At 38.2% G+C, this 72,089-nt stretch overlaps 3 protein-coding genes across 6 annotated transcripts; all 3 read left to right on the forward strand.

Moving 5' to 3' along the window:
* The first annotated feature begins 27,981 nt into the window (after nt 1-27,981).
* On the forward strand, nt 27,982-29,364 carry LOC145813883 (uncharacterized). The gene is made up of 2 exons (XM_082910180.1): nt 27,982-29,092; nt 29,177-29,364. Exons 1-2 carry the CDS (start codon nt 27,982-27,984, stop codon nt 29,362-29,364), a joined length of 1,299 nt encoding a protein of 432 aa, XP_082766306.1.
* A 45-nt stretch (nt 29,365-29,409) lies between these two features.
* LOC145813891 (uncharacterized) lies at nt 29,410-30,314 on the forward strand. The gene is made up of 2 exons (XM_082910185.1): nt 29,410-29,573; nt 29,672-30,314. Exons 1-2 carry the CDS (start codon nt 29,410-29,412, stop codon nt 30,312-30,314), a joined length of 807 nt encoding a protein of 268 aa, XP_082766311.1.
* Nucleotides 30,315-40,351: 10,037 nt separating this feature from the next.
* LOC114290614 (uncharacterized) lies at nt 40,352-51,305 on the forward strand. 4 transcript variants are annotated; one of them, XM_082914614.1, is made up of 15 exons: nt 40,352-40,768; nt 42,885-43,004; nt 43,156-43,218; nt 43,905-43,973; nt 44,090-44,191; nt 44,709-44,792; nt 44,881-44,999; nt 45,103-45,204; nt 45,781-45,897; nt 46,348-46,413; nt 46,585-46,651; nt 47,647-47,700; nt 47,781-47,870; nt 49,856-49,894; nt 50,774-51,305. In XM_082914614.1, exons 1-15 carry the CDS (start codon nt 40,751-40,753, stop codon nt 50,891-50,893), a joined length of 1,230 nt encoding a protein of 409 aa, XP_082770740.1. In that variant the 5' UTR covers nt 40,352-40,750; the 3' UTR covers nt 50,894-51,305. The 4 variants fall into 4 exon arrangements, with proteins under 4 accessions (XP_082770740.1, XP_082770737.1, XP_082770741.1 ...); XM_082914611.1 differs by having other exon boundaries at nt 40,362-40,768; nt 43,902-43,973; XM_082914615.1 differs by having other exon boundaries at nt 40,364-40,768; nt 42,885-42,909; nt 43,902-43,973.
* Nucleotides 51,306-72,089: the final 20,784 nt, after the last annotated feature.

Genomic DNA, 72,089 nt, shown 5'->3' on the forward strand with positions numbered 1-72,089 from the left:
TCAATTGAACTGTTTTCTGAACTGTTTACTGTTAATTGAATGAATGTTTGTCCTCTATTCTGAACTGTATTGTAGCATCCTTAGCAACTACTGTTACTGTTACTGCTACTGTTACAGAGATCTCTGTCGGTTCCCATGTTTGGAACCATTACTGATGGCCATCATTGACTGTTCGATCTTTCAAGACCTACTGTTTACTGTACTGTTCTGCTAATGGATGTACCACATATGATTGTTATGACTGAATGACTGATACACTGAATCAATTGACTGTTTTCAATACTGAAAGGACATTCATTCTTAATCTCTTTACGCATTATGTTATTCACTGGGCTTTAGCTCACTGCTCATATATATATGTAAGTGTACAGGCACCAGACCGGAGCTAGGAGCGTGGATTAGACTCGTTTTTGTCAAAGACAACCACTGTGCCTCACTGCGAGGTTCCGAGCCTGTCAAGCTAGGGCTTCGGGGGTGTTTTAGTTTCCTCCTTTTTGCATCTGTTTTGTAATTACTGTATAGACTGAATGACATCGTACTGTACTGTTATGGTTGGGATCCGGTCCCTAACCTGAATATCTGTATATGATGTATGTATGTACTCTTTTGTTCTGAATGTGCATATATATGAAAATCTTTTTGCATACAGACTGTCACAGCTCATTGGACATTGTCTATTTACTGTTTTGGCTTCCGCTATGCCCCTGTACTCTGTATAATTGTTTGACTGTTAAGCAGGCCTTCGGTAATCACGGATTACTGGCCGATTACGGTGCTAAACCCGTAGGGACGGGTTTGGGTCGTGACAAAGTGGTATCAGAGCGATACTTATACCATGAGTTATACCGCACACACGTGTCCAAATGAGCTATAGGATGTCTTAGAAAAGTGATTAGGGCATTACATGAGCATGATAAGTGTGTGTGGCTAAGACATGAATATAACTGTTAATGTGATAATCTGTCTAAGTACGCAACTGCCTATGCTTATAATTTTTATAACTGCCTATAGTGAAATGGACAACGCAAGAAATGTTGATGAAACTAAATCCTCTGAGGCAAGAATGGCGAGGTTGGAGAGAATGGTGGAACTACTAACTGAAAAACTAGAACAACAACAGAACCAATAGCCCCCACCTTCTCCAGTACAACCAGAGCCACTTGTTAATGATGATATCATAGCTTTGACACAGAAATTTAGTAAGATGAAACTACCATCCTTTTAGGGAGGCCTCGAACCGCTAAAAGCTGAAGCTTGGGTTCTTGAAACAGAAAAATTGTTTGAAGTGTTTCCGTGCTGTGAAGCACATAAAGTGTTGCTAGCTACCTTCACCTTACAAGAAGAAGCTAGAAGGTGGTGGATGTTGATCCGTGATACAAATATTGTCATGACCTGGGCTCAATTTAATGAGTCCTTCTTTGAAAAGTACTTCCCTCAGTGTGTCAGGGATAGAAAGGTGACTGAATTTGAACAGCTGAAACAAGGTACCATGTCCGTAGGAGAGTATGAAACAAAGTTCACCGAACTTGCTAGATATGCACCACACATGGTGGACACCGACTACAAGAAGGCCAGGAAGTTTGAAGGTGGCCTCAATGTAAAAATACTGGACAGGATTAATGTACTGAAACTGCTCAAATATGTAGATGTTCTTGACCGAGCCATTATGGCCGAAGCAAATATCGAAGCTTTGAAACAGACTGAAACACTCGCAACTGAGTGGCGCGGGAAGAAAAGGGGTTTTAAATTCAAGAAAGGCAGAAACAACCCACTGAATAAAAAGCAAAACTCAGGGTCAACCACCAGCTCCAGTCAGGGAAGTGGTTCCATACTGCCCTGTTCTGAATGTGGTAGGAAACACAAAGGAGTTTGTTATAAACTTTTAGGTGTTTGTTACAGGTGTGGTAAGGTGGGCCACATGGTCAAAGATTGCCCTTCCACTCCTCAGGGCAATAGTAAAGCTGCAGCCAGCGGCGCAGCATCAACTGCTCCACCAAAACCCAACCCTAAAGCTACTGGAAAAGAGCCTATGAGGCAAGGCCGAGTGTTCGCACTCGTACCGGGAGACGTACAAAATACCGAGACCGACGTGTCAGGTATCCTCTCTATTTGTACCCAAAATGCTTATGTACTGATTGATTCGAGGTCTACACATTCATATGTATCGCATGCTTTTTTGAAAAAATTGAATAGACCATTGGAACCCATGAATTATCTGTTAGCTGTATCTTCACCTGTTGGGGGATCTATGACTTATGCTTATACGTACCCTGCATGTGAAATTATTGTTGGGGATATGCATCTGTATATTGATTTACTGCCAATGAACATTAACCATTTTGACGTAATATTGGGGATGGACTGGTTAACGAAATATCATGCTACTATAGACTGTGCAACAAAACAAGTTGTTTTTCGTCCACCCGGACTGGCTGAATTTGTGTTTAACGGAGTAGGAGTAGTACCTTCCCCATATCTGATTTCATCTATGAAAGCTTGTAAACTGATTAAGAAGGGGTGTAAGGGATATCTGTGTTCTGTATTGACTATATCTACTGATGATAAAACTGATGTGAACAGTATTCCTATAGTCAGGGAATTCCCAGATGTTTTCCCAGATGATCTGTCAGGAGATTTGATTGACAGGGAGATTGAGTTCACCGTTGATGTGATTCCAGGTACACAGCCAGTATCTAAAGCTCCTTACCAAATGGCTCTAACTGAACTAAAAGAATTGAAAGTGCAACTGCAAGAACTGTTAGATAAGAAGTTCATCAGGCCCAGTACTTTGCCATGGGGCGCACCTGTCTTGTTTGTGAAAAAGAAAGACGGCTCATTGAGACTTTGTATCAACTACCGCGAACTGAACAAGGTAACTGTGAAAAATAAATATCCATTGCCTATTGATGACTTATTTGATCAGTTACAAGGTGCTCAAGTGTTCTCTAAGATTGATCTCAGATCCGGATATCATTAGCTGAAAGTTAAACCAGAGGACATTGACAAAACTGCTTTTCGAACGAGGTATGGACATTACGAATTCCTAGTTATGCCTTTCGGAGTTACCAATGCACCTGCTGCATTTATGGACCTTATGAACAGAATTTTTAAACCATTCCTCGAGGACTTTATTGTTGTATTTATAGACGACATTCTGATTTATTCTAAAAGTAGAGAAGAACATGAACATCATCTGAGACTTACCTTACAGACCCTAAGAGAACAGAAACTGTATGCGAAATTGAGTAAATATGAATTTTGGCTTGATCATGTTATGTTTTGGGGACATGTTATTAGTAAAGATGGTATTTCAGTTGACCCACAGAAAGTTGAAGCCATGGTAAATTGGCCTAGACCAACAAATGTTACAGAAGTCCGAAGCTTTTTGGGATTAGCCGGGTATTACAGAAGATTTGTCAAAGACTTCTCCAAAATTGCCTTACCACTAACACAGCTGACTTAGAAGGGGATATCATTTGACTGGACTAACCAAAGAGAATCGGCGTTCTAAGAATTGAAAACTCGACTTGTGACTGCACCGGTTCTTACCCTACCTTCAGGTACAGATGGTTTTACCATTTCTAGTGATGTTTCTCATAAGGGTTTGGGATGTGTTTTAATACAGAATGGGAGAGTTATTGCCTATGCTTCCCGACAACTGAGACCGCATGAAAAGAACTACCCAACCCACGATCTAGAACTTACTGCAGTAGTGTTTGCACTGAAAATCTGGCGTCACTACCTTTATGGGGCTACATGTGAAGTATACGTAGACCACAAAAGTTTAAAGTATTTCTTCACACATAAAGAACTGAACATGAGGCATTGGAGATGGTTAGAACTGATTAAAGACTATGATTTGCAAATTTTGTACCATCTGGGGAAAGCTAACACCGTTGCCGATGCACTGAGTCGAAAATCGATTGGAAACTTAGCCTATTCACTCACCGGACAGAAAGAGTTGCTTTGTGACCTTGAGAAATCTGAAATTAAGATTGTTTTGCGAGAACAAGGCGGAACAATAGCTGCTATTTCTTCTCGACCGGCACTGATCAAAGAAATTAAAGAAAAACAGCAACAGGATGACTTCTTAAAGAAGATCATCGAAGAACGGGAATCTAAACCGAGACTAGATTTCAAATTTGAGAATAATGTGTTGAAATTCCAGGGAAGATTATGTGTACCGAATGATTCTGAACTGAAAAGAAGAGTTCTGCAAGAGGGCCACAATTCAAAATTGTCTATCCATCCAGGAAATACAAAAATATATCAAGATTTGAAACTGAATTTCTGGTGGCTGGGAATGAAGAAAGAAATTGCTAATTTTGTATCAAAATGTCTTCATTGCCAACAAGTTAAAGCCGAACATCAACGACTCGCAGGCTTACTGCAACCCTCACCGATACTGGAGTGGAAATGGAAACATATTACCATGGATTTTATCGTTCGTTTACCTCGCTCCAGTAAAGGTATGGACTCAATTTGGGTTATTGTTGATAGACTAACTAAATATGCTCATTTCTTACCTGTCAAAACAATTTATAATGCGAACAAATTGGCTATACTCTATATTGATGAAATTGTGAGATTGCATGGAGTGCCTGTGTCCATTGTTTTTTATAGGGACTTGAAGTTTACATCGAGATTTTGGCAAAGCTTACAAACAACACTGGGTACTAAACTGAGATTGAGCAGTGCATACCACCCTCAGACAGATGGTCAGTCAGAAAGAACCATCCAAACTCTGGAGGATTTACTGCGGATGTGTGTTCTTGATTTCCAGAGAAATTGGGAAAGTCATCTACCGTTAGTTGAATTTGCCTACAACAACGGCTTCCATTCAAGTATTGGTATGGCGCCTTTCGAGGCATTGTACGGCAGAAAATGTAGATCTCCGATTTGCTAGGTAGAAGTTGGAGATGGGCCTTTGCTTGGGCCCGAGATTGTCTATGAAACTACAGAAAAAGTGAAACTGATATAGCAGAGACAGAAAATTGCACAGAGCAGACAGAAAAGTTATGCAGATGTCAGAAGGCGAGACAGAGAGTATGAAGTAGGTGATCACGTTTTTGTGAAAGTGACACCAATGAAAGGCCAGACTCGTTTTGGAGTCAAGGGTAAGTTAGCGCCAAGATATGTTGGACCGTATGAGATTATTGAGAAAATCAATTCGGTGGCCTATCAAGTAGCGCTTCTTCCTGAAATGGAACATATGCACAATGTGTTCCATATTTCAATGTTGAGGGAATACCTTCGGGATCCCTTCCATGTGATTGAGCCTACTCGTGTAGTGTTGAGTGATGACTACACTTATGAAGAACGACCCATTCAGATTGTAAACAGACGGATCAAGAAGTTGAGAAACAAAGAGATTCCGTTAGTGAAAGTTAACTGGAAAAACCATGGTGGCGTGTATGCCACTTGGGAAAGGGAAGATGACATGGCCAAGAGATATCCTGAATTGTTCCCACTGAATCCTATTTTCTTCCAAAATGAAGGTAATTCGAGTTTGGAGGACCAAACTCTTTATAAGGAGGGGAGACTGTGACAACCCTCACCACTGTTTACTAATGAACCACTGATCACTGTTAAACTAAGACTGATTATGATAATTGACTGAATTAACTGAAATCACTAAACTGATTGATTGATTGTACTAGTTTGAATGCATATCTATCTGTTGACTGTTAAATTATCTGTTCATGTTTTATGCTTTAAACTGCAAATTGGAGGCCTTATCGGCGGCCGAAACTGAGATTGATTAGCGTTATGTGCTAATTAGGATTTATGTGATTTTATGGTGTATTTATTTGAAATGTGATTTAGTGTGTTTAAATTAGATTAGATAATGTAAAACACATAAGTTGGTTTTATCTACCATAATGCCATTGTGAGTGGGCCACCACCTTAGACCATATTTGAGCCGTATTACACTCATTCATACACATTTCATTAGTTCATTTCTAAGCACAACCGACCATAGAGAGAGAGAGAGAGAACTAAGAGAGTTGGTTTTCATCTTGTTTTGCTTGGAAATTGAAGGAATTGAAGAGAGTATTGCAAAATTGAGCTCCTAGACCTTTAATTCAAGACATAAGGTAGAGCTTTTACCTTCTTGTGTTTAATTTGAGTTACTTCTAGCATGTTTTAGAGGATTGTTAAAGGTTAGAGCCAAGACATGGCTTATAATGTTGTATTGTAGCTTAATTCATGCATGCATGTTGCCATCCTAGAGTTTTGAAGTTATTGTTCATGAGATTGCTTCATGCATGTTCATCTTTTGATCATAGTTCATGATTTTACCATGTTTTAGAAGAAATTGGCTCATTAGAGCATGTAATTGAAGCTCTGAATTGGTTTAAACTCATGCATGTCATGTTTGAGCTTTGTTCATGAAAATTGGTTTGAAATTGAATTTAATTGAACTACCCTTGGGCTTTGATTTCTCAAGTTGACCTTTGAAACATGTTATATTATGAGTTTTGAAGTGTTTTCCAGAAAATTAGCCCAAAAGGATCGAATTTAGTACATTAAAACTTGGTTTTGAGCTTGAGGTTCGAATCTGGAATTTCCAGATTTTGGACTCACGCTCGAGCGGAGTTACTGGCGCTCGAGCGTGAAATTCGTGCTTCCAGCACTTTGCACTGTTTTACAGTCCGCTCGAGCTGTGTATTGGACGCTCGAGCGAGGACTTGTTTCACACGCTCGAGCGGGTATCGAGCGCCCAGTCGAGCGTGATTTTCACACATCCAGTACTTTTTCAGTACGCTCGAGCGGGAAAGTTTACACTCGAGCAGAGTCTTTTGTTTGCATGTCCGCTCGAGCGGGGAATCCTACGCTCGAGCGAGACCCCTGTTTTCTGAAAATTTTGAAAATGTTTTCTAAGTGCATCCTTGCATCCTCAATTCATTCTAGGCATTCTTAGGCCTAGTTTAAGGCATCTTAATGAGGATATTGATGTAGAACCACACCGAGTCAAGATAGGGATTAAGTTATTATTTTCCTAACTCTGTAGCTTAGTGTGTGTTCATTCTGCAATTGTGTAGGATTGGCTTTCGGAGATGCACTCTAGCTTATCTGTAGCCCAGAACTCTGTGAGTAACAATGTTGTAAAGATATGTTCGAAAATAAATATTTTCTGAATGATCAATTGAACTGTTTTCTGAACTGTTTACTGTTAACTGAATGAATGTTTGTCCTCTATTCTGAACTGTATTGTAGCATCCTTAGCAACTACTGTTACTGTTACTGTTACTGTTACTGCTACTGTTACAGAGATCTCTGTCGGTTCCCATGTTTGGAACTATTACTGATGGCCATCATTGACTGTTCGGTCTTTCAAGACCTACTGTTTACTGTACTGTTCTACTAATGGATGTACCACATATGACTGTTATGACTGAATGACTGATACACTGAATTAATTGACTGTTTTCAATACTGAAAGGACATTCATTCTTAATCTCTTTACGCATTATGTTATTCCCTGGGCTTTAGCTCACTGCTCATATATATATGTAGGTGTACAGGCACCAGACCGGAGCTAGGAGCGTGGGTTAGACTCCCTTTTGTCAAAGCCAACCACTGTGCCTCACTGCGAGGTTCCGAGCCTGTCAATCTAGGGCTTCGGGGGTGTTTTAGTTTCCTCCTTTTTGCATCTATTTTGTAATTACTGTATAGACTGAATGACAACGTACTGTACTATTATGGTAGGGACCTGGTCCCTAACCTGAATATCTGTATATGATGTATGTATGTACTTTTTTGTTCTGAATGTGCATATATATGAAAGTTTTTTTGCATACAGACTGTCACAGCTCATTACACATTGTCTATTTACTGTTTTGGCTTTCGCCATGCCCCTGTACTCTGTATAATTATTTGACTGTTAAGCAGGCCTTCGGTAATCACGGATTACTGGCCGGTTACGGTGCTAAACCCATAGGGGCGAGTTTGGGTTGTGACAGGATGTTTGGAATATATATATTGACAATTTTTGAATGTTTATAATTTATAGATATAGTTTATTTTTTGGAAAGTGATTGAGACCCCCTCCAATCACCACCCCTACCACCCCCACACACACATGGCGGGTGGTGATTGGAGGAGAAGGAAAAAAGAAAAAAGAAAAAAGAAAAACTGGCCAATCAGAGAGAGAGGGGGTCAAAGGGGGTGCCTCCTTGAGGGTGTCCAACTCATTTTCCTTATTTTTTATGGTTAAAATAACATTTTGGTGGTTGATTGATATTTTTGGTGAATCTTGTTTGTAATATTAAATTGTACAAAACAGGTCAAATAGAACCTGCTAAATTAAAAAATTAAATAAAAAATGCACATTCTATGGCAAGCAAATTAGGTAATTGTATGAAATATTCTACAACATTCCATGTATGTCGTGGTATGTTCTACTTATCTACGGTAGGCTGAGCAAGTTGTTGTATTATATATTTTACGGCGCACAATCAGCGCTGTTATTTGTCCCACCAAATAACGACATGCAAAAGTGGTCGTAGAAAAAGTAACGACGACGCACAAAATCTGCCGTTAAATAGTTTTTAACGGCAGACTATAGCATGTCGTAGAAAAATTAACGACAACGCACAAAATCTGCCGTTAAATAGTTTTTAACGGCGTACGAAGCATGTCGTTGAAAGTGAATGACTTTCCACGACTAGTCATAATATGACATGCCGCTGCACATCGTAGAATAGTTTTTATAGCTTGCATTGCGCACCATAAAAACCTTTTTTTGTTGTAGTGTTATACTTGACCCTTTATGCAATTCACACAAGAATGAGACTCTTGGGTCCATGAGAAAAAATGAAGAAACAAATAGTTCATAAGATCACTATTTGAGATTTATTGGCGTTTCATCCACACACAAAAAAAAAAAATTTAAAAATCTTCATTTTCATATGATTTTATTTTTTTGAACAAAAATATTTTTAGTATTTATTTTCATTATTTTAGTTTCAAAATTTTACTTCGGTAGGTTAAGGTTACTTCCAAACTAAGACAACGTTTTAAATATTAGATAATCAAAAGGTGAAATAAAAAAATGTAAGACATGTTTAGGACTCTTCATAATCAGTCCTGCCACGTAACTTGAAAAAAATGGAGCTCGAATGGCCCAAATTTGCTGGCAACGTGTCCTTTGTCTTTTGCCCAGTTGCACACCTGCATGAACAAAAACCACGCGTTTGATTTCCAAAAAAAGAGAAGAAGAGAGAGTAGAGAGAGAGGACGACGAAACTGTAGCTCGCGACCTAGCAGAACTGGCCGACCTGTGTGTTGCTGCTAACCACCGATTTGACTTGGGTGCTGTGTCAATTTTCAATTGCTTGAATCTGCTTGGAATTGATTTGTCTTTCAATAATCTTTCAGGTCCAATTCCTTCACAAGTTTGTGAAATTCAAGACCTACTGTACAGCCTGCCAAATAAAACAGTCGGTCGGCCAAACTCAAAAGAAGAGGAACAAACCCACATCCACAATAATTTCAAAAAAAAAAAAAGTAGAACAGAACAAGAAATATCAAGCTCAAAGTTGGCTGACTGGCGGTTTTTTTGGCCGGCCAACAGGTTTTTTGCCCGGTCGGCCCTTTTTTTTATGGCCGGTTAGCTATAAAACCAATATCACTGTTCACTATACATATATATCAGTGTGTGTATACATATATATCAGAACTTCTTCAAAACCAACAAAAACCAGACAACAATACAAATCATAGCACAACCAATAGATCATTTGTTTGTTGAAATTAATCATTTTCGTTATGTTGATTTTGGGATTTTCTGAATCCAAACTCAAAATCAAACCCAAATATGTCGTTCATCCTCATTCCGCGATCAGAGAACAATCGGAAGGTTTAAGGGAGATGAGAATGATGAAAGAGATTTGGGAAACAAGAAGGATGAGGGAACAGAGAGAGTGTTTTTTGTTTCAAGAAGATAAACAGTAGAAGAGAGGAGGGGAAAGGAAAGAGATAGAGAGGAGAGAGAAAAATAGTGCTTTTCCGGCCACTCAAGTCGCTCCATTTCGAGCTACCAAGCAATTTTCATCCACAATAATACAACAATAACAATGTAGTAAAATAAATAAATAATATTTGTAGGATCCAAAAGATACTAATCAGGTACAATTTTGTAGATTGCTTGACAATATATATATATTTTTTTTTCAGTAGCCAAATTAAAATTTGACAGGTGGAAAATTTGGTATTTATGGGTTTTCATCCTTCCCTCTTTGGAAAATTTCCATTAATGCTATTATTGTTATTATGTTTTTCTTCAAAATTTTGGGGCTATTAGTATGAGTTTTTGACTAAAAGCAAAACTAAAAACTACTTACTTAACACCCCCCCCCCCTTAAAAAAACAAAAAAAACAAAGATGTCAATAAAAAAGTTCATCCAAATTTGAACTAAATTAAAATACTTCAATTTATAAATTTGCTAGAGATGGTACGTTGAATTGGGTATATTTCTTAGTTAAATTTAAAATAATTGGACATAGCATTGGTGTTCAATTTATACAAGTTATTATTGCACTTCACAAATCTCAACAAACTTGATTTGGATTGGACCTTATTACAATAAATAATCCAACTTTAATTCTCCAATGTTGACATGAAACAATATATATATATATATTTTGAACTAACGTGAAACAATTATTAACATCCTAATAATGGCCACTTTATATTATCCAACTTTCATGCTAAGTTTTAACAGCATCTAAGGTCATCTACATAATAATACAAAATGTTTATGAAAATGTCTATCTCTTACATTTTGTTAGAATAATGAGATCAATCCATTTATGAAATTAATGATTGGATTTGCTTGATTAAAAATAAACTTTCCGCTCAAAGAAGTTCTATTACTTTATGGTATTTCCTTTTTTTTTCTTTTTTTTTTTTGTTGTTGTTATTTTTCTCTATTCTCTCTTCGTATTCATTTGTAATTTACTCCGTATATTTCTCCCCCTCTTTCCTTATTTTTTGCACAACAGTAGGATTTCATATTTGTATAAATTTGAATGAATTAACTAATAATTGATTGCCCTATATTATTTTTTATGTTGTACTTTCACTTATAATAGAAACTATTTATTTATCTCCAATAATATGTTAATGAGTTTGTAAATTTCTGACTTGTTACATTTTCTTGATGGACTTTTAGTTTTGATGCACTTTTTCTTTTTGCATAGCAGAAAAATAGTGTGGGAATTCATATCCCTCCCTTACCATCAGAGAGACCCATGTCCCCTTTGTTGGAACAAATCATCTTGAATTCTTCAATTGGTGGTCTTCAGGCCTTCAAAACTTGGCAATGAACTTGTCTATGTTAAACAGAAATATGATGCTTCTAGTCGCGTTACTTAGTCGCTTTCCTAAAGACAATATTTGCACCCACCAAAAGGTGCGTAAGGGGTTACAGCAAATTCGCCTCCAGGATACAATGAAGCTTGATCTAAAGATTAACTTTACCGGCGTCTACACTGACGACAGCAGATCAAAATACCCTTAACATAATCAAGAGAACCAAGACACTGATAATCAAATCTGCAGAACTTGGTTACTAGTAAGAAAAGCAGAAATTTGCTTAAGAAACTCTTGATCGGAAACTCAAAATTAAGAGAGAGAGAGAGATAATTGCAGAAATGCTTCTGAATTTTGTGGATGGAATTAAATGGCTGATTTCCCAGCCTATTTATAGGCCTTGATGCATATGATCGAATGGTCATGTCACTTGATCGCATCCAATCAGATCTGACTATTAGATCGACGATCTATGGTGCAGATTATTCTGACATCGAATAGATGCCTTAACTAATCACACCTGATCACGATCGGATGCCATCTCATCTGTACGATCGCGCTGTAGACAACCCATTTTTGACCGACCTTAAGACTCAGACGTCATCGATTGAGCGCTCGGTGATGGTGCATGTTGTGCTCGTTCTGAGGTTTCAGAGTTTCGACTGAAAGCCTTACCCCCGGACCTCGGGACCCTTTTGTGCTTAGCCTCGGTTTGTGAACCAGGTCTTATTTTCTCTTCCCAAAGAGAGGGAGAGGTCTCATAGACCATCTCTCAATGGCCGTAGGCTACTTTTCGTGGTCGTAGGCCACTTTTCCCGTTTGGAGACCAGTTTTTGATTTTCGGAGCCGTCGGTCGGGCGCCTCGGTTCGGGATCGCTTAACTTCCTCCGTTTGGCACGATTTTTGGCACACACCTTGTTTCCTCTCTCTAGAGGAACACTGTGGCCCGAGAGACCACCTTTGTCGTCGCACGCCATTTTCGATGCTTAACAGCTTGTTTTCGGGGTACCCGGCTGTGCGTTTTGACCCCCGAACCCTCATTTTGCATCCGTCTTGGTTCATTTTTGGCATGGACCTTGTTTTCATTGTTTAGAAGGTGGTACAAGGGTGGGAGACCACCTTTTCTCCTTTGTAACAACCCTCATACTGTTTACTGATTAATGACTGATTGATTACCGATAATCACCGATTACTGTTAAACGGAACTGATAATGACTGATAACTGACTGAGAATTGAACTGATTAAAGTACTGAACTGACTGACCGAAATTGAAACTGAATTGAGTGAATACATCTGTTTGAATTGCATTTTATCTGTTGACTGTTTGTTTGATCTGTTCGTGTTTTATGTTTAAACTATTAATTGAAAGCCTTATCGGCGACCGAACCGGAAATGGGTTAGTGTATTATGATCGTCATATTTAATATGATTTTATGGTATAATTATCTGAAAACTGATTAGGTACGATTAAATTAGATTAAATATTGATCAATTGCAGAGTTGGCCTTATTTACCGAACTACCCCTAGTGGACCACTATCTCGCACACACTTGAGCCTTATACATTGAATCAAACATTTCTTTGGCCTATTTGTGAGACCCTTAGCCGACCATAGAGAGAGAGAGACTTGGGGAGTTGAGTTCATCTCAATATTGCTTGGAAATTGAAGAATTGTTGAAGGGTAGATTGCATATTTGAGCTTCCCTATCCTAAATACAAGACTTAAGGTAGCTCCATTGTCTTCTTGTTCATGTTTTAAGTTGATTCTTGCATGGTTCATGTCATATTGATGGAGTGTAGAGCCAAAACATGGTTTAGATGTTGAATTGTGGCTTAATTGTTGCATGCATGTACATATATTGAAGTTTTAAGGTTGTAGTCCACGTTTCCTCACATGCATGTCCATCTTTTGGTCATACTCCATGAGTTCATCTTGTTTTTGAAGGTTTGAGCTCTTTTGAACACAGCATTAAAGCTTTGAAAATGATTTAAGATCATGCATGTTTGCATGTTCTCCATGTTCTTGGAAAATGGTTTGAAATTGGATTTGAATTAAACACCCTTGGGCTTTGATTTCTCAAATTGAGCTTTGAACCATGTTATTCTATGTGTTTATAAATGTTTTCTGGAAATTCAGCCCAAGAGGATCGGTTTTGATGCATTTAAACTTGAGTTTGAGCTTGGAGGTGCAATCTGGGTTTTCCAGATTTCGCACTTCCGCTCGAGCGGGGAAGTTCCGCTCGAGCGTGGAATCCGAGCATCCAGCATCTCTCTGCACTGTTTTACAATCCGCTCGAGCAGAGGATCGGGCGCTCGAGCGGAGTCATGTCTCAAGCTCGAGCGGGCGTCGAGCGGAGATTTCACCCATCCAGTACTTTTACAGTACGCTCGAGCGGGAAAGTTTACGCTCGAGCGTGTACCTTTGTTGCATTACCGCTCGAGCGGGGAAACCTGCGCTCGAGCGAAACTCTATTTTTCTGAAAATGCTTTTAAATGTGCATCTTTGCATCCTCATCCCATTCTAGGCATTCTTAGGCCTAGTTTAAGACATCTTATTGAGGATACAGAGGTAGAACACACCGAGGCATTAGGGATTAAGTTATTATATTTCCCAACTGCGTAGCTTAGTATGTTCAATCTGTTAACTGTGTAGGGTTGGGGACTGGGGAGACACGCTCTAGCTTACTGTAGCCCGAACTCTGTGAGTAACAATTGTGTAAAGATATGTTCAAATGATTATCTTCTGAATACTGAACTGAACTGTTTACTGAACTGCTATTGTTTACTGAATGAATGTATGTCCTATATCCTAAACTGTACTGTGGCATCCTTGATATCTACTGTTACTGTTACTGTTACTGTTACAGAGATCTCTGTTGGTTCCCTCGTGGAACCACTACTGTTTACTGACTGATGGCCATCATTACTGTTCGGTCTTTAAGACCTACTGTTTACTGCTATGCTAATGGATGTACCACATATGATTGAATAACTGTTCTGACTGAAATACTGATTTAATGGACTGTTTTCATTACTGTAAGGACATTTCATTCATAACCCCTTTACGCATTATGTTATTCACTGGGTTTTAGCTCACTGTTTATATATATATGTAGGTGCTCAGCCACCAGATCGGAGCTAGGAGCGTGGGTTAGACTCTAGTTTTGTCAAGCCAGCCTTTGTGCCTCACTGCGAGGTTCCGAGCCTAACGTGTTAGGGCTTAGGGGTGTTTTACAATTCCCCCTTTTGTACTGTTTCACTGTTCTGTATAGACCGAATGTTTACCGTACTGTTATCTAGGGTTGAGTCCCCAGTCTGAATAATTGTAAATATTGTGCATACCGTTCTGTACTGTTTACGTATAAATGTATGAAAAATCTTTTCATATAGACTGTCGCAGCTCATTGGGCATTGTTTATTTACTGTTTTGGCTTCCGCCAGGCCCTGTACTCTGTTTTACTATATTACTGTCCTGCAGGCCTTCGGTAATCTCGGATTACTGGCTGGTTACGGTGCTAAACCCATAGGGCCGGGTTTGGGTCGTGACATCCTTGGAGACCACTTTTCTACCGCCGGTCGGTTTTCTTGACAGGTAACTGGTCTCTCTCATTTTTGGGCCATAATTACTGGTCTCCCACCACACCACTAGCTTGCATTCAATGTGGAGACCACCAAATGGGATGGCCGGCCACTTTTTGCTGACTTGAACCTCTTGAATTGGTCGGCCGACCAAGGGAAGTGGTCGGCCGACCACCTGAACTGGTCGGCCTGCCTCCCTCAGTTCTGTCTCTGTGAGTTGTTGCCAGCTGTGCCAGCTGGAAGACACAGAATGGATCCTCCATACACGTGTATGGAGGATCTTCAAACTTGTTTTTTAGCTTCTTTGGGAAGCTTTGGACCCCTTTGGCTATAAGAGAGACCCTCTCCCTCATTGATAAAGGTTCAGATTTTGTTTGAAGGCATACCATACATCTCTCCCTATATCTCTACACTTTGGCTCAAAAGTTGCTTGGTTCTTGGCTTGTTGCACACCACCTCCTAGCCTAACACCTCCACCATTGCTTTGAGGTCCTTGGAGGCCATTTTCAGAGGTTGAAGGTCTGAGTTTTTGGCCTCAAAGTTGCTATCTTGCTGAGCTTCAAGGGTAACACACATTTTCCCTCTTTTAAGCATTATTTTGCTCCATCTTTTAGCCATACTTGCAAGCATATTTGAGCTTTGGTGTAAACTGAAAAAAGTCTTGTTTTGAGGTCTTTTTCATGTTTGTTTAAGGTCACTTTGTTGTTGGGGGTCATCTACCCCCTTGCATGCTTCATTTTACCTTGTTTTGAGCCATGCCTTAGAGCATTTGTGTTGGCCTTTGTTTAGCCTTTTAGCCGCTGAAATCCAGTGGATTTTCCATGGCTAGCATGCTGTTTTGAGTGCCAAAATCAGAGAGGGGTGACATATTCTTTCATTGTCTTGTTTTCTAGCATATTTGGCCTAACAAAGGAGCTATACTTGCATGCCTCCAAGCCTTGTTTCAGGCCTTTTTTTGGTGGTTTTAGGACCTGCATAAGCTCTGTCCAGAGCTGATTTTGTCATATTGGACGTCCACCTTGCATGTGTAGAACAATCCTCTTCATAGCTTATCAAAGGAGCATGTCATTCTTGCATGCATTGACCATTTTTTAGTGGATTTTTGGGCTTCATTTGGCATGTCATACCTCTGTCTTATGCTGGTTTAGTGGCCTCTTGAATGCTTCACATGCTTGTAGTGTAAATCCTCTTCACTAGCTTGTAATGCATGTTGTTTTGGCCTTTGATTCTAGCATATTTTGGCCATGTTCTAAACTGATTTTGTGCATGTTTTGGACTGCCTTAGCTCTGTTTTTAGGCCTCATGGTCGAATGATGTTTGCTATGCATGGTTGTAGTGCAATACCCTTGCCTAGCTTTGAGTTTTAAAGCCTATTGCATGCTTATATTGAGGTGTTTGCATGTTTTGGGGTCATTGTGCATGGTATTTCAGAGCACGTAAGGTTGCCATGTTCCCATATTTTCCACTCCTTAAATGTGTTTGAGAGTTATGCATGAATACCTCATTTTTGGACCATTGCATGAGCTTCATTTCCATGCTTTGCGAGCCATCATTTTAGTTCATATTTGCTACTGTTTTGGCCTGCATAGGGACTGTTTGGGGCTGGTTTGGCCATTTGAGTATTGCTTTGCATGCCTATAGTGTAATCAACTTCACTAGTTTCGGTATTTGGGCCATCTAGCATGCATTGTGTCAGGTGTTTGCATGATTCGGGACCATCTTGCATGTCATTTCAGAGCTGAAAAATATGTGATTGTATGCCATATTTCATGCTTACCATGCTTTGGTGGAGTTGCATTTTGTGCCTTAGGTTTGGTCCCTTGCATTTGTGCATGCTTGCATGTGTATTGTTGCGTCATTTTCATCATGTATGGCCACTAATTTGAGTGTGGCTGAGGCCCATTCATTTTAGTTTAAGTCCATCTTGCATTATGTATGCCATATCCATGTTGTTGCATGCTTGATCATCGCATTGTGTATGCCTTGTTCATGACTTCGTGCATGTCCATCTTCGTATGTGCATTGCGTATGCCGTATAGTTCATGTGCATTGAGTATGTCATTCTTAGTTCATAGCATTGTGTATGCTAGTTGCATGTTTGCATATCATCCCTCGCATGCTAGCATGATTAGGTTGCATTGCGTTTAGGGTTGCATGCTAGTCGTATTGTATATGCCATGTATATTGCATTGTGTTTGGAATAGGGTTTAGTCCAAACACGGGAAACGAGGGACGTTTCGTACTCCAAGTGACGAAATGTGCCTCGATTCTCGGTCGCCGGCATTCCGGATTACCCATGATGGAGTTTAGGCCTTGTTGTGTTTATATGTGCATTCGCTTTACATCGAGTCGTGCAATCCGACTCCTCGGCCATCATGTATCGAGATGCATGATTAATGGCACGAGGATCGAGGACTACACTCCTTAGAGCTTGTGCAATGATGGGGAGAGTGGTCATGCACACATATATTGAAAATACTTTGCCATGCCCCTTTCTCGCTTTCTGTTGCAGCAAACCAGAAACCAGCAGCAAAAACTGGTCAGTAGCCTTCTGGAGCTTTGTACAGTGTTCTGGGACCAGTTGCAAACAGAGGCAAATCGGGGCATCGCGATGGATTTCCCAACAAGGCGGCTTGAGCATGCATGCATCCCTATCATTCGGAACAGAGCTGAGGCAATCCATTTTGTTTAATTTGCATGCTAGTTTCCTTACTTACTTAGTTAATTCATTAATTAATTAATGTTGTGTAATAATTAGTTTAATTAGCTTAGATTAGCTAGTTTATTTTGTACTATTCATTCGGACCCTCCGAGGAGGGCAATGTTGTAATAAGTGTGCGTGTGTGTGTGATGCATGCCTTCCAACCCCACGTCTTTCTCTCTTTTATTTACCAGCTTATGATGGTTAGTTTAGGGCATGTTTCAATTAGCATACTTACGCTCGCATGTTTGCATCCATTTATCTGTCTTACATGCACCGGGCTCGGCGTATCATACTAACTGTATTGTATTTCAATTTCGAGTTAAATATATGTATCAGTTGTTGCATTTCATATGCCATTTTAGAATAGCTGAGCCTATCTTAGTTGCATTTTTGCATGTGTTGCATTAGGCATTTCAGCATAGTTAGGATTCATGCATGATTTTTAATTAGCTTCTTTCTTTGGCTTGGAGTACTCGGTAAGTATTTATGCTTTAGCATCCTTGCATGCGTGTGAGTGACTACCATGACAGCATGCTTACCATGAGGCAATTTGCTTATGTGATATAACTGCCTGAATGCCTGTGGGTGAAGGTTGAGTTATTTGAATTGGAACAATTCACCAATTGAGAGTTTTAATCCCACTTGAGAGTGGCAAAATCATGTTTTCTTAAGCCCACTTGAGGGTGAAAAATCCACATCTTAGCCTACTTGCGAGTAGCACCATCAAACCATCTTTCAAATAAACAAACATGAAATGTTTTGTTCCAACTCAAACGATCCAGTCTATACTTGTATGTTGTGTGCATCACATAGTAATTCTAGGTTAATAACCGGAATAAGAGCACATAATGTTTTCAAAACTCGATATCCTAGTTAGTAGAGGCCGATCTTTGATCGGGCGAGCGGGGGTGCTCACGAAGTGACCTTCCCCAATCGTACCCAAGTTCCCGAGCCGAGGCAACTTTGGTGATGACAGACACGTGGCCTTAGGCACGAGTCAGGGTTTCTTAAATTCTCTCAAAATAAAATATTTAGGTGGCGACTCTGTAACTGGCAAAGCAGTCCATGTTTGGCACTTCTTTCTAAAAATTAGTTTTTCAAAACGATTTGCTAGATTTGGACTCTTTGATGATCCATCTGTCTTACATTGCACTTCGCGAGATTAGATACAGGACCATGACATTGAGTCCGAACTATAGTAAGCCCAATGAACAAAACGGGATTTTCCCGGGACGTTCGGGGACGTCTACAGTTTCTGGCAACTCTGCTGGGGATTTAGAGAACTTGACGCAGCTGCAAGATCTTCTGAAGTTGGAATGACCACCATCACTCCAAAAAAAAGCACCCCCTTTGTTGGCACATCCAATCCAAACCGCCGAACTTCGGACTATCTACCCCGAGGCAAGAGGGTTTTCACCCCACTTTGTATGCCTTTATCTAAAGCTCTAGGGGTCCTACTCAGGAAAAGACATCTGAAACCGTTAGAACAACGGCCTCTGCCCGATCCTCTCCCTCCAAAGCATGACCCGGCTGGCTAAGTACTGTGTTTTCCATCAACAAATCGGTCATGACACTGATAGTTGCGTCCGTCTTCGCCACGAGATACAAAATTTGATTGACAACAAGGTCATCATCGCACCGGGTCCTACAAAGTCTATCGGCACTTGATCCGTAAACACTTGGGGGATAATATGAATATGTGATCGGGGGATGAACCATCTGCGGATGGCACTCAGTTCACTCCAGGTGTGGGGATGGCACGCACTATTTTGAGCATTTGCGAATGTTGTTTACTTTACTTTCTGACTTGGGTATTGGGTCAGTCTTGTTGTGTTGTACAGAGTCAGTCTTTTCTTACTGAGTCAGTCGGGTCTGTCTTGTTATATCGAGTCAGTCCTGTTGCGTTGGAGTCGGGTGATTCCGGGGGTGTTACCTCGGACATCACTATTGTCACGACCCAAACCCGGCCCTATGGGTTTAGCACCGTAACCGGCCAGTAATCCGGGATTATCGAAGGCCTGCTTAACAATAGTACAGCAAAACAGAGTACAGGGCCTGGCGGAAGCCAGTACGGTAATTAAACAATGCCCAATGAGCTATGACAGTCTGTATGCAAAAAGACTTTTCATACATTCATACATAAACGGTACAGAACAGTATGCACAATATTTACAATCATTCAAACTAGGGACTTAATCCCTGCATAATAGTACGGTAAACATTCAGTCTATACAGAACAGTAAGACGGTGTAGAAGGGGGAATCTAAAACACCCCTAAGCCTTGGCAAAATAGGCTTGGAACCTCGCAGTAAGGCACAAAGGCTGGCTTGACAAAACTGGAGTAACCCTGACGCTCCTAGCCGCGGTCCGGTGCCTGAACACCTACATATATATATGAGCAGTGAGCTAAAGCCCAGTGAATAACATAATGCGTAAAGAGGTTAAGAATGAATGTCCTTACAGTATGAAAACAGTTCATTTAAACAGTATTTCAATTGTTCAGTCAGTACAGTCATATGTGATACACCCATTAGCATAACAGTACAGTAAACAGTAGGTCTTAAAAGACCGAACAGTAGTGATGGCCATCAGTCAGTAAACAGTAGTGGTTCCAACAAGGGAACCAACAGAGAATTCTGTCTCAGTAACAGTAAACAGTAGGTGCTAAGGATGCCACAATACAGTTCAGAATATAGGACATACATTCATTCAGTTAACAGTAATCAGTTCAGAAAACGGTACAGTTCAGTTGTTCAGAAGATAATCACTTGTAAACATATCTTTACACAATCGTTACTCACAGAGTTTGGGCTACAGTATGCTAGAGTGTGTCTCCCCAGTCGCCAACCCTACACAGTTAACAGATTGAACACACACTAAGCTACACAGTTGGAAAAGATAATAATTTAATCCCTAACGCCTCGGTGTGTTCTATATCTATATCCTCAATAAGATGTCTTAAACTAGGCCTAGGAATGCCTAGAATGGGATGAGGATGCAAAGATGCACTTTTAAAAGCATTTCCAGAATTTTCAGAAAACAGAGTCCCGCTCGAGCTCAGGTTTCCCCGCTCGAGCGGACATGCAACAAAGGTACACGCTCGAGCGTCAACTTTCCCGCTCGAGCGTACTGTAAAAGTACTGGATGGGTGAAATCTCCGCTCGACGAACGCTCGATGTCCGCTCGAGCTTGAGACATATGACTCCGCTCGAGCGTCCAATCCTCCGCTCGAGCGGACTGGAAAACAGTGCAGAGAAATACTGGATGCTCGGATTCCACGCTCGAGCGCCACTTTCCCCGCTCGAGCGGAAGTGCAAAATCTGGGAATTCCAGATTGCACCTCCAAGCCAAAAACCAAGTTTAAATGCATCAAAACCGATCCTCTTGGGCTGAATTTCCAGAAAACACTTGTAAACATACAGAATGACATGGTTCAAAGCTCAATTTTGAGAAATCAAAGCCCAAGGGTGTTCAATTGAAACCCAATTTCAAACCAATTTCATGAACATGAAGAACATGCAAACATGCATGAATTCAAATCAATTCAAAGCTTCAAAACATGCTCTAGTAAGCCAATTGATTCACAAACAAGATGAAAACATGGCCTACACTCAAGACATGAACATGCATGTGACAATTTTACCATGAATTCAACTCACAACTCACCAATTCAAACATGCAAGCATGAAATGAGCTCTATATCAACAGGTATGAACTAAAACATGACTTACCTCTACAATTAGACATGAACCATGCACGAATCAACTTAAAGACAAAATCAAAAGATGAAATTCATACCTAGGTTCCTTGAATGCAAGTCTAGAGGTTCAAATTAGCAATCTACACTTCAATTACCAAGCAATTCTCCAAGTTCCAAGCAATTCACAAGGTAGAGCTCAATTTCTCTCCCTCTCCTTCTCTTGGTCGGTTAAGCACAAGAAATGTGCTGATGAAATGTTTTGATTGGAGTGTATACAAGGCTTAACATGTGTGAAGTAGTGGCCACTAAGTGGTCTAATGGTAATTAAGTCCAAAACTTGCAATTAACTCATTTTAATGTAATTTAATCATACCTAATCAGTTTTCAGATAAATATACCATAAAGTCACATTAATTATGAGGATCACGAAACATTAATCAATTCCCAGTTCGGCCGCCGATAAGGCCTTCAATTAACAGTTTAAACACTAAAACACGAGCAGATCAAATAAACAATCAACAGATAGAATGCAATTCAAACGTACACACTCAGTCAATTCAGTTCCAGTTTTCAGTCAGTCAGTTCAGTACTTTAACCAGTCCAATTATCAGTCGTAATCAGTTCAGTTTAACGGTAATCAGTGTTTATCGGTAAGCAGTGGTGAGGGTTATTACAACTATCTTGTTTTGTGTTTCTCTTTTTGCTTTCTTTTGAGTCTGTTTCTGCCTTGGAGCCAGTTATGCCAACAAATCTGAATGAAACAGCAGTGATTTTCACACTCTTGTGTTTGCTTCTGCCTTGGGCCAGTTGTGCCAGAAGTTTGAATGAAACGGCGGTGCATTTCACCTGCTCTTTTGTGCCTTTAAGTCATTACATTGACCTGAGTTTTTCAAAACCTTTTTGAACATTGTGATGAAAACAAAGAGGAAAGAATTCCTCGGGATTTGTAAAATTTGATCAATTGAGAGAAAGAGAGGCATGCTTAGCCCTTAATGAATGAAATCATGTTTGTTAATGTGAGTACTGAGAAGGATCCTGACTTGATCCAGATTGGTTCCACACTGTCTTGAGTGCGAGCGATTGGTCGCTTTCTTAAAAGATTTCAAAAAAAAAAAAAATATTTTGCGTCGTCCTGCAAAAACCTGTGTGGAATCGCTCTTGAGATTGTGCAGCTTAAGATCGCTCTCAGCCTCGAGATTCAACCCCTTTTGCTCTTAAAACCTTGAACTTGGGTTCAGAATGTTCAACGGTCAACCACAATGTGAGGCCTGTGTGGCCAGATTCGAAGCAACCCTCGAACTAAGGGCAAGAAAGTCAGATCAAGAAGGTCAGACCTCGTCAAAATAAGCTTGCAAAGCTAGATCAAAAGCACCCCTCGAACTAGGGGCAAAAAATATCAGGCGTGCTCGAAGAGCAGAAGATGGACCATTTTACAAATCAATGAAGACTGACAAGAATGCCAAATCCCAGAGGGAAAGAAGAAAGTATTGCTGAAGGACAACCGAGTTCCTATCCACCACACTAGGGGCAAATTCAGGCCCCCATTGGATGGACTCCTGCATCGTCAACGAACAGTAGCCATTCTTCTGGATTCAGATGACTTCAGGATCTCAAAACCATTCAACATGGACAAAACTACACATTTACCCTTGAGAGGCTCGCATAGCCATTCTCCTGGATTCATATATGCTTTGCTATGTATAGCATAGCCAAGGAATATGCATTCAATTCTTTTTTTACCTAATTTCTTTTTTGTAAGTTAAGGCAATTTGACTATTGCTCTACAGCCCCATGTTTTCAAGTAACCAAGATTAGGTTTTTTGTTTACCCAAAGTTCATAAAGAGTAACATTTCTTCCCTTGAGAGGAATTCTATTAAGGCCTTGTTTGGGAATAGGCTATTTTAGTAATTTTTTGGCTTTTTGGCTAAAATATGAGGTAAAAAAAACTAGTATGTTTGGGGTGACTTTTTTGCTTTTTACGAAAATATGTGCAAAAAGTAGAGAGAAAATGGAATCTTTGACTTTTTGGTATAGGTTATAGGCTTTTTGACTTTTTTAGTAACTTTTTGGCTTTTTGGCTAAAATGTCAACTTGCCAGATGAGGCCTAAGTATGCGACAAGCAGTGAGCAAGGCTTCACCCCAAAAACCAGAACTTAAATTGGAGTAAGAAAGTATAGCATTAATCATTTCTATTAATGTCCTATTCTTTCTTTCAGCTACTCCATTTTGTTGTGGTGTGTAGGGTGCAGACTTCTCATGAATAATACCAACATTTTCACAATATTCTAGAAAATGGTATTCACCGTCTCTGTCAGACCTAAGTCTCTTTATTTTGACATTACACTGATTTTCTACTTCTGTCTTAAAAATCTTAAATTTATCAAGCACCCCATCTTTTGAATGCAAAAAATAAATATGACAGTACTTAGAAAAATCATCAATGAATGTTACAACATATCTCTTACCACCTCTAGTGGGGGTACTATGCATGTCACATACATCACTATGCACAAGTTCAAGCAGAGATGTGATTTTATCTACTTTAGGAAATGGAATGCGAGTAATTTTAGATTACACGCAAAATTTACAATTTTCAAGCATATCAATATCATACTTAAGAATTAAATCTAAATTAAACATATCATGCATTTTCCTAATATTAACATGACCTAAACAAGCATGCCATAAAGAAAGAGAATCGACAATATAAGCAGAAACAAATGTATTATTGGTAACATCAAGTTTGAACATTCCTTGATACATGTAGCCCTTCCCAACAAAAATCCCATCCTTAGACAAGACAAATTTGTCCGACTCAAATACTAACTTGAAACCATGCTTATTAAGCAGGCTTCCAGATATAAGGTTTTTCCTGACATCAGGTACATGATAAACATCATTAAGATTATGACTTTTCCAAATGTGAACTTTAGATCCACCGTCCTTTTGCCTTTGATAGCAGCAGTTAAAGAGTTACCTATGTAGAGAACTGTTCCATCATTCACTTGTTCATAAGTAGTAAAACGGCTCTTGTCGTTACAGACATGCCTTGTTGCTTTTGCGTCAATCCACCAATCACCAGCATCTTCGAGCATGTTCACATCGGATATAACAACCACGAACTTGTTCTTGGCATTTGATGCTTCTGGCTTCTTCTTGTATGACCAGCATTCATTTCTGAAGTGCCATGTCTTGCCATAGTGCCAGCAAGCAATTTTCAGCTTCTTAGCATCTTTTTCGGGTTGGGGTTCATGCTTACGCTTTTTTTTATTAAACCTCTTGCCATCATCCACCATGTGGATCTTGGAAGTCTGAGCCAATTGGTTATCTTTACCTTCAAGAAGCCTTGACTCTTCCTCAACTTGAAGGTGTTGAGCCAATTCCTCTAAAGTAAGATCTTCCTTTTTGTGTCTTAGAGTTTTCTTAAAATCCTTCCAAGAAGATGACAGTTTCTCTATTATAGATGAAGCTACAATAGATTCATCTATATTCATATTCTTTTGTCGAAACTGACTCAAAATATGTTGGATCTCATGGAATTGTTCCATAATGGGCTTTGTATCAATCATAGTAAAACGCATAAAATTACTAACAAGAAATTTCTTACTGGTGGCATCCTCGGTGAGGTACTTTGACTGTAATATGTCCTATAGTTGATTTGTCATTTCTAGATGTTGATACACATCGAACAAAGAGTCTGACAACGCATTCAAAATGTGTCCTCGGCAAATGTAGTCGTCATTCTCCCATTTGGTTATGGTACGGGTTTGCTCCATAGTCTCGTCTTCTTGCTCCATCGAATAGGGGGTAATTAGCACATAGACCACTTTGAGAGTGGTGAGCAAAAAGTGCATCTTCTTTTACTAGCGTCGAAGAATTCCTCCATCAAAACGGTCGAGCTTCATGAAATCTTGAGTCATTTTCTGAATAGACATCGCCATATCCAAATATTGTCTTTAGATTGTTGGAACAATTCGTCTTGAATTCTTCAATTGGTGGTCTTTGGGTCTTCAAAACTTGGCAATAAACTTGTCTATGTTAAACAGAAATATGATGCTCCAAGTCATGTTACTTGGTCGCTTTCCTAAAGACAATATTTGCACCCACTAAAAGGTGTGCAGGAGGTTACAACAAATTCGCCTCCAAGATACAATAAAGCCTGATCTAAGATCAAGTCTACCGACGTTTGCAATGACGATAACAGATCAGAATACTCTTGATATGATCAAGAAAACCAAGACACTGATAATCAAATCTGCAGAACTTAATTACCAGTAAAAAAAGAAGAATTTTGCTTAAGAAACTCTTGATCGAAAACTCAAAATCAAGAGAGAGAAAGAAAGAGATAATTGCAGGAATGCTTCTGAATTTGGTGGATGGAATTAAATGCCTGATTTCCCAACCTATTTATAGGCCTTGATGCATCTGATCGAATGGTCATGTCCCTTGATCGCATCCGATCCCGTTGGATTGACGATCTACGGTGCAGATCATTGTCACACCGAATAGATGCCTTGACTAATCACACCTGATCACGATTGAGTGCCATCTAATTTGTATGATTGCACGCATCTTCAATCAACGACTATGATCAAATCGCTCCAGATTGGACATACAACCGTTCGATCGGTTGGTTGACTCACCGCCAACGGACGCCACGTGGAGCTGACTGTATTCATCGTCACCCATACCACGTTGGATCCACATCATCGATCTAACCTGTCCGATGTAACTAGGAAAGCGCCCACATAGTGCCGATGTGTCCGTGCAAAGTGCAAAGTGCGCCATCAAACGCCACACAGCCCACTGCCCACGCCACGCGCGTGTGCGGATCCTTGCGATATGAGTGCATGTACACTAACATTCATTCCATTATACCATATTCAAATAATTATTCCATGTAGCACTTTATTAAGTGCTTCATGTTTTTCTCTCTTTCCGATGTGAGACAAAGCCCTAAGCTTATTTCATACTTTCCAAAGAAAAACATGGAAGGCTTTGAAAACACCTAAAAATAAACTATAAATTTGAAAATCCATTTTGAAAATTCCCCAACATCCCTTACCATTGTTCATGATAGTGAAAAAGAGAGTTCTTATATATATTTTGTATACTATTTTTAATTTTTTTAATTTTTTATTTTCTTAAGCCTTTTGTTTAATTTTTTCCCCCTCAATCTTTTCATTTTAGTATGGTGATGACGGTAGATCTGACCATAATGACAATGCAATATCTATTTTATTGATTAAATGTTGCTTGACTATATACTTTTCTAAATAAATTTGGAATTCTCTTCTATATCATTTTTTTATTATACTAATTTACGTTTGTGTTTTTCCAATTGAAGAGCTTGATTCAACAACAAATCAAGCCTATTTTTTAATCAATCAATTTTGATATTTGATTGTGTACAATATTTTATTACTCATCTATATTTTGTAGGAGAGCTACATACAGGTAGAAGAAGGAAAAAAAAAATTACAAACATATGGGAGGTGCAAGTGTGTCAATGGTGGGGTGCAAATGAAATACTATAGGGCTGCAAATGTCATTTGCGCTCTTCCATGTGTTAATAATTTTTTTCTCTTTTTCTCATCTACATGTAGTTTTCCTATATTTTGTTTACTCATCTGAAATAAATTATGGTTACATATAAATTGAAAGGAAAAAAGGAAGGGATAGATCAATTATACATGAGTGATTGATTTTGATCAACGTCAAATTTTGTTATGAATGCCTTCAAACATTAATAATTTGTTAATAAATTAATGAACAGTAACAGGAAGGTCAATTTTTGTATCATTTTATTTATTTATTTATATAATCGAACTAACATTTTAGAGATAATTTATGCATTGCACAATGTATAAAGATAGCGTTGATTGCACTAATGCGTTAATAGAAAGTTAGTGAATAGTGTTAGGTAAATAATAAAAAGAGTTTAAAATATTTCTTATAAATTGACATGACACTTATTGTTATTATATTAATTTATCATTTTGCATATCAATTTTTTTTAGGGAAAATTATCAGAAAGTCCTATGTACCAAACTGTTACTCTTTCTGGTCCTAAATTGAATCTTTTGGATTGGCAAGTCCTATTTTGCACATTTGGTAGACAACCAAGTCCCGTTTCAAATTATGTGAGGTGTGAGTAGACTGATTTGCCCTTTTCTGTTATTGGCATGTACGTGTATTGCGGGATTGATTGAATAGTTTCTGGGATACGTTACTCTGTCACGTTTGGTAAGTTGGATCATATGTTTTTGGGTGTGGCTAATTCGTGGGTCGGGCTGAAGGCTTACTGTGAGTTAGCAAAGTAGGGTTTCGTTGTTCTCTTGCTCGTGGTGAGAGCTGCTGCAGTCGTCAACATTGGTTATCATTGCATGTACGTAATACGGTTATGTCTTTTTCATAGTTAACACGCCATTGCCCTGTAGAGGACGTGTGTCCATGATCACGTTTGTACGTCCTTCACACTGTCCACAATTGTTATACTTATGATGTCATCGTGATGTATCTACCTGTGCTTTTTCCCCCCCATCCGTCCGTGCGGGGTGAGGGGATTCAGTTTTATTAAGTTCATTAGTGTATTGATTTTCTTTGGTACATTTTTTGTTTTTTGGACATGTATAACATGTGTTTTCACCCATGTCAATGTCTGTGCTCGTAGGTATGGAAGGGACTTTAATGTTGTTGTGTTCTTATCAAAACATTAACGCAGCCTACAATATCCGGGATCATGGCACGTTTGCCGAATTAGTTGATTTTCTATGTTCCAAGTTCAGCGGGATAGGTCCCCATAATGTGGGATTGTCGTACAAGATTCCAGGTTTAAACAGTTTCACTTTACAAGATGATGCGGATTTGGAAAACCTTGTTCGTCTTGCCCGATCGTTCGGGTTGGAACACGTTTGTGTGTTGGTTGATCAGCATGGACGTTTGGGTAGCGTAAGTGAGTACAGCGAACAACATAATATGCAACCCAACCCGGTGTCCGGAATAATCGTTAATGACCAAGGAGGAAGTGATCACGATGTTGATTTGTTGCCTGATTTCTGCCTGCACAATAATAAAGTATTACTGACTGAATCATGGGCGCGGGGGTTAACCCACGTCGAGCAATGCTTTGAGGGGGGTACACACGAATTTCGTACGGTTTTGTGCAAGTATGCCGTTGAGTTTAGGTTCAACTTCAGGTATGTTAAGAACGATTCTGTACGGGTCACAGCAGTGTGCTCCATGGTGGCGGATAAGGGCTGCACGTGGTCTGTACATGCTCGGGTGTTGAAAGCAAATCAATTTTTCTACCTTCGCAAATGGAACAGTGTGCATAGTTGCAGTGTATCTGTCCGGACATCAAATCATCCAAGGGTTGGATCTGATATGGTTGCAAATATTATGGCAGCTCGTGTTCGGGACAAACCACTCACACGTTTAACTGATGTCGTCTTAGATTTGAAAGATGATTATGGGTTGGACGTCAACTACCGTATTGCATGGTTAGGGGTTGAGAAGGCAAGGGGGGAATTGTTTGGCGCCCATTCCATATCATTCGACCAATTGCGTTGGTATCGTGAAGCCGTCATGCAATACAATCCTGGGAGTTATGTTGATATCGATTACGATGAACACAACTACCGGTTTCAGCATTTTTTTATTTCATTCAAAGCATGCATTGATGGGTTTCGTCATTGTCGTCCATTACTTTTCCTCGACGGAACCTTCTTGAAAGGCAGGTTCAAAGGGTTTTTGCTAGCTGCCACCGCGAAGGACGGTAATCAAGGTGTGCCCCATTTCATTTTAAAACATTGTATATTATGGTTTGATATATTGCACACGCTAATCATGTTGTCATCATTTATAATAGGGTTGTTTCCGCTTGCTTATGCCATTGTGGACTCTGAAAACCACACGAATTGGGGTTGGTTCTTACAACATCTTGCCAACGTAGTACCCAGTGATAGGACACTAACGTTTGTGTCTGACCGAAACGTGGGACTTATAGAAGCAATGCCTACATTTTTCTCCACATCTCACCATGCATTCTGCCTCTAACATTTATAGAGAAATCTGCGGGACAAACTACGATATGTGAACAGCATGCATCGGATTGGGCTTGTCAGCAAATTTCGTAAGTGCGCATACGCACCCACCATAGCAACATTTAATCAAAAAGTTGACGAATTTCAACAATCTGGAAAAGCAATTGCTACGAAATTCCTTGCGGATGCACATCCACAACACTGGGCGAACGCATTTTTCAGGTACGAAAATTTCCGTTACGCAACGTAAACATGAACATACCCAACAACGAACGAGCATGCTTTATTGTTTATGTTTTTTTTCCCCTTGGATTTTGCAGAGGTAGACGATACGGCGAAATGAGCTCCAACGCCGCCGAGTCATTCAACTCTTGGATTCGTGAAACACGAAATCTACCAATCACCAAAATGGTTGATAACATCAGAGGTCAGATTATGCGACAAATGTCGAATCGGAGGGTGTCAGCCCACACATGGACTGGCAAAATTTGTCCCAAAATGGAATCCAGGCTGGAGGAAGCTTACAACAAAAGTCAGGCATGGAAAGTGAGTCAGGCGAATAACAATGTGTACGAGGTCCATTCATTCCCATCTGTTATGGTGGACATCGACAGACATACATGTTCGTGTTTCCAGTGGCAAATAAATGAGTTTCCATGTGCGCATGTTATTGTTGCAGTGCGAAAAAACGGGAAAAACCTTGACGACTTAGTCGTACCTTGGTACCATGTGTCCGAATATCGTTTGACGTATGCGCCCACCATCTACCCAATACCAACAGTTGAAAAACCACCATTCAACCCCACCGACTACGTAATTTACCCACCAAACGTCAAACGTCCGCCTAGGAGGCCGAAGAAAAAGAGAATACCGTCTAAAGGTGAGAATGTGCAACAAATACGCTGTGGAAGGTGTGGTCGTATGGGGAACCACAACAGGAAAACCTGCAAAGAACTCATTTAGACGTAATCCCAATACGTCGATATCCCAATTTATATTAGTACGTTTTCAAGTGGTTGTGTACTTCGTGCATACCATTAAATAAGAATGTGATAGTCACATACAGTTCAGTATTTAAGTAAGTTGTTATGTCAATGTTTTTTGTTCGCCTATAAGTACAAGTGGCTTACGAATTTCATTATGTTCTATCCGTTACATACATATATTTTATGTACCTTTGCTTAAGCGGTATTTTAATTTTATCATAGTTGTGTTTTGACCAAATGAATGCAGACCATGCCTATATGTACACTGCGTGTACATTTAATACAAGTATTCGCGCACTCTGTTAGTTAACTTACGTATAACCGTACACGCTACGACAAAATAATGAAACTCGTGGAAAAACTCCTTCATTTACAATTACAATGTGACATGCAACTGCACAGATACAACACACACCTCACACCTCACGATTTTTCATACACCGGTAGACATTCGCATCACACTTAACTTTCTGTATCGTAAATGCCCCGCCTATCTTAATTTAACAGTTACTAAAACACCTATTTACACCACACTCCCCCATATCTCCATCAGTATCGTCTCCGAAAATTCATGACAACGTACCAACCACACACTCAACGTTGAACTACATACATACTTACGCAAAAAACAACAACCCACATCACACTAAAACACCGTCACGCATATTGTCGACCCCTTTCACACATTCACACCTAACTATTGTCCACGCACCACAAAGGGCTAGAACATGTGCCTTATTTTAAGTAGTAAACAAATGTTAGTCTGATTGGGTTAACACATTATCCATCAACCTATAACATTACACATGAATGAATGTCCCAACATATAACTAAGGGAAAACAACCACACAACATACTTGCAAACAACCACATCAGTCATCACAATACGCATACTTTCCAGACTTGCAACCAAAACATATCATAATATTTTCCAAAAATAATGCCAGCTAACTGCAGTCATAATGCTGTACACGCCTGTTACGCGTTATTCAAGACAAACCATCAAACACACTAACCTTACAATATGAACAAACCATAATTTGTGCTAATAACCAAAAACGTAAATATTTGCGCATCGTAGCGCACACAATCTGAAAAACCCATATTCGATGCTAATATTATAACTATATAATACTATGTGCATCCCTACACACCATCAACGTTACCCACAACGCGTCAATTGGGCGTACCCTCATTCAGTCCAGATCGTTCTTCAATCCCCGCAGCGGGTCATTCACAAAAGACTTCACCATGATCGCCCGCAACACACTGTAGTTGCCCCCATGCAGTGATCTCCTAACTTCCACATGGCGCACATACTGGCGCCTCACAGCACACACAATGATAGCACAATCAAGCCTGTCCAATAATATCACATCACATGTTATTAATGTCGTAAGTATAAATTAAGACAATTCATGTTCTGTACCAGGTTACATCGTTCTGTAAAAAAAAAAGGGCTTACGATTCGGGACGTTGTTGGGGACAGTCCACCACTGATTCTAACGGCGCTTCATGCTCTTGAGTATCAATCACGTCATTTCCCATGGCCTGCCTCTGCACCTCTGACACAATGTTTTTCTATAACAACGAATACATACGTCAACCAACACAGTTTCTATGTCGACACACACACCCATACATTTTAACATGTACACATCTTACCAGGGAAAGTGCCTCCATGTAGTGCACGTCCACAATTCCGCTCCTCGTCCTCATCGAGTTAAAATGCTTCCAACTCCCATCCTCAGTGTCATACACAACCAGCGTCCAGTGTGAGTCTTTGCAAAGTGGGAAATGTACGTAACGGAAGAGCTCTGCTGCATGCAGGTTGTCCAGCACATACCTATTCCTTGACCGTACGTTGTTGTTCTTCATCATGTCCTGTATCACCATGAAAACAAGTTACACATTTTGAAATACCATAACCAAACATAACATTTACAGCCAAAAACTTACTAGACATATACTACTGAAGAAATAAGATTTGTCTGCAGCATCGACGCCCTCATTTATCCTCTCCTGCTCAGCATTAAGCAGCACAGCATATACATCGATCATCTGTGACATTTTTCACATGTTGAATTCTTGCATGGTTGGAAAAAAAAAACCAAAAAACCACATTGCATAAATACCCATCTACGCGACTTACATTCCCCCGTATCTTAGATTGGCGCACAAGTGATTTCACATCGGTGAAATACACAGCAACACCATGACCCTGCCCGTCCCACATCACAGCACTGCATACAACACACAACCCACGTCATCCAAAAATGATAGGACAGTAACCTAGATAAACCTACATACTTTCTTTGTACATACCTATCACCATCCCTGTTATATGCGTCGATGAGCTTCTTTTTCTCCGCAGCTGTCATCATTTTCCACACCGCGTGTCTATTGTTAATGTCAAAGCCTGACTTCTTCTTCGCTTGTATGTCAACATCGTCCACATCAATTACATCCGTGCACCCACTATTTCTGGCATTGCAGTCTACGTTGCTCTTCAGTGACGGAACATGCACCACGTTCGATTTGCTCGTCTGCCCAGTTATACCCACGCACTCAACACCCGTCAGTGTTAACCCCTTTCTCACTTTGCATTTGACATCCCACACAAATGAATTTTTTCCAAAATTCAACCTACCACCTTCTGCCATGTTTGGACTGATAACCACCACCTCTGTTCCAGCCATTACACCATGCTGCATTTTACTGACACTGATTGTTTGGTCCCGTACCGACGTGACATCCCATACCAGAACTGTATCCCTAGTTACTGCAAACACTCTGTTAGGGGTGCTATTGACTGTTATGCCTGTAACATGTTCGTTCCCACTCAACCCGTGTTTCACACCTTCTACATTCACGTATACACCACGAAATGCTTGCGTCACATTATGAACTTCGCGCTCAGCAAGCTGATCCTCCAACACATTGACTGCCCTTTGCAATTCAGCTTTTTCAGTGGTGAGTTTCTTCGCCTTATCGTCCTTAGCTTGCATCAAACTACTAAAACCTCTAACAAGATGCAACGTTTGCACCTCATTCGCCTGCCTCAGTCTGTCCACTTCTGCACGTAACTCTGAAATCACTCTGTCTTTCTCGTTTATTAGCAGTTCAAACTCCGTAATTTTCTCTGTAGCGTGGCAAACATGTGGCCCAATGTCCACTACGTGCTTCCCTGCGTTTCATGAAACATTCCTGCTTGGTGTCCTAAAATGGACCGAAGTTGAACCCCGTTCCACATTTCTATCACAAATTCCTCTGTCTCCACCCGTCACATTAACATCCACTCCCATATCAACAAAATCATCATCATGCACACTACCACCGAATTGCTCAATTGCATTTCCTACACTCCTTGCGCAGTTTACCCCGTTCACCTCAAAAATCTTAACCTCATAGTCTTTCGTAAGCAATCGTCCAGCTGTCACCTGTAAACGCAACATAACAACTTTATGAACAATTTTCAAACGATGTGCCGTATAATACAATCATAACTACCATTTACTATTACCTCAAAATCCACATGCCCTGATAGGTTAACCCCACGGGCAGCTGTTACTAATGTGGCAACATCCCACTTCAGAAACCTGGGAAATACGTCTGCAGATACGGGCGATATGATCGTTGAATGTTCACAGAGCCAATACTGTACCCCACATCACACACAACAAATAATAACGTCCAAATTAGCTACATTACTACACCACATTTAACATAAATAAATCACTTGCAATTAATGGCACACCCAACAAATAAATTACAAGCAAACGTACTATTAATGCGACGACACATCCGGTGACTTTTTCAGGTGTTCGATAGAATTCCCTCACTGAACTCATCAACGAGCTATGGATTGCCCCCGTCCAATCGTACGTTTTCATCGTATCCAAATTATCCACATATCGAATTAGAGCCCAGGTGATTGTTTCCCCAGAATTTGAGAAGAATAATTTTCCACAAGCATATAAGCACAGCAACTTCACAGTGTCTTCCACATCACGAGCAGTACTGCCCTCTGCAGCTTCGACTAGTAGGGTCCATATCAGTTTCGAGGTTATGCGACTAGTGTTAAGACACCTACGTTGAACGAAGTCGGACGGTGGCTTAGGTTGGGGGGTCAAATCAATGCAACCAAACCCACATTGTATCCCAAAGATTAACTTAATGTCATCATCACTTACGCACACGCTGCGTCCTCCAACACGAAACGTCTCGTCCCGTGCATTGTAAGCCCGGATGATATTTACCACTAAGTCGTCCCCTTTCCGGAACTCCGCGAGGTCAAGTTGATTTATCAAAATCGCTTCAAACATCAACCAAAACGGTATTTTTTTAAGGTGAACAAGGTGTTCGTCTCGCAGATTCAGCATGTACACCAACTTCACAATGCCTGCAATGTTCGACCAGAAGTTGAGCCTTGTACGGTTAAGCCTCGGTGTGACATTAGGACGATTAACAATTTTTGTCTGTTTGAACAAGATCCGTCCTTGCCTACGTACCCCAAGTTCATTTGCCATTTTTTTGCTGCCCGCATCTTGGCCTTTACGCTCACATGAACGCGTCCATGGACTATTTGTCCTCCTAACCCCTGCATTTCAAACATCACATCAAATATCAGTTTCATAAGCGTACTGTTACCAACACAATATCTTCGAAACTACATTACAATATTATAACATGTCAACACCACACACACATGGATGACAACAATAAGACTCTTCAAAGTAGCACATACTTATTAAAAAACAACATTGGAGTAACCACGTCCCATCAGCAACAAGAACAACATTACGATATTTGCACATAACATTTTATATTAAAGTTTGACTTTCTAATGTACGCAAAGTACATATCACACATTTATAAAGGAATGGACATACCAAAAGATTGCCCTAACGTAACACATCGTAAATCAAAGATGTCCACATGCAAACCATTGTGGAACCCCACAAAATTTTCCCATTCACATCATTACGAATTTATATGTGTGACAAAATTCGCGTACCGTTCCACCCAACGTAACATTGATAGCCACACTACGCAACAGATTGATGCCCCACACACATCTCACACACAAGTTAACAAATAAGTGTCGACCACATCAAACAACATGGATGACCCACAAATACACACAAACCACATTAATAACACACCCCACCACACTATGCGTATTAATACGAAATCCAGTTGGTCTTTACGACAGCGACACCACACACCAACCCACCAAGACAACCACGCACTACGACCTACTGATTCGCCCAACATAATAAGCACTTACACATGTCATACGCAACCAATATCAACAACCACAACAGTGGAATCCAGTCATTGTCGATGAGTGTCAATAAGTTTTGTAAACAAGAATCGAATCATAAATTCTGTAAAGAAAATCAGGTAATTAACTTTACCAGTCATCGTTGACGAGTGTGAATAAGATATTCCTCCGATGTAATCTTCACGTAAACATCGTAACGTCGTCACGTCACACCACTCTTTAGGGTTTATCCCAAACCGAAGGTCCAGAAACACAAAAAGGAATCCAGAAGCAACGTTTTGAATCACCAAATCTTCGTAAATTCACACCAAATCTCTACCGTGGGGAACGATTGAATGAATTTGAATTTTGAACCACCGATTCTCACCCCTTAATTTTAGGGGAACATTCATTTACATACCAATTAGGTGGTGTTTCTAATTTGGGGATTTCAAGCGTTAAACGGGTCGGAGCTCCGTGGGTGTCGTTTCCATATTTCAAAGTCTGTCAACGTGACACAAAACCTCCATACGGTTTACACTAAATGGCATTATAGTCATTCAATGTACATAAGAACCAAGTGGTGCATAAGAAAAAATTTGGGACTATCCAGACCATAGGTTCAAAAAAGGGGATTTATTAGTCAATTTCCCTTTTTTTTATTAATCCATGCTATATCAATTATTGATAAATAAATAAAAATGAACTAATAACCGTGATTAGTATTATGCTGTTTATTTTTATTTCCTTACAAAAATAAATACTAATTTAACAAAAGTAAACACTAAAAAACATTATTGTCAATTTTTTTTTAATAATTATCTTTGCTCCAAAAAAAGGTAAAAATGAAAACCATATTGAAATGATAAGTATTTATTATTATTTTTTTGCAGAACTGGGTTTTATTTTTTTAAAAAATTATTAAAATTTCACCTTTTATATTAATTTAACATTTTTTTTATACATTCAATGATAATAAAAAAAACATATATAAAAAAATATTACAAAAGAAAAATCAAATTTTATAATCAAAGACCAAAATTTCTTCATGATTATTTTACGATAATAAACTTAATATACATCATAAATTTAAAATTCTAAATAATAAATTTTTGATCACATTTTTAGGTGATACAAAATTGGTTATCCCATAGCATTTAATTTAATTAATTAACTAGTGTTCCATCCGTGCTATACACGGGTTGTGTTTATAATTATTTGTATATATATGAATTATGATTTAAAAAAATTTGTGCACACAGAAAAATGAATATAACAAATGCAGCATATCTGCAATCAATTATTTTATGTTTGCTTTTATTCAAAATTTAAAAATAATGTACGGGCAAAATTTATTACTAAATTAAGAAAAAAATTATTCTTAATGATACTTTTTTACTTCTATATAAATACTTTAAAAAATAAACTTGAAAAAGATAGCCAATATAAATATTACACATTAAGTAAAAAATATGGCTAGCAATTATGCTTATATAAATTTACTATAGTTTTAATTTCAAATTTTAAATATATATATATATATATTAAAAGCATTTTATTTAGCTAGTACCAAATAGAATTTTCTTAGCAAAAAAGAAATTTATAAAATTTTGTTACAAATTTTCAAATGTCTATTATTAAACATTTTATTCTACTTGCTTGTTTATTTGCTTACTTGCTTTGGGAGTTTTAATCTTTGATATTTGCTTCACATTCATCGTATTGTTTTATTTATTTTTCTTCTTCTTGCTTGATTTTCTCATAATACTTCTTTTATAACGCATCTCCGAGTGTATATTAGTGAAAACATTATATATTTAAAATGCACAAAATTACAATATATAGAAAAAGATAAGTAATTGTCCAAAACTAAAACTACTTTAAGAAAAAAATAAAAAATAAAAAAAATGAAATTGTTTGAAATAGAAAATTATTTATTTAAAGAAAACAAAGAAAACTATATATAAAAAAAAAAAAAAAGCACAGAAGCTAAACATAAAATATAATACAAAAATAAATTAATTATAGGATTTTCAGGAAGTGAGACTCACAAACAAATTTTATTGGGATGACCTAAATAAGTGTACTTTTTATCTTTTTACGAAAAGATGTGCAGAAAAGTAGAGAAGTGATGTGATGGAAAAAAGATAAAAAGATGGATTATTTTGTGTATACCAAACTTGGCCTTAATCTTATCTATTCATATATTTTTGTGTATATTTTTTGTACTTTTAATCCTAAGAATGACATTAAAATAATTTACACTTCTTGCATTAGGTCCATTTAATAGTTTTAGCAAGCACAGATGTAATAAATTTCATAATACAAAACACAAATAATAATGAGACAAAGTATCTTAAAAAAATGAAAGTAACGTTCAATAATGATGTAAAACTACACCTGACGTTTTAATTAGAGGTATAACTAGATAAATCGTCATAGAAGAGGAAGACAACCTTTAGTTTTCATCACAACAATTACATAACTTAATATATAATTTTAGGATTAATTACACTAATAGTCCCTATAGTTTGAAACTTGTGTCACTTTGGTCCCTGACTTTTCAATTGTGACACATTTGACCCTGAATTTTGAATCTTGTTCCAAATTAGGACAATTGAAAATATTATTAGATTTTTCAAAGGTAAAATTGTCAATTTGATAAAATATAAACTAATTTGACAAAAATAAATGTCAAAAAAATATTTTTAATTTTTTTAAAATTATTTTTATCCACCAATGATAAAATTATGTAAAATTAAGATTCAGGGGCCAAAGTGACACAAGATTCAATTGAAAAATCTAATTATATATTCAATTGTCCTTATTTGGAACAAGATTCAAAATTTAGGGTCAAATGTGTCACAATTGAAAAGTCAGGGACCAAAGTGACACAAGTCCCAAACTATAGGGACTATTTGTGTAATTTGCCCATAATTTTAATATCTCTCACTCTTTCACACATCAAATTCTCTATCGATATTAGAATGAATGTATGAACCAAAAAAATAGAACATTTGAGAAGACAAAGAGATGTGATTTGAGACATTTCAATTGTTGTATTCTATTAATTAATAGTTATTAGGCTTCAATGGTCGGACTGCTAATATTTGTTAACTATTAAAACTGAGTTCTTTAGTTTTCATCTATATTTACTTGATAATTTGATAGTGGACACGTGTCAAGCGTTTATACAAATACTTGGCACATTTTTTGAATATTATTAATGAAATGCACAGTGTAATTTGTTTTTTCTTTTTTTCGCAATTGCAACATGTTATTTTTTTCATAAAAATTTATATTTGTTTTAAACATTTTTTTAATATACAAATTATTTTTTACAGTTTAATTTTTTTTTCTTTTTTCGCAATTGCAACATGTTATTTTTTAATTAAAAATTATATTTATTTTACATATTTTTTTAACATACAAATTATTTTTTACAGTATAACTTTTTTTTTCATAATTGCAACCTATTACTTTTTAATAAAAATTTATATTTGTTTTTAGATATTTTTTTAATATATAATTTTTTTTATAAATTTTTTATGACAATAATTTAATAATTTCATCGCTAACTATAATATATGAGAACAGTTAAAAATAGTGTGATAATAAATATAGGAGAAGTCAAAAAAAATTTATAAATTAATAAAAATTAATAAATATTAATTTTTTTAAAATTAATAAATTAAAATTGAGATATTAAACGCCCACGAACCTTGTGGGTGGGGAATTTTTTTTTCATTTCAAACCATCAAAGTCTCATTGAGTATGGAGACCACGCAAACACACGTGGCTATAGCATTATCGCGAGTAGAGAGATATCTTACTTCCGCATGATTACTTACATCCACCGTGTAAGTCAGCCCCCCATTCCCACTCAAAAGTGTAAATTACAAAACACTCCCTAAAATTTATTTGAAATATAAATTTTTTCTTATAATTTAAAAAATTATAAATATTTCATTATAAAAAAATTTATTTAATAGAATTAATTATTAAAAAAATAAAACTCTTAATTACTCTTTTATATAATAATAAAAATTATTAAATTATTAATTAAAATATATTTATGATCTTATTAAAAAAATTTAGACTTTATTTAAGAAAAAAGTTCGATTAAAATAGCTTATTAAAAGGTAAAATAGTTAAAATAATCCATAATACAAAATGTTACATTTAATTTATAATCATTTTATTTTTTCTTTCACAACCATCAAATTAACTTTAAAAAAAAAAGCTAACTACCTAAACATAATTTTTTTAATTAGGCTAAAATAACAAAAAAAAAAAAAAAAAAAAACTAAATTTCCATTTAAAATAACCAACTTCTTAAATAAAATCTTAATTAACTTGATAGTAATTTATTAGTCAAAGATCATTTATTATATTAATTAACTTGATAGTAATTTATTAGTCAAAGATCATTTATTATAAAATTTTTAAAAATATAAAATAAAATAAAATAAAGTTATATTTTAATTTACCCCACTCAAAAGAAGAAGGGCAAATTACATATATACCCCTCGAGATTTGACTAAATTACAGATGCCCCTGAGGTTTAAGAAATTACGAATTCCTCCATGAATGCTATATTTGCATAAGAAATTAAGGGGTAATTTGTTATGAAATATAAACCTCAGGGGGCAAATTGTTATGAAAATACAAACCTCAGGGGGCGGGATGTAATTTCCGAAATCTCAGGAGTATCTGTAATTTAGTCAAACCTCGAGGGGTGTATATGTAATTTGCCCAAAGAAGAAAAAGCAAATATTCCAGTGTTGTTTATCCCCCCCTCTCTCTCTCTCTCTCTCTCTCTAAACACACACACACTCTCTCTCATCTTGTATCTGCATCGTCTATGGTGGTTGGCTGGCTTTGAATTTGGCACCTCTGTTCTCTCTGTGTCTCTCTTCATATTTTTTCTTTTCAAATTGTATACTAAAAGCGGTGTTCCTTTCCTTTCACCGTTGCACAAGCCTCCTTTATTGCCTTGTCTCTGTAACCTTTCTCTTTATTCTTCCCTTTACTTTTACATATATATACATACATACATACTTTCCCTCTCCTTCAAAAAGCCATTTTTTTTCAATCTTCTCCTTTTCCGACACCCTTTGGATGTTCTTTTGGCAAGTTCATACAACATGAAGTCATTCCATCCTGTAAGTCTCTCTCTATTCACTATTTCTATATTTTTGTTTTGTTTTTTGTGATTGTCTTGAATTGTTGTTTGTTTTTTTGGAATGGGTTTTTTTTGATTGGTCATAAGTTCATATATACAGATTGGTATTGGTATTTGTTTGTATTGTGTGTGTGTGTTTCAAGTTGCTTCATCGTCTGTTTGGATGCTGAGAAAAACAGAGGAAAAGGAAAGAAAAAAGTAAAGTTAAAAATCCATAATTTGATACCCCAAACATTTGAAATTTATCGCACTGAGCTGAGCCTGTGCTATTATCTTGCCAGATGTTCAAGTTTTGTTTTTTTCTTTGGAAATCGGTTTGCTTATCATACCTTGCTTACCTGGTAAGAAAAAAGAGTATATATACACTCAATTTTGCAATTTTGTTCTGCTTGGTTCCAATCCTAGAAATTGTTACTTTTAAATATTTAGGTTGGAATTCTCTCAAATTCAAATTAGGGGCATATGGATCCACTGCGGCCCATTTCAATGAACCGAACCGTTCACTTTGTTGGGTCATCCGTGTATATCATTATGAAAAAACTAAGTCCATTTCATAATCGTAATCTTTTTATTTTATTATTGTATTTGCCTCCAAAAAAAAGGATGGTTCGAATTTTAATTTTTTTTAAAGCTAAACGCGATAAAATAAAAAGGTTACAATTATCGGATTGATCAAATATATTAAGTGCCTGACAAAATGAACAATTTAGATAATCAAGACAGGACCCATGATGGCCCCACAATCCCCTCAACTTTTCTCAAGTTCAAATTTGAGTATGAGAGATCCCAAACCTAAATCTTTAATTTCTCTCAGTTTCCTTTTAAATTTCTGGCAACAAAGGTCCGGAAGAACCTCTTTCTCTTCCCCTCCCCCCTTTTTCGTTCTGAATTCGGGTGATTTGGAGGTCTTCATATATGCATACAGTGAACTTTTAGATGTCTTATGAGCAGTACACTAAAACCTTGTCTTGATTATCGTTTTGTACATATTTCAAATTTTTTTGTTGGACACTTCATTGGATTTACAAATGTATACATAATTGTGCTCTAATTTGCGAATTGGCAAATTGTGGGTGAAATTGTTGGAAATTTGCAAACTGATGTAAACAAATTCATATGAGGCAATCAGTGGATTCAAGATGAATTAACGTTTTCACAAATAAAAACTGGCACTTCTCTGTATTCATGGTATTTAACATAATAGTATAGGTTGCGGCAACAAAGGTTAGACCCACTCTGCGGCTTCAAACACTGTAAATTATACACTAGTTATCCTCGGGCGAACATTTCAAGTTGCTTTTGAAGTTAATTATATTTTAAGAAAAAATAGACACGTGTTATGGCCCTAGTTTATTTAAATATAAAAGACACATGCTTGAATTCATACTAAGTATATTATCCTAATAATAAACAATTGATGCATAAAAATCTCATTTTAAATATATATTTGTGTGTACATCTAGATGCTCCTGCTCTTAAGGTCAACATGCTCTCTTTCTCACTCCACGAATAGATTACTTGGTGCAAACCCTACCGTGGTTTGTGGTTTGTCTCACTTAATTGAGATCTATTTGGATGAACTTGTGGAAGCTTGTGTTTTGTTTCTAATAGTTGACTAACAAAAATGCTGGCAAATGAGTTTTTGGTGCATCTGACATTTTTTCGATAATGAAAATAGAAGCTAGGAACAAGAAGAGAAAGTATAACAGATATTAGTTAACAAAATTAAAATAAACTATTAAACAGGGAATTGAAGTGAATAAAAAGTAACCGGACCTTATAAAGAAACACACTTTTGCAATTTTTCACCTTAAAAATTTGTTTGTAGGACACACCTAATTGAGCTTCTAAAATAATTTAGAAATAGCAAAAAATGGAGTTTTTGTCTTTTTCCGTTTATTGTTGTATTGTTCTTTCCATCTAAAATAAGTGACATGCTTCCATAGTAGCAATATTGTGAAATGGGGACATCTCACTAATATTTGCTCACTAAAGACAGTAAAAGGATCATGCTATATCAATCTGAATTATTATTACTACATTTTATTGTACAAAATTTTTTACTATTCTTTATTTATTTTTTATTATCTTTGCAGGTTTCTCTACTGTCGGATCCAAAGAGTAAATCTTGTCTCTTCACTCTCTTCATTACTGCTTCGTTGTTTTGTGGTGCTTACCTCATTGGGAGTGCATTACTTGCAAAAAATTACAGAGGAGTACATATCATTGCTTCAATGGCTATTTCGTTATAATCATTTACTTCGCAGAAGAGAATGCATAATATATGAGTCTTGTTTAAAATTTTCTCTAAGAAGTTTCAGTTATCTTGTAACAGACAATGCATAAATTTTGTTATTGTTTATGCAGATCTTACCAACATGGAAAATGAATAATGCAAGGCAAAATAGACAATCCTTTGAATGCAATAAGGTTTGTCCCTTTCAGAAAACATTTTTGCCAATGTGGTGGATGAAGTTTTTTAAACTTCTATAATCCCTATAAGCAATCCCATATTGAAAATGGTGTTCCAGATGCATATCCTTGACTATCTCCGGCAAGTGCTATCCTTAGTGAACTAAGTGCACATCCTATAAATATTACTTCGTATCATTTTTTAACAATTGCATATATCCTAGAAATTCAGGTTACGCAGTTGTGTATCCTTATTTCATTTTTGAACAATTGCATATCCTAGAAATTCAAGTTAAACAGTTGTGTATCCTTATTGTTGATGTGGTGACTGAAGTGGTTTAACCTTACTTGAATTTTTGACCAACTTTTACTCCCTATTTTATGTTTCATGGCTACCATTACTTGTTTCGTAATTATCCTATTAAGGTTACCTCAATTATATTTTCACAAAGTTAGACGTTACTAATGGTTATTTTCCCATTAGATTTTGTGGACAACTGACTATTTCCCCCCCCCCCCCCCCTTTTTTTTTTTTTTTTGTTTTTGTGGACGAACAAGTCCGTTGGAAATTTTACTTAAGTATGTTTGAGAATCTGTATTTGAGGGGTACTTTATATTTGCTTGAACATCTCTCATTCTAAGCAAATATGTCTGAAAGTGTCAATGTACAAATAATTTACGAGGAATAAATCTGATGACAGCAGCTTGCTCAGATATCACTAGGGGAGGAAATGAATCACACAAGGCAGGATACACAATCTAATAAATGCAAGGTTAATCTCTTTCACAAAGTGTACTTGCTATTTTGCTTGTAAGTTCTTTGGTATATATATATATATATATATATTTTTATCTCCCAGCTTTTGAATTTATTCCCTTTTGCTTTTAGAATCAATGCAGGCCTGTTGGTAGTGAGGCATTGCCAGAAGGAATTATTGCCAGAAATTCTAACTTGGAAATGCGCCCTTTATGGGGTCCTGTTGCAGAAAATGTATGTGAAACAGCAGCTGGATATCTCAATGAATGTCAGAATGAAAGCTTTAATATACTAATAGTTTAAGATCTTCTACATTTAATGGTTATCAAAATTTATTTTACAAGTTTTTAGGGGATTGTTTATTCTTTTTCTTTATTGAGCATTTGCACAGCATGACTCGTGAATTACTGGCCTGACTTGAGAAAATTTTCTGTATAAATCCTCCTGAGCACTTCTGGTCCTTAAAGGGTGGGGTTGGTGTAGGTTTTATTTTCAAATCTTACGTACAAAAAAAAAAAAAAAAAAAAAAAAAAAAAAAAAAGGAGTAAAAAAGGAAATTCAAATAGGGTGGGGTTGGTGTAGGTTTTATTTTCAAATCTTACGTACAAAAAGAGTAAAAAAGGAAATTCAAATGAGAAAGCAAAAGAAAATGTTTCTTCTTGGCACTGATAGTTTTATTTGGTTCAAATAAATCAAAAACTTTCTTATTTTTTCATTTTCTTTATACTTATTTTAGTATTTTTTGAATCAGATCACTTCAAAGCCTTCAGTAAATTTATTGGCCATTGCAGTTGGAATAAAGCTGAAACAAATAGTAAAACAAATTGTTGAAAAGGTGACAGGCCTATATCTCTCTAATGGCTTCCTACCTCACAGACTTTTGCTGGTTGTATTTATGACTAACATCTACCATTTTGTTGCAGTTTCTGGCAAGTGATTTTGTAGTGATGCTTTTTCATTACGATGATGTTGTGGATGAATGGCGCGATTTTGGGTGGAGTAGCCGCGTCATACATGTATCTGTCATGAATCAAACAAAATGGTAATTACCTGATGAATTACAAGTCATTTCTCTCCAAGTGGGGTGTTCATGTAAAATACGTATCTGTAATCTATGGATATATAAAGATCATCTGGTGGCATAGGTGGTTTGCCAAGCGTTTCTTACATCCGGACATAGTAGCTGAATATGATTATATATTTCTTTGGGATGAGGACCTTGGAGTTCAAGATTTTGACCCGGCACGGTTAGTATGATTTGCAAATTTTGTTTTTTTTGTATTAATTTTAGTTTCCTTAGTGATTATTGTAAGCTTTTACTTAGGCTTGGCTGGTTCGGTACTTCAATAATACCGAGCATGACAATATTTATCTGGAATATTGGTCATTCTTGTATCTAGTAACTAAATGGCGTGAACTAGTCAATTGGTTGGATGTGTGGAAACATGTACATAAATGTAATCTCATTCTGTGATAAGCATGGCCAGAAAGAATATAAGCTGTTTTGTAGTTACTTTCAGGCTACATAACATTGTGCAAACACTTTTCAAGTGTGTCTAGGAAAATTTCGCTAGCGCTTCTCTTTAATGGCGCTGGACATTCCTCCTCATTAATATTTTTTGTGACTATTCTGGCAATAGTTTTGCCAAGTCCAGATAGTGATATTACGGCCTATTTTGTCTCACATCTTGCCCATGCTAATACAGCCTTTTTGAACTCGTGGAAATTTTTTAACAAAACTCCACTTCAAATAGTATGAATATGGTTTCTTTGAAGATGAAAAACCTCATGATCATATGTTGAACATATTAAAATCTATGCAGGTATCTTTCTATTGTCAAAGATGAAGGACTTGAAATATCCCAGCCTGCACTTGATCCTGCTAAGTCAGAGGTGCATCATCAAATTACTGCACGTCGGAGGAATTCAAAAGTGCACAGGTCAGTGTAGTACTCTTGAAGGGAGAGAGAGAGAGAGAGAGAGAGAGAGAGAGAAACAGAGCTTTCTGAATGAGTATAGCTGTAATCTGAATTATAATTAATCGGAATTTGGAAATAAGCTCAAAGGGTACTGACCAGCTGTACAGATCAAGGTATCTAAGAAACTTCGGAGATGTCGCAGGTCAAAAAGACCTAATCGAAATGCTCGACCATTGAAATTCTCTCATCGTGGCTGGATCATGGAACATAAACAATTTTTCAGATTAAGTTGACTATGACAACGTAATCCGAGGTGTAGAAGTGTGGTGAATTATGTCTTGTGTTGTTATTGGATAATGGATGCCGTATCACGGGGATTATAGATACTTTCTTTAGACAAAATATGCCATTGTTCTTAAAAATTTAGACACTTAAATCGATCTTAACCTTTCTTATTTACATCTTGAACAGAAGGTTCTATAAGCTTAAAGGCAGTGGAAGGTGTGATGATCGCAGCACAGCTCCTCCGTGCATAGGGTATCATCAGCCTACAACTCCTAAAAATGTTCTTTAATTTTCTGTTCCATATCATAATTGGTTCTTTAACTGCTGAAAAACCACTTTTTCCGTGGTGAACTAAATTCATGTATTGTCTTGAGAAAAGACAAGTTTTATACTTAATGCAATAAAACAAATTTTGTCACGCAGTTGGGTGGAAATGATGGCACCTGTGTTCTCAAGAGCAGCCTGGCGATGTGCATGGTATATGCTCCAGGTATAGGTTATTTCTTTTGGATTGAGTACATGCAATGATCATGATGTGTGAATTGGTACTCAACATTTGTCTGGAACAATGGGTGAGGGTTCTAAAATAGTATCAATGAATTATGATTTCTATGAGATTTCTTCTTCACTTTAATTAGATTATTAGGTTAAAATAGGGTCTCTTTTTTATATGTATGTGTAAAGTGTACACCTAAGAAGTATGGACACGGACACAAACACAGACACAGACAAGGGAGACAGTGATTTCAAAAAAATAAGGATACAAGCACGGCAATAAAAAAATATTTTTTTATTTGCAACGTAGATAAATATTATGTCCACAAACAATAAAAAATTAACACTAATTAATAAATAAAAAAAAAAACCCACCAGATTTAAATAATTAATAGATCATCCATCAAAAAGATAAAAATGATAAAGAGTTAACTTAAGACAAAGAAGTTAAAGAAATGCTATATGTCACCGGTTTTTTTTCTTCTACATGAATACTCGTGATTGGTTCTCTTGTTTTGAAATAATTATTAATCAACTAATGAAAACAAATAATATTTTGACATATGATTCGGTGGTATTAAAGGGTGAAAAAATAAGTGTGTTATAGCAATTCTCAAGAAGATCATCCAATACATCATTAGTTCATTACAATCTAAACAAAAAGTTATAAACATTCAACATTCAACTTCTATCAAAAGCACTAAAGAAGAGGGAGGAAAATTAGTTGGCTTGTCCCTGCCATGTCCCTGCTGTGTCCCCAAAAAACAAATTAATTTAACAGCAGCTGGCGTGTCCCATACGTGTCCGACGTGTCCCTGTCGTGTCCGACACCACTACGACACCTGTTTTGGAGTGTAGGCACTTTATAGTTGTACAGCTTTTGTCAAAAATGAGGGAAAGTAGATGCCCTGATTGTTTTTGCAAGCGGTGCATGTTGTCCATTTCTGCTGTTATTGTTTTCTAATGATTTTTTTTTTTTAAACCCAACAGAATGACTTGATCCATGCATGGGGCTTGGATTTCCAGCTTGGTTATTGTGCACAGGCAATTTTCTAATTCCACAACTTCTCTGTATGACTCTCGATTTGTGGACGGTAGTGATATGTTGACAACTTTTTTTACAGGGTGATAGGACAAAAAATGTTGGTGTGGTTGACTCTGAGTATATAGTTCATTTGGGTCTTCCAACACTCGGTGTTTCAGATGGCACCAAGGTAAGTAATTCTCATGTTTATGTGAGCAATTCATTTCCATAGGAAACTTGGCAGTAGATTCTTGCAAGTCTTATGATTGTGCCAATAAATTTTTACATTGAAGTTCCAAAAAATTTCAAAAAAATTATTATATGGAAATGTTCCATTACGCCAAGTCTTGCTTCATGAGCTGTCAATGCAAGCATATGCCTGGCTTTGCTTGAGTAAGTCTACCAAGCCAGCCAGTGGAAGCAAGATTCTGAAAAGCGGTTGTGGTCGCCGTAATGGTGGTGATGGTACGGTTGTGGTTGCAGGGTGTAAAGGCCGTAGCGTAACAGTTGCGGTAACCGAAACTGTGGATTTTTATTATTTTTCGCACAATTTAAAAAAAACTTACCGATATGCATTTTTTTTTTTTTCCATAATCATATTTATTAGGTTTTAAAATAAATATTGATCAATTTTTGTAAATTTTTAAGTATGATCCAATATATTTCACATTTTTAAATTACTATAAAATGAGTTTTTTACATTTTATTTTAATCATTATTGACTTTATATGTCATAAATCCATATTACGCTTGTGGCAAAAAAAAAAAAATTTATTGGACTTAGATGTATAAAATTATTTTTTTAATTATTATACTTGTGGAAGCATATGTAAATTTTAACTTGAATAGTTTTAAAAAATAAATTATACATGCTAATGTAATCATATAAAAATTAAAAAATAAATTATAAAGATTTTTTTTTTGGGGGGGGGGTTGAATTACTTAATATTCATTCTTTTTTTAGATAACTTGTAAATAAAAATAAAATAAACTAATCAAAAAAAATTGACATGTATAAAATATGTATTAATATATAATTATAGATTTTATGTTTTTTAGAGATTTTACAAAAAAATCAATCACTAACTATTATATATAAGATAAATAATGACAAAATTAAGAGAATAAATAAGAGCCTAAATATATATATATATATATATATATATTTTTTAATCAAGCTAAATAGATAATGACCACACTTATTATTATTATTATTATTTTTAAACAATACATAGATAGACTCACACAAACAAAATGGTTGAGTGATAGCAGCTGATTAGAATAGCATAGGTATTACAGTTTCAACAAATCAATAACATGTTCTTCATCTTCTCTCTCTATCTGTTACTCCTCCATCTTCCCTCTTTATCTTTCCTCTTCTCTCTCTCTCCTCCCATTTTTAGATTTTTTTTTTTTCTTCAAAAGAAGCAGTTCGGAACCATTACATAACGGTGCGTAACAGGCTGTTACGGCACCGTTACAACCACTACGGCAGTTGCTACGGCCAACAAACTTGTGAATCTCAATCACACCACAAAAGCGGCCGTAACGGGTGACGGTAACTACCACAACCATTACGTAACGACATTACGTAATGGTTGCGGCCGCTTTTTAAAACTTTGAGTGGAAGTATCCCACCCTAGAGCTCAAGATTTTTGAGTCCCATTTATGTTAAGCGGACTAAAATAATAACAGGGGAGGGGGTTTCCTACATTGCATTGGCATGAGAAGGGCACTTGGCATGTTAGGGACCTATCAAAACTATGCACTATTACATCCATCCTCCTGATGTTTTTTCTTCTCCTCCATGGTCACAATGCTCATTGATTCACTGTGTGTGTCAGATGACCCAAAAAATTGATAATAGTCTTAATAAAAATAGTAATTTGACCCCAAAAAAATCAGTGTCAGAAGGTGGAACAAAAAAAAAGTATGTCGTATTAATTCAAAGTGATAATTGATTTGACCTAACCATCATGCTATTATGCACAGCATGAACCTTGCCCTTTGGGTTGCCTACTAATACTATTTGTGCTTGTTCATGTAATTGAGTTATAAATCACCAGATCATTTGTCTCAAACAGAGAATTTTTCAGATCCAGGTTGCAGTTTATTCTTTTTATTTTATTTTCTTGTTAAACCGATACTGAGAACTTGTCATCATTGAAATTGCAGGAACCATCTGGCTTGCACAGAGTTAATAATAGAACTGAAGTAAGTTCCTTGGTTTCGCTATAGGAAAGTGTATCTTCTTTCTAAGAGTACTTTGTAGATTCTGTTGGTTCTTTTGATCTGTATGCAAACAATACTAAATCATTTAAATTGAAACTGAAGTTATGCACATATATATTATATCATGTGCTTTAAGCTGCAAGGACAGTTGCATCTCAATGGTTTTTGAACTTGGAACATGCTATGTTGGTGGTGTGAAGCAAAGTCCAACGTCACCTTGGTACTAAAGTAATGTGAAGTAAAGCGTGAGGGCATTTTCAGCTCAACCCAATGGTATTAGAGCCGGAGAACTCAAGGATGGTTAGTGTGTGTCCCTGGCCTGCATGTGGCAGGTGCTGCCGGGTGAGCACGTTGCAAGTGAGGGAGGGTGTGAAGCAAAGTCCCACGTTGCCTTGGTAGAGTGAGGGCACCCCCACCTAATCAACTAACTTTTGAAGTTGAGTTTTACCCAAGACTGTGTAACATGAAGCTCTTTTTTTTCGATCTTTAATTATCGAACTAGAAAGAGCATTTTACAAGTTATGCAGAACTAGAGAAAATCTTCGTGGGAATACATGAAATATATCCCTCCAAAAAAACACTAGTCTTGAAATATATTCATTTGCACTAGTCATAATGTTGTCATTGCAAAATATGTCGAGGGAGTGATATTTTTTTATTCTTGTTTCATGGCAAATATGCTGCATTAGTATCTTGGATTTTTTTCCGGCTTTTTGTGTAAATGAGCACTTTGTTTATTTCAGTTTTTTTATTTATAGTAAGGACCTTTACTCTGAAAACTGATGATTTTTCTCCATCGCATCCGTTTTCATTCATCTGCATCTGTTCTTTGGGCACCATTGAGTGATGATATGTGTGCAGGTGAGGAGACAGTCCTTTATGGAAATGCAGATTTTCAAGAAAAGATGGAACAATGCAGTGAAGGACGACAAATGTTGGGTCGATCCATATCAACAGCCTGTTGAGCAGAAAAGCCGTTAGCTTATAATCTATACTACATCTTCATCAATTAAACAAGGTCCAAGGTTTGCGATACTCACACAATCATACCCCACAATAGAATCTTCAATCATTTATGATACATTCAAATTCCCAAACGATATGGAAGATTGTTTCAAAGTGCCTTGGATGCCGAATTATAGACTGATGCTGTATTGATCATTCTGATCATGTTTGTGCTCTAATCGGAATAAACCAAGGTTTTATTTTGTAATCTAATCATTTTTTCCTTGAGTTATAGAAATTTTTTTTTTTTTTTTTTTTTTTCATTACAAATACAACTAGGAAACACTTGTTAGTGGGAAAAGTTGATTTGAATGATTGTATGAAGCTGGTTGTTACCAATGTAAATACTTTTTTGGCTTTATAATTATCAATGTTAATTGTTTTTGTATGATGATTCTCATCTGTTTGGTCAAGATTATCATAGATATGATTTCAGTGTATGTTAGCCAAAGTTTTTAAGGTTGATATTAAAACATTATGCCAATCTATTGTTCTTTGGGATTGGCATTGATCTGCTGTTGGTTTGTCATGCTTTATTTTCCCCTAAAATGCTTTAATCTGCAGATGTGGTTTCCATAAAGACATGGCCTTCAAGAAATTCTGGAAGTGAAATTGACATATTTGTTTTAATTTTTTATGTTTTATTTTTTGAAAAACACAAAAAACTTTTTTTGTGAACTATATCTGAAACATAGTTTGGACTGGGGGTGTTGTCCAACCTATGGGCTCATAACATTTCGATGATTTGAATCATTCATTTTGTATAATCATTTGTATATATTATCTACAAAAACAATTAGGTTAATCTTATAATCATAATTTATTTAATTTATCATATTTGTTAAAATAGACCATCTATTTTTCGGTGATAAGCTCAATAAATTGAGTAGCTTACTATTATTAGATTGGCCTAATTTTTTTTTGAGATGATATAAGCAAACAATCTTATAAAATGAACGGTTCAGATCTTCAAAATGAGACTTGTGATAAGTTTAACAAACTCGGACAACGCTCTTTAGCCCAAATTATGAGCAGGAAGGAATCCAATTATTCTTTAAAATAATCAGGCCTGTTTGGTAACTTATTATTTTAGCTTACAAGTTAAAAAGTTATTAAAAAGTAAAAAAGTCAACAATTTATACCAAAAAAAAAAAAACTCTCTATTTTTTATATATACTTTTTTCGTAAAATGTCAAAAAGTTATCCTAAATATATTAATTTTTTTATCTTATATTTTAATTAAAAAGTCAAAAAGTTACTAAAATAATATGTTCTCAAAAAAAGAAAAAATTACATTTTAGTGAATCTGTAGTAAAAAAATTGTATTTTTATGATGTTGCAACTCTACTTTGTGCACAGTATAAATTCATTCGTATGTTTAATATAACTCTACTTTCTGGGAGGGAGTGTTTGAAATTTCTTTAGAGAACACGTCTTGTACTCTTTTTGACAATCTGTCCTCTGCTGAAGCGTGTGGTTACGCTCTATTGGTACTCTAGTGATGGATCCCTCACTTGGTAAAAGTTAATTCTTTTTTTTTTTATCAAAAAAAAAAATTGATGATTTGAGCTTTGAACGCAAGGAAATTGACATTGATGGGACAAACAAACCACAAACCACCAAAAGAATTTTCACGCTCCATTTGACAAAAAGAAATTTCGACAAATAAGTTGAATAAACTAATAAAGGTGTCATTTGGAGAGTAGATTGGCGTTTTGGCTTTTTTGATTATTTTAACTTGGGTTAAAAAGTTTAGTTTGGGAAGGATTTTTTGACTGTTTAGCTTTTTAACTTTTTTGACTTTTTTTGTAAAAGAATAGTGTAATGATTATGGATTGAATGTGATGTTTTGTTTGTTGTGGCTAAAATAGCTTATTTTGTCTATTGTGGCTAAAATAGCCCCAAACCTATCCAAACCCACTTGCCAAACCATGCCAAAATAAAATGTTTAAAAAATTAGTTATTTTTTGTAGGTTTTTGACTTTTTAAGTATTTTGTTAGTACCCACTTGCCAAACCATGCCAAAATAAAATGTTTAAAAAATTAGTTATTTTTTGTAGGTTTTTGACTTTTTAAGTATTTTGTTAGTAATGGGCGCCCATGTGGCATGACCATTTGAATTTGAATTTGAATCTTATCCAAATAGGTTTTGAAATTGAATTCAAATCTATTTAGGATAACCACTCAGGATACCGATATTATCTCCATTACTGATATGGATAGATAATAATAACACATTATATATCTGGTATATGGGTTATGGGTGATTAAGAGAGAAACAACGTATGATCTGAGTTTTACCCATATACTGACTCTCTCCCAAAAACAACGATCAAGTCATTTGCACTGTGATTTGTGTGGGTCATATTCATTCTGTAATATTACTTCACTGCTGGGTTGGTTTATCAGATTCTGAAAGCACGTGATTTATCCACGAGATCCTTCAATTTAGACTCTGTTTATAAGGTATGACCATAATTTTTTATTCCGCTGCGTTATACTTTGTTTACATTGGTATCAGAGCAAGTTGATGGATATTTTCGTGTTTCCTTTAATCATGTATATATTTTTATATGTATATGTATACATTATATACATGAATATTTGTAGAGGAGAAAAAAATCTACTTTTATCAGATTAGGAGCATAAATATATTTTTGTATGTTCATTAATGTCTTTCTTCATACCATAAATGGTTTTATTTTGAAAAAAGAAGTCCGGCAGAAAACACCCTGGAAGGCGGCGCATGGTCTGCACGCGCCACCTGACGCCGTGAGCCGTTTCCACCCGCTCCCACGCGCCAGATGCCCTGCCGAAGCGCCTGCACGCGCCCTCACGCGCTCGTCAGCGGCGCTGTCCACGCGCGCGCCCTCCGCGCCACGCACGCGCGCCGTGCTCTGAGCCGCTGGTTGAGCAGCGCACCGAGCCGCGAGCTAAGTCGCGCTCCGAGCCGCGCCGAGCCGCTCGTTGAGCCGGGCTCGCTGAGCCGCGCCGTTTTCCTCCACCGACTCGGCTGGCTTGGCTACTGATGTATTAGGTGCTGTTTGTTTTGTTTTTAATTCTGAATCGCGTTAAATTGCCATAATTAATTCGTTATAGCTTTGTTTTAAGCATGGTTGGTACCGTTAGACTCAGAATTAAATTTTTTATCTTCTGTAAAATTTTGAAAATTTTATGAAAATAAAAAATATTTTTTCCTGAAATAATAATTCATTATTTCTGGTTTATAATGCATCTGGTGTTGCATAAATAATTTTCTGGGGTTGAAATTTTTTTTGTAGACTTCTGAAATGTTTTTCTGTTTACTGGAATAATTTTTTTTCAGTTTATCAGTTTCTGGATTTTTTATTTCTAATTTTAATGTGTGTATAGTAGTTATTTAAAATTCCAGAAAATTTCAAAAAAAAAAAATTCCAGAAAATTTCAGAAGTGATATAGTTTCTGTTATGGCATAATTTGAATATTAAATACAGCATATTATTTTTTTTTTCCTAGAGTTTCTAATATGTTGTAATGAGAATAGCATGATTAGTTATTTATTTATTTATTTGAATTCCATTATTAAATGAATATAGCATGAGTTATTTGTAAATTTATATTAAGATGCTATTGTATGGAATTTATCATGCTTTGACATGCCATAGTCAGTGAGAAGTTGTTCGGTTGAGAGAAATCTTTGTAGATTTACTCCCGAAAACCAATATTTTGCGCATAAATTAAATTAAATTTTGGATAATTGTCACCTGTGGCGCAAGAGATGATTACGAGTATAGCGGATTTTCGATCTTGCGACTTGTGTAATATTGTCACTATTTAATTTAGATTTTTGCGGCAAAATTATATTACGCTAATCAAATTAATCCTAATGCGAATTTCTCTCTAAATTGATTTAGCTTATGGAAGTTAATTTGGTTGACCAAGACTTAGTAGAGATGTTCAAATGTGAACAAACTAATCCCATTCTTTAGATGAGCAAAAGTCTTGGAGACTTTAGGTCAAACCTTAATTGAGCCAAAGTAAGGAAACATGACTCAAAGTCGCCGTGGTTTTGTTGCCTTGTTTGGCACAATAAAAACTAATGTGTGCGCTATGGTTAGCGGCATACTACGTAGTTTTAGTTGGCGAGTTTTGGAGTTATGAAATTAGTAAGCCCTCAATAGATCAGTATATGATCTTGACTAATGAGCTGTGCGGATTGACTTTGTAATTTGATTTGTAAATAATGTTACATCATTGGATGAAGTAACATTCAAGAGTCACGTCATCCAAGAAATGCGAGCTTAAATAAATTAGTCATTAAGTGTAAGACGAGTAGTCAGTATGAGCAGTGTTTTGCTCTCTACCCAATTATTGGGAGTGGATTGAGCAAGATTTCATGCACTATAATAGTATGCGTTGAAATATCACGTGAAGTTAAAAGATTAGCGCTTAGAAACTACAAAATCTATTAACACTAAGTGAAAAGATTAGCGCTTAGAAGGTGCAAAATCTATTAGCATTGCCAACTTGTCTAAGTCTGGACACTTACTGTTTCCACACTTGAGTGTGAGACATGAGGAGGGGCTTCTTTGTATGATTCCTTAGCTAGGCTAACGTTTTTTTTTTAATAACGTTTAGCACTAAGCGCAAACGTTGCGGCATAGTGATGAAAAGATCAAGGCTGACAAGGTTGTTATGATTCTAAGAATTTGACGCATCGCTTGTAAGAGCATTGTGTTGAATTAGACTCTTTGGCCTAATTCGCGCTTAAGTTACTTCAGGAGCTGTCATAGTTGATAGCTTATTCCCTCCTTCTTGTGGATAGTAGAATTAATTGCAAGTAACTATGAAGCGAGAAACAAAGATGGCAAGAGGAGTATCGTCATCTTTCAACTAGATGCAGTAAAGTGTATGGAGAATAAAATTGACTTGAAGGTGCAGGGGATTAGCACTTACTAGTTAAATTTGTGACTTAGGCGCACTTGATATCTCCATGACATCCCTTTTATGATCTAGTGAATATGACTTAGTCGTGAGTAATAGTTGGGCCTAAACCTTTAAAACTTGTCTTCGAGAACTCACACATTAAGATGATTGGAATTAGTTTATGACATTGGTCATGAACCAGTGGCTTATTATACTTAATCGCATTAATGAGATGATGACACGATGGTTTGAGTAGGCCTTCTCGGGCCCACTCGCTTATGACATCCTGCTCTCATATGAATGTGTAACTTTGTTCGCAATGGGTGCGCACAAGTAAGTAGGAAAGTCGTAGAAGGTTGTTTGTATTGGCGCATTTAGTCCACTATGATATTTGTGACTAGATATGTGTGAGGGTATGATAGCTAAGCCTCAATCTCAACACATTTATAGATTACGATACGCATCTGAGTTAAGACTATTTGATCTCCCATAAGTCAAAAGTTTTGAGATGATTTTTGACATTGCACATATGAGGTCGAGATCAATTAGGTAAGAGCTTTTGTACTTTTAGTTTTGACCAAGATGGCGAGTATCTATTTGAGTTATTTTTTAGAAAACTCTGTGAAGAGAAATGAATGCTTAGAAAATTGATTATTCCTAGTACAACACAATGGTGTAGTAGAGATAAGGAATTATATATTGTTAATGTTAGGTGGATAATGGCGCAAGATGTTTCCCAATTGGAAATTGCACTAGTTTGTTGCCTATATCCCTAACTAAGAGCCCTCCATATCAAATTTTACATTCCAATTTTGAGTAATAGGTTAGCGGAGAGCCATCTATGGGCGATCTGTAACCGTTAAGCAGCTTATCTTTATTTTACTTCTCATAAGATTGCGAAGTTAAGTCCTAGGGTTCTATAGCGCATTATTGTATGCTGTCTTGTAAACACAAAGAGTCGTGTGGCGCATTATTGTATGCGGTCATGCAAATCCTCCGGGTCATGTGCATATAGGTAAGCAGCTTTATGGTAGTGTAACTAAGTCACATAAAGTTTTATTAGTAAAGGTGACGTGAATAGAGTTTTTAGAACTCTATAAGATAGAGAATTCTAAGCATAGCGCTCTATGTAGCCTAGTTGAGAATGGAAAGAAATTTCCAATATCCTAGGGATAGTGGAAGCAATGTGCCTACTAATGGATTACTCCATTAGAAAAGAATACTCTACATTCTTAGTTGCGTAGTAGCAAATGTGAAAATTGTCCACGTCATCACTGGCTGATTGAGAAGGAAACATTCATGATTGCTCCGCAAGATGATAAAGAGCCTAGGATAATGCCAAAGGCTCTAGTCCCCTGTTTTTAGAAAGTGGATTAATGTTGTGCGGTTTAAGACAAAGTCTTTGAGGATTAACCATTTCTATAATTTGGTTGACTTTTCATTATGACGCGAAACTATTCTAAAGTTATGCGTAATTTGGATAGTCATTGTTGAGGCATAAGGCTCGCTAGATACCGAAAAGTCGCACCATTGAGGAAAGTGTAGACCATGAGAAGACTTCCTCTTGGGGAGTGAGGTTATTTTGACTTCCTCCTTGACTTCCTCTTGGGAAGTGAGGTTATTTTGACTTAGGCTATGATTGACATAAGTTCGGAGCATTGATTTGTGGACATTGTGACCCAACTTCTCGTTGGAGAATTGGATAAGTAGATCCGTAGGAATTTACTTTCTGTTTTTATGGTGAAAAGTTAGGAGCGCAAAAAGATTGCTAGTTCCAATAAATCTTTTACAGCCTAAAACAGTTATCCAAATAGTGGTTCTTAGATTTCGTCAAGCCATGATAGGCAAACGATGATCGATAAAGACCACTGAGGCATGATCAATGGTTCAAAAGAAGTTTTTCCTTACTTAGTCATTATGAGCCAGGAATTTATAGGGTTGTCACCACCTAGGGTGGCCAGTCCTCTATTTTAGATATGATGGACATGGGTGATGTAATTTATATGCTCGGATATACAATCCTTAGGGATTGTTTTGGGAGAATTCATGTTTTGTCTTCGATGACTTACATAAGGAATATCCTAAAACGATTCTAGATGCAAAATTGCAAATCCATTGACTTACCTATTGGTAAAAGCCAGAGCCTTAGCTATTGAGTGAATCCTCGGATTGTCTTTGAGAGAAACAGATGACCTATATTCCTTGATCTTTTCTTTGTTGTGGGAGCCTAAAGTACGCTATGTGGGCGTATTCGGCATGATAAGTGTTATCTTTGGTAAATGGTCAACTAAGTTGTTTAGACATTGACATTGCTCATTAGACTGTGGATAAAATGCTTTACTAGTAGCATATTAATTTGCTCCTTGTAAGATTCAATGTGCTAGTTGGGCGCATCTGCGCTGGTTGGGCGCATTAAGAATGAACGCAAATTGGTCACCAAAAAATATCTTTAGAGAGGTTATTGCGCAAGAGGTGGTGATCTTAAATCACTTCATGTGAAACGCACATGGTGGATTCCGTTGTATATACTTATCGCAAAAGGTGCTGATAAGGCTTATGTTTGGAATCTAGAATAGTGATCTTGAATCACTTCATGTGAGGTGCACATGGTAGATTCCGTTGTATATACTTATCGCAAGAGGTGCTGATAAGGCTTATGTTTGGAATCTATAATTACGCAAGCTGTGATCAATTTTTTTTAAATCGATCACTTATTTTGAGATGATGGGATGTTGACACTATTATGGTTTGTGTCATAATGATTAGCAAATGATTATGTCAACAGGCAAGATTGGCTCACTCACACGAGCAATCGCCCTTGGCGCTTGGGAGCGAGCAAGGATGAGACTGATGGTTTATTTTTATTTGGAGTCAAGAAAGGCTTAAACTATCCACTATGTATGTCGCCTTGGTTATAACCAAGATGAGGTCATGTTAAGGACCAAACATGGATGTTAGTACCACTTTCCATGTTGTGCCTGTTATGATTAGCCAGATGCGATATCTCATTTGGCGCCTAGAAGGCGAGCAAATAGAGAATTCGAGTTAGGCGCTAGAAAGCGACTAGACTAATATCTGTACGGTGTATCGAGTATGACGTCACTCTTTATGGAAGAGTTACTCCACCGTAACATGTATTCATGCTACATGTGCTTGGCGATCGAGTAATGAGGTGAGAGAATGGATCCCTGTTTCCTCACCGTGTGAGTCTTACATGTCATTATTGATATGACTTTCATTTATGTACCCTTTTGTGACTTTTGACTATGTCATAAGGTAAGGGGTTGATGTTCTACTACTTTGGTATGTTGCCTGCGGTCATGTATGATTCGGCCTTAAGAGACATCACTGGAAAAGCGGTTAATCCTAAACTAAATGGCATGAGGGCAAAGGGAAGATCATCTAGTATTACACCACCGTTGTATATTCACTGCCGGCAACTCACATCGCTCTGTATGAAAAGCGAATTGAGTGTGAATATATTGCAAGAATTGAGAGGGTCAAACATGCTCTTTTTGAGGGATTAGAGATGTTTTTTGGACCGGTGTAATTAGATGAGTCTGGGGTATATGAGACACAATCTCTGTTCTTTTTGGGTTGATGTCTCTATACTGACTCATATTGAGTTTCTAGTATAGAGCTCCCACATGCAGGTGTTCTCAACGGTCGCACGGTGCATTGGCTAGTATGAGATTGTTCATTTTTGGGGAGATTGAGTGGGAGATGTTAGTAATGGACGCCCATGTGGCATGACCATTTGAATTTGAATCTTATCCAAATAGGTTTTGAAATTGAATTCAAACCTATTTAGTATAACCACTCAGGATACAGATATTATCTCCATTACTGATATGGATAGATAATAATAACACATTATATATCTGGTATATGGGTTATGGGTGACTAAGAGAGAAACAACGTATGATCTGAGTTTTACCCATATACTGACTCTCTCCTAAAAACAACGATCAAGTCATTTGCACTGTGATTTGTGTGGGTCATATTCATTCTGTAATATCACTTCACTGCTGGGTTGGTTTATCAGATTCTGGAAGCACGTGATTTACCCACGAGATCCTTCAATTCAGACTCTGTTTATAAGGTATGACCATAATTTTTTATTCTGTTGCGTTATACTTTGTTTACATATTTTAATTTGGTTTAAAAAGTTGTGTTTGAAAAGTTAATTTTTTTTTTTTGTAATTGATTTAATAGTTATAAAAAATAAAATAAAATGATTATTAATTAAATTTGATATTTTATTTTAGGGAAAATCGGTCTAAGGTCCCTATCCAACTTTTAGTAATAGATTAGGTCCACAATCTATTCTTTTGTAGTCTAAGGTCCTCCCTCACCCATACCCATATAATGTCTAAGGTCCCTCAACTCCTACACCCATATATCACAGAGAAATTCCCACCTCTCTCTCCCCCCGATCTCATCACTTCACCTCAACTAAGTTTGGTCTCTCTTCTCACTCTCTGCTTCCTCTCTCTCTCTCTCTCTCTCTCTCTCTCTCTCTCCTACATCAATGGCAGCTGGGCCATTGTAATCAATGTTTAAATATTGTGACTGTGTCCAGTGAAGATAAGTGGTGATGCGAATATTGGGCCATTGTTATGGGTTACTTGGTTTGAAAAGTTTTGTGAAGGTGAATTGAAATTGTTTGCTCAATTTGTATGTTTATCATTTTGGCCCAATTTGTTGCTTGGTTTAGAGGTGACTAGTGGCTGCATTGACATGCCGCAACATTTTGATCTGAGAAGTGCTCTTGCGTAACCATTCTACCTGCATTTAGAATTTTTTGTTTGTTCGTTTGTTTGTTTGTTACTGAATTTGTTTCGTTATTTTATTTCAAAAATAAAAGGTTACGTGTATGTGTAGGATAAATAATATATCATTTTATATAGGAAGAAACTAGGTGATATGTATAACATGCTCTCTTGTCCATGAAATCTCGGGTGTTTTTATTACACAAATGGTGATTAGCATACAAGAATGACTATATTGAGACTGCAGAATACATAATAGATAAGAGAAAAGTGATTGTAATGGGAGAATTAGAGGTTGATGAGATCATGGGGCGGCTGAGGAGCGAAATAAGCGAGTGGAGCAAATGGAACAATAGAATTTGCGCTTTGTCTTGTGAGGGAATGGAACACAAAACACTACTAAATGGGTATCAAAATCCATTGCCATCACTGGTCCTCCACAGTATGGACATCCTCCTCCTTCTGCTCCTTCTCTTCTTATCATCTTTTCTCTCACATCTACCACCTGCATTCTCCCCATCTCTCTCTCTCTCTCTCTCTCTCTCTCTCTCTCTCTGTGCTTGGGTGCTTTCTTGCTGATTATGTGTGTGTATATATATATATATATAGTGTGAATTTCTTTTAGGTTCTATGAAGCTTCATTTTTTTTGTAATTGTGTGAACTTCTTTTATGTTCTATGAAGCTTCATTTTCTCTTTCCCATTATTTCTTGTAGCTTCATTTTCTGAAAGCAAAAATTGCTATGATTGAATCCAGAGAAATTCTCTGGTGATGAGATTTTCTCTGTGTCTTTTCTGTATTTTTTGGGAATTTCTCTGGGTTGTGGAGTCCAGAATTTCTCTGGGTTGAGAGAACTACTGTAGAAAGATTTGTCTGGGAATTTCTCTGGGTTGGAAAATTTCTCTGGTTATCTGTCTATGAGTGTGTTTTGGTTAGCTCCTCAGTTCATCATTCTTGGGATTGAAGATGGGTTTACACTTGTTGGCCTACAAGAGTATTTCTATGATCAAATTAGAGTTTTTGAATCTGTAATAGGCTTCATTGCATTTTTCTAGGTATCAACATTTGTTTAACCCCTCTCTCTCTTTCTCTATTTAATGTGTTTTGTGTGTGCATTGTTTTTCTCTGGTTTGGAGTCCAGAGAAATTCTAGAAATTTCTCTGGGAGAAAACTAAAGAAATTTGCAAATCAGAGAAATTTGAAGAGAATTGGACCAGAGAAATTCTGGACTCAACTAATGCATAAGAGAAATACTGAGAAATTCTAGGAAGAATTGAGCCAGAGAAATTATGAGAAATTCAGAATTGCTGTAGACTTTCTAGAGAAATTTGGTCCAGAGAAATTTGGGCCAGAATTTCTCTGGACCAATTTTCTCTGGACTGAAATTTCTCTGGATGAATTTTCTCTGGATTGAAATTTCTCTGGACCAATTTTCTCTGGACTGAAATTTCTCTGGACTGAAATTTCTCTGGATCAAGGTTGAGGGACTTTAGACATTATGAAAATATTGTTGAGGGACCTTAGACATTATGAAAATATTTGGTGTCCTTTATGCTATAAAATCATAATACCAGGGACCTTAAAAAAAAAACCCCATTATTTTATTAATTATTTTAATCTATTTTATCTTTTAATAAATTATTTTAATTCAACCCGCTTCATAAACAAGGCCATAAGATCCATAGAACTTTCACATATGGATGGTAATTATAAATCTGAGCGTCACTTTAATATGAGAACTTATGTACATTTGTGCACATAAATACAATATAAATAGTGTTTCTCTTTCACAAATTGTAAATAAAATAAAGTATAGTATATTAATTAAGATTTTCGAAATGGGTACAGGGTCTCCTGGCCCCCTTGTGTCCGCCACCAGACCAGACCCACCATTATTATCAACCTGGGGAGGGTGTTCTCCAGGCACTGCGCCGTGCTGTGAGTCTGTGAGAGTGCCTCTTGGATTTATTTTAATAATTTAAATTATTTATATTATAAAATTTATTGAATAAATTATTCATAAAAAAATAAAATTAATGAGACATCTATAGCCTATTACTAAACTACATTTTGTTTAACAAAAAAAATTAACATTATTTTAATAATTTTTAAAAAATAATTATGATTCGATTATGGGATTACGCATGTTAGATTAACTTTATTTTTATATGAATGATATACTCGATACATCCTATAATATGAATGATTTAAATCATCAAAATATAACTGAGACAAACGTCAATTACGCGTCACTACAGGTGCTCTAAAAAATGAAATATTTTAATTATTAAACTTAATGTAAATATATATAAATATCTAAAATATTTTTTTATTAAGTTTAACAACCATTCTCCTATACAATTTTTAAATGAAAATTTTAACTGTCTAAATTGAAACACGCCACGGTTTTGCTTTAGGTGGAAAGAGTGTAGAACAACGCTTTTAAGTTGACTTTAGGACATTAAGGGAGAAGCTATAAACAGAACAAAAAAATAAAAAATAATAACTGAAACACCCCACCGTTCTTTGTTGAGTTCAATTGTAGTGAATGGGTTTAGGTGAAAAAAAATAGAAATAAAATTCACCTTTGCTATAAAAAATAATAGGTTTAATTAGTTGGGAAAAAATAAGTAAAAATTTGTATAGAGATTGAATTTTATAATATTATTATTGGTCTCAAAATCATTTTTCTTGTAAAAATAGACTTTAGGGTAAATTGTACCGATAGTTCATAAAAGTTAAGTATCTTAAAGAGATTGACTTCCCTTCAGTTCGTGATTAGATTGGAGGGTGTTGTTGGGCCCGTGAGGGCCCATTACTGTTTCATTTTGATAATTCAAACCGTTTAATGTGTAGAACTCGTCAAGTGCTATTTGCCTATAAGCTTTCGTTTGGAATGTGGGTTGACTTTTTTACTTTTTAACTTTTTGGCTATTTTCTGGGGCTAAAAAATCTCGTTTGTTGTGAGTTTTTTTATTTTTTATGAGAGAAAAAATGAAATGATTATGATTTGGATGTGACATTTTGTCTTATTGACTTTTTAATCTATTTTGTCTTTTTGTAGCTAAAATAACTAAAAAAGATTATTCCAAACATAGCCTAAAAAAATCACGTTAATTAGATATTGATAGTTGTTTCATCTAATCAAATTTTTGTCAATCGTTTATTTTTTTATTGTCTATTTTTTTATACAAAATTGATTTAATCATGTATCTATCGATATCTGATCAACGTGATTTTTAAAAAGTATATAGTACTCGATGATTTTTACACATTATACGATTCAGATTATAAAAAAAAAAAACCCGTGATAAGTCTCTATAAATTTAACAATACCTTCTAATCCGATCATGAACGAAAAAGAAGCCAAATCCTTAAATGCCTGTGAAATTGGTGCACTACGTCATAAATTTCAATTATTTATTTATTTATTTATATTTTGTTTGTAACTACTCCTCAGTCTACCCTCTTTTCACGTAAAGCAAGACCGCTTGACACGTTCATGTGTTTAAATTTTTTATATTTTTTAATATAATAAACAAAACGGTGCCGTACCCCGCTTTCAGGTTGAAGTGGGATATGCCAAACAGACCCAAAGTCAACAGACAACTTTCTTAAGCAAAAGCAGGGTGGTTTTTCTAGCGTGCACGTGTTCCCATGTAAGGAGAACTGTCTAATTTTATTCAAGGTTTGACACGTTGAATATTCAAGGTTTGACACGTTGAACAGACACGTTGAACAGACAACTTTCTTAAGCAAAAGCAGGGTGGTTTTTCTAGCGTGCACGTGTTCCCATGTAATGAGAACTGTCTAATTTTATTCAAGGTTTGACACGTTGAATGATCAAACCCTATTCAAGGTTTGACACGTTGAATGATCAAACCCAAACCACCCCCGGGCGGTCAACAGACAACTTTATTCAAGGTTTGACACGTTGAATGATCAAAAAATAAAAAATAAAAAAAAAACCACCCCCCTCTTCCTTTATAACTTTTAAAATTTATTTTTTGATTATTTATTTTTTTAAAAAGAAAGATAATTAGTTACTTTTTTTTTTCTTATATATTTCTGTAAAGATATAATTTTTTAATAACAACACGTGATCGAAATGGCACCGAAGTGCCAGTCGAGGTGTCACGTGCTCTGATCATGACGCCGAGATAATCTCGGCTAGGCCAAGATTATCTGCGAAGATACCAAAATCCGAAATAAGCGGATAAGGGACAAAAGTTCTAGAATGAGAGAGGACTTCAGTTGGATAAAGATAAGACTCGTAGAAAGTTTATCCCAAACTAACTAGGAGTCCAGAATTAGCATTAAGTCAGAGTCCATTGAACCTAGGCTTCTATTGGGATTAGGTCAGTATTGGCTATAAAAGAGAGACACCCTCGTGGGTCTAAAGTACATTTTTTGTATTCTGAATAGTGAGTTAAGCACTTTTGCTATATTTGAGAGATAACTGACTTTATCGTCAGAGTGCCCCCAGGTGGACGAACTACCGCCGGAATCTCTTCTTTCTGTGATAGGTCGTTCGGGCTTAATCTATACTGCCGGTGTTCTCCAGCTGATTACTTGTTTGGTAGTGTGGTCAAAAATCAACACCCACAATTTGGCGCCGTTTGTGGGAAAGAAAACAGAATAGATGGCCAACGACGGATAGAAATAAAAGGTTGGGGACGACATCCCTACTGGAAGTGGCAAACATGTTGACCTTGACGTCGATGAAGATAATTGCAACAAGGAAACTCGGGATCAGAATCCCGGAGAAAAAGACGCCGGCCAAGAGGGCGACATACCAAAGAAATCAGACCAAAACGGGTATTACAACGAAGACCTCCGACGTGGCTGCCACAACTGCCTTCATGAATTTCAAACAAGAAGGCCTCCACACTGTTCGGGTGCACGCACTTGAGATAAGGACCGGTGAAGGACTTCTTATACAACGCGCCTGATGGAGAGAGCCAAAACCGCTCGGACTTCACCCGGATTTTGTGTGCTTCTTTCTTGTCCGCTGGAAGAGTCCGGTCTCTGAGGAACGAGATCAATGGGTCCATCCATGAAGGACCTAGCTCGGCGCAGAGTACATCCGTCTGCCCGGCGTTTTCAATGCTTGGCCGCGGAAGAAAGTCAATCAACAGGGGGTTTGGAGATGTGCTATCTACCATGGAAGCGAGGCCGGCGAGTTCATCAGCCCGGCTGTTTTCTTCCCGGCCAATCTGTTGGACTCTGATTGCCTCAAACTGCTTGATATGGTCCCTGACCAGAGCTTGGTACTTCGCCATCCTGTCGTCCTTCGCTTCATAAATCCCGGAAACTTGATTAACCACAAGCTGGGAATCACTATATACCAGAAGCTCGGCAGCCTTCATTTGGATTGCGCTCTTGAGCCCAGCAAGAAGCGCCTCGTACTCAGCCTCGTTGTTAGATGCCGGGAAGCCGAGTGTGATAGAATGCTCTATGGTTAGGCCGTCCGGGGATATAAGAACAATACCTAGGCCGGCACCATGGCGGTTGGACGCTCCATCAACAAAAAGCTTCCACATGTCCCCCACGAAAAGCTTCCAGCAGTCAGATGGGTCCTGAGAGTTGCGAAGGGCAATGGGATCACAACTGCTCGGCTGTGCGGTGTCAAGTTTGGTGTTGACCGGTTCAAAGTCAGTGCCCCTTGGTGATTCGACACCGGACTCAGCAAGTTGGTCCGTAATGCCCAAGTCCGTAGGCGAAACACCAGGTTGCGGTGTGAAGCCGGCCGCAGGTTCTGAGCTGCCTGGAACCATTCCTTCCCCCCTTGAGGATTCGGCACCGGACTCAGCAAGTTGGTTCAGAATGCCTAAGTCCGTAGGCGAATCATCAAGTTCTGAGCTGTGTGGAACCATTCCTTCCTCCCTTGGTGATGCGGTACCGGACAGAGTGGATGGGTTGGTGATACACAACTCCGTCATCGCAACACCGGGAGGTATTACCGTGCAAACTGAGGGAATTTCGATGGTGCGCGCTAACGCCGCGGCGCGACCTTCTGCAGATAGTAGTTCCTCGGTTGGCATTGTGGGCGTCTCATCATCTGCCCCGGCAATGACGACCGGGCATACCGGATGAGTGCCAGGTGAGAACTCGGCGACAAAATCGGCCAAGGTTTGGGCTTTGATTGCGGTGCGCGGCTGGAACTTCACATCAAACTGTCCCAACTCGACCGCCCATTTTAATATTCGGCTGGAAAAGTCTGCGCGCTCAAACAAGGCCTTGAGAGGGAACTCGGTCAGTACGACGATGGTATGGGCGTGAAAATAATGTGCCAATTTCCTCGAAGCCATCATCAGTGCCAACGCTAGTTTTTCCAGCGGCAAGTACCGCGTCTCAGCCGGCAGAAGGGTCTTACTTACGTAAAAAATTGGGAGGTGCTTAATTCCTTCAGCCCGGACTAACACCGCACTTACTGCGTGCTGGGAGACGGCAAGGTAAAGGTAGAGTTCCTCACCGGGCTCTGGTGTAACCAACAGCGGCGGGGAAGACAAATAATCCTTGAGCTCAGCCAAAGCTCGGTCACACTCGTCATCCCATGAGAATTTTGACTTCAATGCTTGAAAGAAAGGGCGGCAGCGATCTGATGACCGGCTTATAAATCGATTAAGCGCGGCGGCCATACCGGCCAGATGCTGTACGTCCTTAGCCGAGCTAGGTTGTTTCAATTCTTGCACGGCTTTGATCTGAGTAGGGTCTGCTTCGATGCCTCGGTTCGTGACTAAGAATCCCAAAAATTTCCCGGATCCCACGCCAAAGGTACACTTCGAGGCGTTCAAGCGCAGCTTGTGCTTCTTAAGAATGGCGAACATCTCGGCTAAGTCGGACAGATGGTGTGCCTCATGTCGGCTCTTTACCACCATATCATCGATGTAAGCCTCCATTGTCCGGCCGAGCAAAGGAGCGAACATTTTGGTCACCATCCTCTGAAAGGTTGCCCCGGCGTTTTTCAAACCAAAGGGCATAACTCGATAGCAGAAGAGTCCCCTTGGAGTCGTAAAAGAGGTGATTTCTTGGTCAGGCCCATGCATGGCAATCTGGTGATGGCCGCGGTATGCATCCAAGAAACTGAGCCGACTGTGTCCAGCCGTCAAATCCACTAGCTGGTCAATGCGCGGCAAAGGGAAGCTGTCTTTTGGACAAGCTCGGTTGACTGTCTTATAGTCGACACAAACTCGCCACTTTCCATTTTTCTTGGGCACCACTACCGTGTTGGAAATCCACCGAGGGTAGTGCACTTCCTGTATTGCTCGTGCCTCAAGCAAGTTCTTTACCTCCTCTGCTACTACCTCGGCGTGATGCAGCGCCGATCGCCTTGTTCGCTGGATGACTGGCTTTGCTCCAGGGAAGACATTGAGGTGATGGCAGATAAAGCTTGGGTCAAGACCAGGCATGTCATAGGGCGACCATGCAAAGACTTCGATGTTCGCCATTAAAAACTCGATCATCTCGGTTCTCTCCATGGCCGAGAGACTTGAACCGAGCAAGAAGAACCTGTCCGGCTGCTCGGCATCAATCCGCACCTCAACTAATTCTTCAACTGCCTTGTCTTCTACTTTGGTGCCAACATCATCCAAGACACTCTGGTCCTCCGGTCCCTCGATCATTTGAACGAATCCTTTGGCAGCCCGGCTCCCGTTGACCGCCACGAAGCACTGCTTGGACATGACCTGATCACCCCAAATCTCCTCGATTGCCCCCATAGCCGAGGGGAATCTCATCACCTGGTGGTAGGTCGATGCTACGGCTTGCATGGCGTGAAGCCATCCTCTTCCAAGGATAAGGTTGTATGTTGAAGGCACTTGTAGCACCCAAAACTCCACTTGCTGGACCACGGATCCCGCTTTGACCGGCAGGATAATCTTTCCCAATGGCCACTCCGGCTGCGAGTTAAATCCAACCAGTGGCGAAGTGGCCGGTGCCAAGTCTGTCTCACGAAGTTTGAGCTGTTTGAACGCATCATAATACATGATCTCGACCGAGCTTCCCTGATCGATCAAGATCCGTCTAACATCAAATTCTTTGACGCGTAGTGTTACGACAAGAGCATCGTTGTGCGGCGTCTGGATACGCTCTAAATCCCTTGAGGTGAAACTGATCACGTCTTTCTCCTCTGTCTTCCCCCTTTTGATGGCAGGCTGTACTGACAAAACTTCCCTCATGTGCTCTGCCTTCTTGATCATGCCCCGGAGTTCGCAGACACGCTCCGGTTCCACGATGCCGTGGATGACATTAATGACTCCTTGTGGTGGTGCATCTCGGTCGTCCTGTCCCCTGGGATCAACCGGAGCCTGATTTGGTTTCACTCCGCCATCAATGTAAAGGTCCAGATGCCCGGCCGCAACCAATTCTCTAAATGTTGTCGCAAAGGCAAACAATCCTCAGTCCGGTGGCCCCTCTCCCGGTGAAACGTACAACGATACCGCGGGTTGTACCCCTTTTGTCCATCGCCCAACTTAGCAGGAAACCGGACATACTCCTCGTCTCGGATTTCACTAAGTATGCGATAGATTGGAATCTTAAAGACCGTGGTTATGCCAGTCCTTGCCTTCATTCTCCTGTTTGCGTCCTCAACGTCATCACGGGGGTAGTCATCCCGGTCATTCCGACGTCCTCTACCCCGGTTTTTTCGATTTGAACCTCGGTCTGATTCCTCTGCCCGGTCATTTGAGCGGCTGGACTCTTGCCCAACTGCGTGCACCTTGCCTGCTGTCTTCTTGTCTGTTCCGACCGGAGTGGCCTTCACGGTGGAAGCCGACGCATCATCCTCTACTCGGATGTGCTCGTTGATGCGCTGCATGAGCTGGCCCATGGAAGTCGGTTGGTGCATGGTAAGCGAGTCCCGCAGTCTATGTCCGACCGGGAGACCGCGCTTGTACTGCGTGATAGCAAGGTTGACCGGGCAGTCTAAGATCTCGTTGAAGGTTTCCCAATACCTTGAATTGTACGCCTTCAGTGTGTCGCACGGTTCCATCTTGACACTCAGCAAGTGATCAACTTCCTTTGGTGTTTTTGTGTTGGTTTTGAAGCGCGTAACAAACGCCTCGGCCAACTGATGCCACCTTTGTATACTCCCTTCCGGCAACCTCTCGAACCACTTTAAGCCCAGCTCGCCTAAACTTGACGGGAAGATTAGGCACATAAGTCCGTCATTGCGCCGATGTCCGGCCATAACCTGTCGGAAGTGGCTCACATGTATGTACGGATCGGTCTTCCCGTCGTAAAGTGTGAACTTAGGCTGATGGAAGCCCGCTGGAAGCGGCGTTGTTTCTATTTCCAGGGAGAAAGGAGTGGCATTCAACCTTGCCAAGTCTGTATCTTCGAATATCGGCACTGCCTGGCGGGGTGGAGGCATTCCGACCTCCTCGCTGGCATGAACCCCGTAGGAGAGCCGCTGGAAAGCAGGTATTCTCTGAGCTTCGCGCCGGCGAGCCCGCTCCCTTAATACTGCCCGTAAGTCCTCTGACTGAGCTGAATAAGAATACCTCGACGTCGTCGCCGGACGTGAGGGTTTGTAGGTGCTGTCTTGCGCGCTGGACTTTTCTGCACGCACGTCGGAATCACCAACCTGGTAACTTCTGGTGATAGATATGGACTGAGTATGTCGTTGGCTCTGTCCGCCTGAACGGCGGGATAGGGTGCGCTCACTGTGGTCTCCCACTCCAGCTACACCTTTCCCTTTGACATGCCGTTTAAGATCCTCCATCTCCGCCGCCATCCGCCTGATGACAGCGTCTTGGTCCCTTAACTTGCTTTCCAGTCGCCTGGCGTGTGAGTCTCTCCGCCGGTGACCGTCTGGACTCCGTGAATGCCCATGACTCCTTCCGCGCTTATCCCGCGCGTCTCCTGACTGTCCTCCAGTGGGCGTCCCCAACTCAGCCATTGGATGGACGGCAGGTGGTCCCTCTCTCCTTCGGGTATACTCCGGGGTGGCTCCATCGATGGCGGACAACGGGAACTCGTCGTTGTTCGCCATGGACGGCGATCAGATGAACCTGGAAGACAAGGTTTTGTCTGTCAAGATTCCCACAGACGGCGCCAATTGTACGGGGAGCAAATATTCCGGCGTGCCCGTATTCCTTTCTTCCGAGCTCCGTCGATGTCCGATCACCTGCGAGTCAATAAGGATGAGCTACCCGGCGGTGTGTGGCCGGAAAAACCCTCCGACGGTCAAGTTAGCACACACCTTAGAGGGAATAGAGAGAAGGGAGAGAGTGTTTGAGTGTAAGGATTTTCTTACAGAGTGTTTGTCTGTCGCGTATGGGGGGCGCAGACAGGCTTATATACCTTCTGTGCCCCATATCCACTCCCTGTCATCTCCTGACACGTGGCTCTGCTATCCCATCTGTCAGCTTAAACCATGCCGTTCATCACCTGCTCTCAACTGCCTGCCAGCATAGCTGGAGCTCGGCAGCCGGGCTGCCCTACCTCGGTCATACCATGCTTCATACCTTAAGCGCCCGACCGGATAACCGAATGAAGGACCGGGCTAGGCGGCATCTCGGCAAAGCTTAGCCCGGGATCCTCCTTTGGTCGGTCTTCTCGCCGGTCAGTCAACTACCTCGGCTGACCGCGCCTTTCCGAGCGCCGGCCTCTCGGTCTGTCTGATCTCGACAATCCTCGGACCGAGCATCCTGGTCTGACCGGTCACTTCCTGGCCGAGCACCTTCTGCACGGTTCGGGGCAGCACATAGTCCAAACTCTGCCCGGCCCAAGTTCTGGTAGCCCATCTCCGGGTGAACAGTCGATCATCTCGGCCCACTGCTCTGCTGGGCCCCCAACCTGTTCGGTTTATACCTCGGCCCAACGCCGGAGCATAAATCACCCTCTCACTATCGATATCTGATCAACGTGATTTTTAAAAAGTATATAGTACTCGATGATTTTTACACATTATACGATTCAGATTATAAAAAAAAAAACCCGTGATAAGTCTCTATAAATTTAACAATACCTTCTAATCCGATCATGAACGAAAAAGAAGCCAAATCCTTAAATGCCTATGAAATTGGTGCACTACGTCATAAATTTCAATTATTTATTTATTTATTTATATTTTGTTTGTAACTACTCCTCAGTCTACCCTCTTTTCACGTAAAGCAAGACCGCTTGACACGTTCATGTGTTTAAATTTTTTATATTTTTTAATATAATAAACAAAACGGTGCCGTACCCCGCTTTCAGGTTGAAGTGGGATATGCCAAACAGACCCAAAGTCAACAGACAACTTTCTTAAGCAAAAGCAGGGTGGTTTTTCTAGCGTGCACGTGTTCCCATGTAAGGAGAACTGTCTAATTTTATTCAAGGTTTGACACGTTGAATATTCAAGGTTTGACACGTTGAACAGACACGTTGAACAGACAACTTTCTTAAGCAAAAGCAGGGTGGTTTTTCTAGCGTGCACGTGTTCCCATGTAATGAGAACTGTCTAATTTTATTCAAGGTTTGACACGTTGAATGATCAAACCCTATTCAAG

Source organism: Camellia sinensis, chromosome 2 (genome assembly GCF_055761805.1).
Source record: "Camellia sinensis isolate YWXY chromosome 2, ASM5576180v1, whole genome shotgun sequence".
Taxonomy (NCBI): domain Eukaryota; kingdom Viridiplantae; phylum Streptophyta; class Magnoliopsida; order Ericales; family Theaceae; genus Camellia; species Camellia sinensis.

Excerpts from the sequence above, each read along its gene's own strand:
- LOC145813883 (XM_082910180.1), top strand. The coding sequence starts at position 27,982 with ATGGAAGGGACTTTAATGTTGTTGTGTTCTTATCAAAACATTAACGCA. Across the intron at positions 29,093-29,176 it reads CGCGAAGGACGGTAATCAAG|GGTTGTTTCCGCTTGCTTAT; the intron begins GTGTGCCCCATT and ends CATTTATAATAG.
- LOC145813891 (XM_082910185.1), top strand. The coding sequence starts at position 29,410 with ATGCATCGGATTGGGCTTGTCAGCAAATTTCGTAAGTGCGCATACGCA. Across the intron at positions 29,574-29,671 it reads TGGGCGAACGCATTTTTCAG|AGGTAGACGATACGGCGAAA; the intron begins GTACGAAAATTT and ends TGGATTTTGCAG.
- LOC114290614 (XM_082914611.1), top strand. Across the intron at positions 47,701-47,780 it reads AGCTTGGTTATTGTGCACAG|GGTGATAGGACAAAAAATGT; the intron begins GCAATTTTCTAA and ends CTTTTTTTACAG. Across the intron at positions 49,895-50,773 it reads GAGTTAATAATAGAACTGAA|GTGAGGAGACAGTCCTTTAT; the intron begins GTAAGTTCCTTG and ends ATATGTGTGCAG.